This window comes from Chaetodon trifascialis, chromosome 21 (assembly GCF_039877785.1).
Source record: "Chaetodon trifascialis isolate fChaTrf1 chromosome 21, fChaTrf1.hap1, whole genome shotgun sequence".
Lineage (NCBI taxonomy): Eukaryota > Metazoa > Chordata > Actinopteri > Chaetodontiformes > Chaetodontidae > Chaetodon > Chaetodon trifascialis.
The window spans coordinates 17,444,989-17,517,077 of NC_092076.1; positions in this window are offsets into that span (position 1 = coordinate 17,444,989).

Here is a 72,089-nt window from a genome sequence, read left to right on the forward strand (position 1 = left end):
GACAGGCAAAACACGGCCTGAAGGTTTATAATATTATGAGGTTGAAATGCACCGCTCTGGAAAGTTATCACAGAAGTAATAATCGTTTAGATCGCATTCAGTTAGACTACATATACACACAAAATGTACTATGCATGTAAACATGGAGACACATAAGAGCTCGGAAAGTTAGAATAGAATAAATAGACTGATGGAATGTTAATGACCCCCAGACCAGCGAAAACATCCACAACACCCACCTCTCCTCTCCGAATTTACATTTCAGATATATTATAGCACTTGAAACTTCTGTCTGCCTATCGTATCTCACTGGTGATGCATCAGTGGAAAAAGCTATGGACAAATGGAAGTTACACATGATGTAAAAAAGGGAAAGACAGACATGGAGGGTTTGTGTGTAACACATAATGCTTTTCTACCACCCTTTTGTTGGCTCAGGGGAGTAATCCCTCTCTTCCCTCAAGCATGTTTTGGTATAACATCTTGACAAGTCCTTGAGCATGTGCACCAAAAACAATCTGAGCTGCAAAAGTCTGTAAATGTAAGTGCCAAATCGGCATACACAAGAAGACATGAATACAAGATTTTTATTGGCATACCAGCAACCTAAATGTAATAGTGTGACTGACTCCATAAGTCTGTCGGTGTGGACGAAGAATTGTGCAAATATATTGACGTGCCAAGACCCCAGTATAGCAGTGAAGGCATGTGTAGTCTTTGGACAATCCTTGATAACAATCTGAAACGTATCCCTCCTTCCATGTGCAAAATAACGTACCCACAGCAGACTCAACTTACTGGTGCGTTTTATGAGCGGGGGCAAGCTTTTATTTCAAGTTGTGTGAAATCAAATCTATGGGAATACGAGCACATCTGTCTCTGAATTATTGAGCAAATATTTTGAAATAAAACAACTTTTGCGCTGTCAAACATGGGACGTCAAATGAGGCACTGGCCTTAGATGGGTGTCAGAGTGTGAAACTGAATGGGAGACTCCGCAGCGAGCTTGACAGTGCTGACGATGCACCAGTCATTCAATCAGTTTGAATTTGGCTGAATATACAGAGGTTGTTTGAATTGGCTTCAAGGTTGACCTGTGATCACAGGAAGCTGTGTCATGCCCAATTGTGACTTTACTTTTATGACGCTCAAGCATCTCATAGAGCAAATTCCAAGAGATGGATGTTAACAGCTCTCTCCTGCATTTACATGCAGGACTAAATGTCCTTTTCATGAGGATTAAAAGTAGATCACAGCAAATAGATAGTGACTCCATGAACCTATTCCTGCCCCATGTTTCAGTCTGCTTCCTCTTTCACTATATAGAAAGACTAATGTAAATCTATAGGCCCAGGGAGAGGAAGGGGGGGTGGCAGGGGTCAGATGTAAATCAATAGGCTCAGTAGACTTTTACTCAGTATGTACTGCATGAATCAAAGTCCACACTTTTCTCCGCTCATATTAGATAAAAACCCACCATGCTGAAGTTTGGCAGCCAATCAAACTGACAAATGACAACCTGACACTGTCAATACACATCCAATAAAGAACAAATCTCACTTTTGTGCCCTTTGTGCTGGTAAATGCTAATAACTGTCGATGTTGTGGGAGTTTTTCTCCATCTGCCACAAGGGACTGCAATCAAACCATTCCAGTGTCCTTAGAAACAACCCTCAAGAAACCACACAAAAGTGAGATTTATGATTTATTGGACCTGTTTTGCTTTTACAAGAGGAGAAGCTTCAAGGATGAAAACTGCTAAACTTCTCTTCCTTCATTTAAAAAAAAAAAAAAAAAAAAAAAAAAAAAAGCACACAACTGCCTTCATAAATGCAATGGGACTGATCCGGATCTGCCCTCCACACAACCGATGAGTCAGACAGGGCGAGGTTCAGGTCAAAGTTTGAAGTTAGATAAGTCATGATTACCATCAAGATTTTTCCTCACAAGTATTACGAATGAGTGCAAGTGTGAGACACACAGAGAAGAACACTTCTCTGTATATATGAATGAGTATAAGCACAATCAAAGACGGTCTCGAGAGAATCTTGGTACCAACATTCCTCTGAATTTTAATGGTCATATCCATCTTCGGACACAGTAGCATTATGAGGCTGACACAGCTCTCCTATGAGAGGCTGCTTTCCTCCGGCACATCCTGCTAGGAAAGACAACACTAGGCTTTCACATTTACATGGAAGCCATTTAAATGCAGTCTTTTATTAAGACTGACTTACAATGAAGGAAACGGTCAAATGTATAGATTTCTAGATCAATTCGTATAAAAGCAAGTTTTTTTTGTTTGTTTTGGAATGAGTAATAAACCCTCAGAATTTTTATTTTTAGTAGCCCGTCACAGTTGACCTTCAACTGGTGACTTGTTTTGCAAATGAAACTCACTCTGACTCCAGTTGTAAAATGATTCGTGGATGTATGTATAGCTTACATGCTGACCTTTAACCTTCGCATACAACAAACAAAAGGCACTTTCAGACAGGAGGGAGGAGGACCCCGTCCATTCCAAACTCCTCTAATTTCCAGCTGCGTTTTCACTCTGTGTTTGTAATAGATAGGTTACAAACACACACACACTCGCCGCAAGTTCTCAAGAAGGTCAAATTGGCCATGCAACCAACACATTTGAGTTGTTCCGTGGACGCCTGAGCACACGTCTGCTGGAGATTCGAGTAAACACCTTCCACCGCAAGTGTTTATGTAGCACCGAGATTCACTGAAGGACACCTACACAGGTCTGCTGTTCTCAGTAATGATTAAACTCGGGGGGGAAATGTTTGCTTGGACACATCAAATATTTGTTCATTGGGCTTTACCTACCACTAAGCTCTTAAAATATGCAGTAATTGATACTATAGCACAGGAGGTCCTGAAGCTTTTTTTTTTATATATAAAAGGAGTCTCAAAATAATGTGCATTAAATCATGATTGTTAGCTGTTAGGTTTGGTACAAATTTAATCATGCGTGTACACAGCTAATGATGTGAAACATAGATTACATCTGGCACCTGGTTCTAAATACAGGCCTCGAGAACAGCATCTTCAGTTTTGAATGTGCAAATGGTGAGAAAAGATTATGTAACTTTTTGCTGAACTGCAGTCACTGTGGCCAAAAGAAACAACTACTGTTGCTACAACATAGTGTAGCAGAAGCACAGGTACAGAGAGGTCGTCATGTCAGGACACATTACACAGCAACATTCAGCTACTGCCCGGTTTAACCAATCTACAGCACATGGTCTAAAGTGCACAGCACATTTAGGGCAAGTTCATCTTAAACAGCATGTAATCTGGGAATAAAGGTGTTATATTTACGGTCTTAAATAATCACACATGTGTTCTGAGCTTCTCATTAATTAAACCAAACTTGAACAATCAGAAGATCAACACACTCATGGGTGCACAGATGGGTGCATGTCCATGCACTGGCTTACACAATGTTGGCGCTGCTTGCAGAAATGACAGCTGCGTTGGTCGTAAACTAACAATGACACCTGCAGTGCCCAGTGTGCCGCTTTGCACCAGGTCTAAGATCAGGCCCCGAAAGTTTGTTCAGATGAGGTAACACTGGCCATCATAATGCACAGGTCAGTAGTAGTATGGCTGTACCACCAAAAGCCTTGAATGTATTTCATTAGTAAGAGGAGGAATGTGTTATTTCTACTCTCAAATGCTACATAAAGTTAAAATGTTGTGACTTTTACTTGATGATATGATCATGATACTAAGATTTCTAATAAAAATCAGACATCAGCCAGCCAGCCAGTGCCATTCATTGCCATTGTGATGAACTGGAGTTTCATTTTAGTTTTCAATCTGCTTCACAGACATAGCTCTGTAAACAGAAAATGAGAGCTGTCTGACTTTTCCTTCAGGAGTTACTAACCTACACTGAATTTCATTAGTGGTTTCGACTGAGAATTTTTGTGCTTCATGATGATTTAAATTCTGTGTCAGAGGTCTATCCATCCTAATCAGTAATTCTTGGCAGGGCTAAAGAAATGTAATTAAATAACATTCAAATAAAAGCTAAATGTTGGACAGAGCATCTTCAATACACAACGATGAGCATCAAGTGAGTCTCCTGCCTTAGCGTCCTTATTCAACCCCACTAATGAACCCATTCTGGGACCTTTTGTCCTTGTGTTTTGGCATTTCATGATCACTGGGGAAACCTTTGCACAATTTTCAGAAGTGAAAAAGTCTGTTTATTGAAATTTATCAGCCAATTAATATCCCTTTAGAATACAACCACTGCTCTGTGTCTTACGAGCTTGCCTAATCATGCAGATGGAGCGTTCAGCTCTAATCAAGCGGTTTAAATGCTTAATGCTTGGATGTTGTGCAAAAAACAAGCTGCGCAGGGTAGGTGCATCAGAGAGCTGGATTGTGAATATTAACATTCCCATGACTGCTGAAAGGAAATATTCCAGCTCTTCTTGTTCATGACGCGTGCAGCACCGCAGCCTGGGAACCATGACGCAAACTTACACAGTCCGCAACTTCAACCCCGACAACTCTCTGCACCATCGCGACACATTTTCCTCCACTTCATCTCTGAAAATTAGACGGAATTATTTGGAACGCACTGCGAGTGCTGATGAGTTTACATGCAAGCAGGCATGTTTACTTCAACATAATTTCCCTCGTTGTCTAAATCCCTCTGTTGCTGGCAAACTGCAAGGACAAATTAGCTTTGACAGATCTAGGAACAGTGCCTTCCTGCATTTCTGTGTGATGCTTCTTAACAGAGACAGTGTATGTGTGTGAAAGTAAGGGAGACAGAAAGAAAAGAGAGACGACCAACACTGAGAGGTACCTCAGTACTGCTAGGTTTGAACCCAGGCTGTCCATCATGGTTGGACTGAATATAGAAGTGGTCACTCCCGACAACTCCACAATCTTTGATTTTCCAGTCTATTTGAGATGAAGTGGGATCACAGGGGGTGTTAGCCTGCTGGTCGCTAATCGTGGCAAAAAAACCCAGAGTTATCGGCACTGAAAGACTCATCCATCTTCTCGCCACTCCAGTGGCGAAAAGCAAACACGCAGAACAAGACGCCCATACAGCATCCAGCTCTCACACTCTTAGCCAAACACACCTAACAGAGATAACAAGACGCTTAAGAGGCTGGAGAGGGCTGGGAGTTACCCACTGGGCTGCAATGTAAATAAATCCTGCTTGTTGAGTAAAAATAGCTGTAAGCAGAGATTCACTAGCCGTATTTGGTAATATTAGGTATCATTTTTATGCTACAAATATATGGAAAAAGATTTCTAAATATGTATCGTAGTCTACTTCACGTATACATGCATATAGTTAGGACAAACAGGACATCGATGTTACGACTTTTTCTTAGCACGGTCGTTAGCTTTCAGTCATTCATGATGATAAACGTGCAATAGCAAGATGTAAAGGTATATGCTCTTTTATTATAAAAGTAATATAAGTATTTCAAGATAATGTCATTCCTATAATTTATACATAATATAAGACATCAAACAGGTTATGTTTTGTTGGAATGTTCTAACATTTAATCAGTGAAAAGTATTTCCCTTGCTTTGGATTTTTGGACATTTTTGCCAACTCTCTGAGATATCAATCATTATTAATCTAAAGTGATAATATTTATTTGATCTTTTAAGGCTTTTCTACTTCACTGGAAGCTCAAAAACATGTACTTTTTTTTTCTTTTATTCAACTAATCATTTCACAGCCCTCTGGGTGAATGATGGCCTCAGGAGAGAAAGAAGGTCGTTCTGTAGCTGCAGCTCACTTCCTGAGGTTGTGCAGTCCCTCCACACTTTTCCAGTCACAGACAGATCCTCTCATCGAGGAACGTGCCATTTTCTTAACGGCGGCTGACCCATATCAGGGCCCATAGCAACGATTCCGATTGACGATGATAATTTAATCACCGTCTTTCAGCCAAGCGGACCACCAGGGAGGCACACGGGCGTCTAGACCAATCTGCATGGGAGTATTTGAGCAACAAGGTTTAAGAGCTATAACTATGATATATTCCACCAGGGATTGTTCTAATGGTTCACCTCAGCTGTGTGGGAGGATTTGGAGGGTCAACATATTGTATTGTGCTGACCCACAGTTGGTGCTTTTGGCACTAAGCCTGATAAAGCAGGACGTCTCTTATAGGTTGTTACACGCAGACCATTTGAAAATGGGTCAAACAAAGAGTCAATCAGTTCAGAAAGAGTTTTTTTCAAGTAAGACATCGGGAAATAAGTGTTTCAAGTCTGTCTTCGGACAAGCAAGTTAAAATAATTACCGTCACAATTTTCATCAAAATATCGAAAAGTCAATTTATCGCTATTTCCAGCTTTTTGCCAGCAGTTCTTGAAAGCTTTTCTATTTATGGTTCTTAATGTCCTTCTTTACCTATAGATCTAAATTGGTCAAAATTGCAACGGTCAAACAAACGAGCATTCAGCCTCTCTGCCATCGATGGAAAATTAAAAGTCTCTATAAGCTTTATTCATAAGCTGTAAGCTGATATCATCTGAGGTCAGGTTTCTTTCTAAACAGGCATTTCCCGATGCCATTGTTGTTGCTATATTTAGCAGCAGCGGGAGAGGACACGCGTGCCACTCATGAAGGGGCATACAGGGCCTCTGTTTAACTAGTCACAACAGGCCAGTGTGCTGCTGCTGCACAGAGGACTCTGTGTCCCACTGACACCGTTACCATACAGGACAGCAGGTCACCAACAAGTACGCTGGACCACTGGGGAACTCCTGCCAATGACTGGCTCCAGCACACAGACTGTTTTTCAGACTTCACATTGTGTAACAGACATTGTGAAGGTGCAACGAGTTACACTTTCACCACAAACTGACCCTGATAGAGCAAAGTTTGGTCGACACTGCAGGACTTTTGATGAGGAAGAGCTAGTATTTAGCTAGAAGCTGAGGTTTCCGACATTTAAAGCTTTTGGGATCACTCTCTGGAGCAAAACCTCCGGATCTGTATCCAATATAGTCCCAGTGCCAATGCCAACCTTCCACTCTGAGGCATTGCTCTGAGTAAAAACTTCCTGGATGGGGTATGGTGTCATTGAGACAGTGTTTTCCTGTGCTTGCTAATCCTAATCTTTTGCAATAACACTGGTGATGTTTGTTTAAAAAAATAAGTAGAATAATGATTTTTTTGAAATGCAGAAATCATTTGAGACAAGACTGGACACTTTGGTTTGGTTAAGAATTTCAGTGAGACATACAATGAACATATGCAAACTTACAAAATATTGCAGACTTAAATCTGTAACTAAATAGAGTATTATATTTAATATGAGTCCCCCCCTGCCTGGGTACAGACAACCGTGCTAATAGCTTCATGATTAATATGGTATATTTTCTGTATGGGGAGGCGTTTCCGTGAAAAGCCATGAGGCCTTAAAATGTTACTACCTAGTTTTTAGTGGCTTACACCAATTTTCCAGCCATGTCTGCAGTCTAAAAATGGTTCTTCGACTCTCATACACACCTCTAAAATAGTGGTTGTGCCGTAAAACTGTCCCCTTATCTTTCCTGTGTGTGTAAATCCTGACTTGTCTAATCCGAGCTATATAACCCAAAGAGAGAATGGCTGCGGTGAGACAGGAAGGACAAGGGGGGAAAGGGGGAATCCCATCATAGGAGCAAAAAAATCAAGTAAAAACAGAAAATTAAGTGCATATTTTATGTAAATAGTAAGAAACGTGCCAGTGCTGGATTCAAATTCACTGCACTCTGCGTTTGGACACCACACGTATCATCTGCTGCCACTCTAACAGGTTTTAGTAATAAAATATGAGACAAAGCCTGACAGCCAAGTCAGCCACTGACGCAGCAGTCCTACAGAATAAAAATAAACGGAGGAAAAAAGACACTTGAGATGACAGCGTGGTGTTACTAAGGAGTGGATTGATGCTTGGTATGGAATATGGGAGAAAGTCAGAAAGGAAAACACGGGTCAGGGAAGCAGGTACCAAACCCCTCATCCACAGTGGGTAAAAATGGATGGATGAAAGATATATGGACTTCACCTTCCATAGATGATGGTGGTGTTAGCGTTGATGATGGTGGCGGCGGCGGACGGCTGCGGTGACGCTGACGTCTCGCTCCCTCGGGTGTCCTTCAGATGCCAGGGCAGGAAAAGGTGGGCTGGCTTTTCTCCGGCCAGTACGCTCCTGCCAATGACATCAGAAGTGAGAACATCAGCTTTTACTCGTCGTCTCAGGTGCACGTTTCTCCAACCGCCGACTCCCCCCTCTGCTCTCTGTGCTGTGTTGTGGTCACTTGTGGTCGTTTGTGCATTAATGTAGTAGACAGTGCTCTTTTGAATCTTAGGATTACAGTGGAACACCATGTCGATGGTGGAAAACAGAGAGAATTGATTGCTTGATTTATCCAAACGGTTTCTTATTAATTGAGCTTGTTTACTCTTAATTATAACCCATACTTTACCTTCACCTTTACTACCGTTGCAAAGGTAACTTGAATTTCAGACATGCATTAAACACACTGTGCACTAAACAATGTGTTTGTTTATCTGTTTGGTGACAGACAAAGGCTTTGTGAGATTTCTCACTATGTGCGGTTGTAGCTAAACCACTGAAGTGTCCCAGAACATCTTTAAAAAGTATAGCCTTCAGAAAATGAGCTTGAACTCCTGCACTGTCCAACGTCAAGCGCATTTCCCTGCTGTCACGTGGCAGCATTTTATCTTCATTTCTAAGCATCTCAACTGCCTGTGTGTGGATCAAGAATCCTGCTGTAAGCTGCAAAACTACCAGGCCAACTTTCTCTGATACACCACATGGCAAGTCGCCTGGGTATCTCCTTCCCTGACACATTCTTGAACCAGTGTAAAACATCGTCCACATACTCCCAGAATTAGTGCTGTCATTTTAAGATGTTTGCAGTAGTCTACATTTGCAAACAATTATACTACACCAGATTAATCACTTAAATTCTTCTTTCTTCTTCAAACAAATTACACTGGTTTTGATTACAACTGATTTGATTACAAGCCTCTAAATACCACAGGGTTTGTTGTAGTGGATCATTACAGTTTTATGAAATTTAAACTTATTTTCACAATATACTGTGTATCAAAATGTACTAGTATATTTAAGCAAGGCAACTGCATAGATAGTCATCTAGTAACTGTACCGAGCACTAGATGAGAGTAATTTTGCAGTTTTGGGAGAACGAAGCTTACTGTCTCCACTATCAAGGCTGCCATCGTCAAGGTTATACAAGCGGAAAGTGATGGTGCGACAGGGCTCCATTTCCATCACCCAACACCTTGTATGTGTGTTTGTGTGTGTCCCAAAGCAGCATCAACTCACACACACACTGTCTCAGTCTTAATGCAGTGGCATACTGGGGACATGAAGCAGAGCCTTTTGTGTGAGTGACTGGGGGGACTGCAGCGATGACATGGCACTGCTTGTGACCCTCATGGTGAAAAGGCAGACACACAAAATTTGTTTCCACCGCAGGCTCTATGCCAAAGTTAGTGCCAGTTATAAATCCAGACATCAATACCAACATAAACAAGATCTTGACCCTGTTTTGATTTCAGTTTTTTACCTCCACATGAGTCTGTATGATGCACCTATAGGTGCTACATGTGTCAGCCATTGTGACACTGTGCCATTGTGAGAACTAGAGATGGTATTTAACTGCAGTTCTGTTGGAAAAGTTAGCTCATTCGGATCTAATAAAGCTAACCAGGATAATCCACTAGTTCATTAGTAGTTTTATGTTTTCACTCATGTTTGGGTCAGCACTTTTTCTTTTCTGTTTGTCTGGATTTCTTATTAAGAAAAACTGAAGCTGCAATAAAACAGTGGAACATAGACCAGACCGGCATTGTGTCATCAAGCAGCCAGGCTGTGCCCCTTTAGAGGGAAATAACCGTACATTCACATTATGTGAGAAATGACTGTGAGAGGGAGCGCTAATTCTTCATTTCCAATCACGCCTCATGTTTGCATCCAACTAATCTTATGATACTGACAAAGTACTGAATTGAAAAGACTGAATGGAAACCAGAAACAGCTGTATTAATAACCAAAGCTTACATGCTGAGATCTGAGGTGCATAAGATACATGAATAATCACTGTCAGTATGGTAGCAAGCTAAATGATGCTGGTGATGCTTGAGGGCAAGGCTGCTGGAGTACAGTCATACATCTTAACAGTGTCTGTAAACATGACTGTTGTCTGCAACTAAATCTCAGTCTAGCCCAGATTAAGCTATATAATTAGATATTTTATACTGTATATATCTGTAAAACAAAGGCTTGTTTGAGGCGAAAGCATTGCATATAATATTAATCCATTAAACACTCATGGCACTGACATCTGTAGAATCTTGGATTTTCTACCCCCCCTGTGAAGTACCTGTACGGTATGTGTCTGTCTGGACTATATGCTGATCAAAGAAATGTCTTAGTTTAGCACTGGAAAATCTGTACAGCCAAAGCATCTTTTAATATTTTGAATATGGTTATTTCTCTCCATGCATTTCCTGCAGCCAGTCTGAGGATGCATTTGTGTGTTTTACACGTGAGCCAATGGATGCTGATATAGAAAAAAATGCTGAAGTAACAGACTAAATGCTGAAAAAGTTTTTTTCCCCAGTTTCTCTTGGATGAACAGCATTAGCAGTACAAACAAATAACAAATATGCAATGAAAAGTGAAATCCTTGCATGCTCACACACACACACGCATGCACACACACAGGTTATGCAAGTCACGTATGCTGAAATGTAAAACGCTGAGTGACCGCTGACAACAAGTCACCTCAGATATACAGTGCCATTGACCGTATTATGTAACTGCACTGTCTGTATCCATTACTTTGGTAGACTACTCGGATTTGCAGCAAATAAAAATCTAAAACAACGTATAAACAAGATAATGATACACAAACATATCCATTGTCCAAAACCCACTTTCACACTGTGCTCCCCAGTTTGAGTGCTAACCAGGCGAGACAGACTAAGCTTCATTTTCATCAACTCTCTATTTTCTCTTTGAGTCATCAGGTTTTGACATTATTCTTGGAGAGCTGCTATGATGCAAGTATCTTGTTCGCTCCAGATAAAACAAAGACTTTGGCCCGTTCGCTTTCCCTCCTCCCGGCTCTCGCTGTCTGAAACTGGACTCCATCCATCCCTGATTGTATCATGTTCAGCCTGTCCTCTCCCTCTCCTCTCTTCGGTTTCTTGGCATACGGTTCACTGCATGAGGTCCTGGCCTGGGAGGCCTCAGGTTGTAGTAATGACAATGTTTTTGCTAAACTGCCCTCTCAAGGCAGACGCAGCCCATATCAGGTTTCATACCATGGTCCATTAGGCTGGTGACTCATCAGTGCTACCCTGACTGTTTAGTTTTTCCCTCTGTTCATAGTTACAACATCTGGGGAACCTGTGGCTAAAGGACAAGAGGACAAGAGCACCACCACTTGAGTGTTTGAGCTGCTTAAACTGAAGTCTAAGAGGAGCGTGGACACCAGCGAGCAGCAACTTGAGTTGATACTATAAATGTTTTGGGGTACTTCTGATGAAAAATAATTCTGCTTTGCCAATTGGCTGTTTGCCAAGTCCTGACCCCACTTAGTTACCATTGGGCTACCACTACTACGAATTTACATCGGCTGTAGCTAGCTTCCGTAAGCTAATGCTAATGCCAAAACCCCAGAAGCTGGTTGAAAACACCATCTCCAGACTGAGGTTAAACCCGTTGCCAATCAACACGTAATGTAAGATTTTTGGAAACTCAGATATTTTCGAACCCACGCAGAACATGTTCCAATCCTAAATATGTATTTCTCTTATGTAATCTGTTGGCTATGCCCACATAATAATGTAAAGTAGTTGGCTAATGGCATGCCCCTTTTTCTAAACGGTTACTACAGTGGATAAGCTGGCAAGCCGGGCATGCAGACAGCTTACATTAGAGCAGATAAACATACATTAATCCATTCCTTACACTTCTGCACCATGCGGATATCAAAGCATGAAGCTTGACAGACCTACTTATTACATTTGATAAACTATGATTGGGGTTCAGCAAAAGGTCCAATAAATTAACAAATTCACTCTGTATCAGCCAGAATAACTCACCACCCACAGTTTTACATGCTGTACACTAAATAACTCTACCCTGACCAACATCAACCAGTCAGCAGGGTACTGTTCAGCAATATCCCAGAGACAATATAAAAATATCTTCACATGCAAAGTAATCTCAACCTCGTTTTTCTGTGAGTCAAAAGGCAAGGTCGACCCAAAACGCTCGGCGATAAATTGCGATCAAAAGACAACAAAAGGCAGTGGGAGCATAACTCATGCTCTGTGGGATCACACATGTGGTGATCTTCTGTAACTCACGCAGGGCTGCTGCTGTCTGCTGCCAGTAACTGTCACAGTGGCTTAAAGTTTTGGCTGAGTGGTCCAACGAGCAGCTCCGAGCAGGAACATCCCGGAGAGAACAAAGAACATGAGCTGTGGCCTAATGGGCACAGAGTCAAGCCTGTGGCTGGAGAGTTGCTAGTTTGAGTCCATGCTGGAAACAACCTTTTGGGGAAAGTGAAAGTGACAGACTCTGACCTCGAGCATCCCTAAAGTGGATGAATGAAGGTTGACAAAATGGTCAAAGCAACATCTGTTATCAATCAGCACTTCAAACAGTTTTCTACTGAAAGACAGAATTAAGGATCAAGTAAAATGTGTTTTCACAGCTTAGTGATGCAAATGATCTCATAGCTTGTCAACAGTAAGGAAATGAACTCTCAAAGCACCTCCTGCATCCTTAACGCTCCCCACAACCAGGCCAACACAGCATGTAGGCCAGGGAACAAGCTCTCAGATAAAACTGCAACTGAACCTTATGAATACATGTAAGTACAAAGAGCTATAGCTGATATGCGCATAAAAATGTCTGCTGTGCAGTCAGTAAATAGCATGAGTGCACAGTTTAAGTAACATACAACTGTTGGCTTTGCATGGAAATGCGCAGTGTCCTGAGCTGCTCCAAACTTTATGACAATAATAGCTAATCATTCTTACAAATCCTTACAGCTGAAAAGAACTGAACTTTAACATTGGTGATCATTTTTTGGAGGAAGAACAGTATTATTGACTCAAATACTGAAGGACTGGTTGCAAAGAACTGCTCTTGATGTCTGAATAAAAGAAAAGAGGCAAGAGAAGATGGCTGCCATTGTCAACAAACGGTTGCACATTGTAAGTTGACATTGTCTTGTTGAGGAAAGGCAGTCTAGCCATAATATGTAAGTTAGCTACTTTAGCCTACTAGCTTAGCTGACTGTGCAACAGTTAATTAGCAGTAACAAAATTGTTATGTTGTTAGGATGAATCCAAGCACAGGACATATACGTGATTCGGGTGAGTTAAGGATTTCAATTCAATTCAATTCAATTTTATTTGTATAGCGGCAAATCACAACAGAAGTTGTCTCAGGACACTTTCCATATAGAGCTGGTACAAACCAAGCTCTTTTATCTACAGAAAACCAACAATGATTTATTTCTGATTTATTTTTAATAGTTTTGTGTGAATAGCTATTGGCTTTAATACCATTCTAATGAAGTGAAAGTGTTACATATATACGTATTGTGCAGTATACAGTCATTTAAACCTCAGTTTTGTCTTGCTAGCTAAACTGAACCAGGCATTTGGCTCAAACCAATGAACTTATTTCTGCCCTCAGAGCAGCTCAAGGAAATATTTGTATAAATTCATCTTTCAATCCGCAATTTCTTTCCCCTAAATAATTCTTCTTGAGGACTGAGCCAAAGTACAGTGGTGGCTCAGTAAGCATGCAATAAAATGTGATGGTTACAGCTACATTGTACATCTCTCAAGGCCTACTGTGCACCTATCCAAACAGCATCAGTGGATCCAGTTCAAGTTCACAGGATGACCTCGGTTATTCCTTTCCAAATCAAGCTTATTGATATCAGAGCCAGAACCAAATCAAAGAGAACTGGAGGAACATGGGGATGAGAGCAGCGGGGGTGAAGATTCAGTCCTAATGTTTTCAACATCCCAGGAAGTGACACGGAAAATAGAAATGTGGGGAGTTACACTGATATATTGGGATGATATCAGGCTTTTATTAAACCATAAGTCAGCCGGTCAGTCAGTGTCCACAGTGACATAAAAAAAAGAGATCAATCTTGCTGTGATATTTTATTTTCTTTGGCCCTTTTTATTCATAATTTATTTCCCTATAGCTAACCATAGTAATGGGTTCCTCTCCTGCTGTGGCCACCCATGCTAATCTAAGCATTGAAAGATGGCTTGGATAAAAACTGTGAAAACAGCATGCCATGTTATGTTCTGACTACCCCTTACATAGCAACCCCTACATCAGAATACATCCAAGTATTATGGGGAGGAAAGGGGCAAGCAGCAATAACAATACCTGCTGCACATGTGTGCATCCAGGCGAACACAATGCTCATGCACAGTGTATTGGCTGGGGCTGTGGAAAGATGATCAACAGGAGGCACACATGCTCGCTCACTCCAATGCTTGCACACACGCACGCATGCATGCACACGCACGCACACACAGGCACAGGGGAATGAGTTATCGATGGTTATGGCAGCAAATATGTCAACGCTCATGGAATGAATAAAGCTCATCACCATCAACTTACCTCTGTGATTCAGGCCATGTTTCCTGGGCCAATGAGCCAGATTGGCAGACGAAAAGGAGATAAAAGAAGAAAGGACGAGAGGAGGACTTCTCATTAAAGTGCGTTTAACCTCAGAGATGATATCAATCAAAAGACAGTCCAGCTTCCTAATGCAAGACCTCAGTGTGTGTTCTTGTTTTTCAGCGGCAGACAACAAGATATATGTGTGATAGATGGCAGGTTATGGGTTTGATTCTGGGCTGGCGATTCATGTTGCAGACCTCTGCATTGTGAAGAGGACAAGTCATAAAACGTCTCAGTCACCTCATTTCAGATTTCCTCTCTTTCTGTTTATTGCCAGCACGGTATCCCATAATGCACAGGAACTGCCGATATATCTCGGCTACTTGCGGTTAGTGGGGGCATGAACCAGACGTTCAGCCAGAGCAACTCGCCTCTCTCTCGGCTGGTTTGTGTCTGGTTTCCACTTACACACACGGACACACACACACGCACACACACAAAGAGGTTGAACCAGATATACAGTTGGAGAATTTGTAAGTATGCCAATTAGTCCTTGGCAGTATTATGTGTGACTGTAGAGAAAAAAGCCAGTAGAACAACGCAAGGAAGAACATTACGGCCCCGTGTCATAAAACTAAGTGGGGGAGCTGCTGCGGTCAGCACACGTGCACGTCTAGACACCCCAGAGAGGTGTTATGGTGAAAAATGTTTCTCAGCATTTCTATTTCACCCATCAGGATCAAGTTAGCTTAACTCTGCCGAGAATTCAAAATCTGACTGGCAACATGTAGAAATGAGCTTTTCTTGTGTGTGTGCTTACATCAGTTTTACACTTTCTTAATGCTGAATGAATGCTGTTAATGTTAAATAATGACATTAATTTACCGGATATCATTTTTGTTAAAAAATAAAAAATAAATAAAAAAAATCAGCAAATTCCAAATAAAAAGACGTCTCATGAAGGGCTCGTCTATGACAGTTTCCTGATGCTTAGTCACCAGCGTGACCTTATAAACCATCTGCTGACACCCCGGGACAATTTTGAGCTTTCGTTTTTCTAGTTTTATGATGTTTTCAGAGCCGTAAATGGACCTTTGGGATGTCTGACGGAGAATGAATCGGGCGAGGTGTGGGCCAAGAGAGCTGACGGTGAAGAGCTATTGACAGTTATCATGGTAACATGTAAACAAGCAGAGTGAATGGAGAACATGGATCGGAGACTGTGCATGTGTGTGCACCTCAAAGGGGGCCTTGTTTCAGTGCCTTTAAATGCATAGGAAAGAAAGTCGCATTGTACTCGGGTGATTGTATGGATGGCGCAATCACATCATCCATGTGTCGCCTGATGATCACTTCCACCGACAATCTATGAGAACATGCTAAAAGTTTGAGCCTCACACATCTATAAATAAGCTTCATACTAGTTGCTGCACATTGTTTACTGTTACAGAAACCGAAAGGGTTCAGAATAGCAACCGGCTTCGAGGTGAACTTCCCCTCAACATGTCTTCAAAAAACCTCACAAGGTGGAAAATCTGTAAACACAGTAAGAAAATAAATAAAACTGAGCAATAAAACTAAATTCAGCGTCTCTAAGACATCTGTGTGGGCCAGCAGAGCGGGACATAAACCGGAAAGTGAACACATGTCTGCGTTTCCAGGTGCATCTGTTGTTTAGACACCACCCACGCTAAACAGCTCCCTGTTTTCACCAGTCTTGTCCTGCCTCGCATGGCAGAAATATGCGCACATATCAGGCAAACAGATCTTTACACCGTTTGGTATGTGACTTGGGGTTAAATAAAATTCTATGGAAATCACCATTAAAGACCAAAGAAAGGTAATGATAAGAAATAATAATAATCTCTCTCTACTTTCCACTGACATCTCTATTTTCCAGTTTAAATACACTCTTCCAATTGCTGCTGGATTGTTAGCTTTGCGTACCCACTGTGCGCTAAACAGCTAGCATGAGCAGTGTTAGCCACTGCGGACGAACACTAAAAAACAAAGACTATCAAAGCAGAGTGCTAGTAATATTAGACTGAACCCCAAAACTCAGAGATGGTAAGACTTAAAGAATCATGGCCAGTGGTGTTATTTGAGGTAGTTGAGAATCTATAACTTCGTGCAAACCTGCAGAAGTGGCAACCAATAGTGTTTTTTCCCTGCAAAAATGGGACGCACCAAGTGCAGAATAATTTGTTCTATCATTTATTCACATGAAGGACAAGCCTATAACGTCCATTCCAACATAGTATCCCATGGTCAGGTCGCTCACCTCACTACGGGATACATTTCACCCAATTTTCAGTATCAAATGCAGTTTTGATTCAAGCATTTGCTTTCTTACAGACATGCATGATCCCTCTAAAATATTTCTGTCACATCGCCAAACATTTCACCAAAGCATGGTGGGCACAGCTTGGTATTTTTTGGCTATTAAACTGTTCACGTAGCAACAAACTGGGTCTAATATGAACGTTGTCTGCGTGGTGTTATTCTACATGAGCTCCACGTTGGGATGTGGAGCGGCGCGAGCGGCCAGAGTCCAGCGTTCCCTCGGCTTCATCAATCACACCCACGACAGTGAATGGCAGAATAATATTGTTACTGGTGGTTGATTGGGAAGTCCCCCCTGTGACTGTGTGTATATGCGAGACAGTGAGGGAGTGTGAATGTGTGTGTTTGTATGTTAATATGCACCTTTTTGACTGTGAAGGGGAACGACTGGTTGTGTGTGAGTGTCCATATCTCTCATTTATTTGTGCATGTGTGCAGCTGATCTGCAACGCGTGTCACACACCGTATGCACACACACGCTCACACACTAAGTGTACTTTAACTCCTTGGCGCCTGGGTCTTCCTGTAGTGCTGGAGCCGGGCTGCACAGCGCTGGACAGGCTCTTCCCGTTAAGGGCCCTGTGGTTACGGAGGGACCATGTGCCCATTCACCACTGTTTGTTTTCTATGTCATTATGGGTCCAGCACGCCTTCACCGGCCTCATCGAAATGGTCTCCTTTGTTAGACCCACTCTCTCCCCCGTCATGGAACCATATAAAGACATTTGGCTAGATACACTTAGGTGTGCTTAGATACACTCTCTCGGCTTCTCTAATCCACACGCATGCACATCCACACACACATCCCCACACACACACAGCTTTCCATTCAGCCCTCCTCTCATAATGTTTCTTTACTTAACATTTAAAGTTCCTGAAATAGGAATGTTCCTGAATCAAAACTGTTTCTCCAAGGGAGCGCTCGCTGAAATGCCGATACCGTTTTGGTCCTGCAGTGCATTCTGGGTTATTTTGTTTGGGCAGCCACGCGCCAGCTCCTGTGCACAGTAAGTCACTAGGAAAATGATTTGATTTGATTTGATTATGATGTGGTGGCACGAAGGACGCAAAGGACAGAAGATATTTTGTCTATTTTTGCACGCTGGCAGCATCTTCCCTGCACTTCGTGGCCCTGCTGAGAAACTGGAGTGTTGTTTTTGAGTGAAAACCATTTTAAAGCCAGGAGGTAAATGTGGGCAAATGTTGTGCTCAGGATATGAGATGGGGAACGAGGGATAGACACTGGTAATTACACAGATCCTGGCAAATAGTAGGTAGGCGGAGAAACACTTGGGTTTGGGTTTGCAGGTGGAAATAGGCCATAACATCCTCTAAATCTGCAAATGGAAAAAGAATATACTCTTACGAACCTGTCCTCTGTGGTCTAGACAGACCAACACATGCACACTCCAGGGTGACACTTTAGAGCGCAAACAAAGGGCAGTTAGACACAAAGTGTAAGAAAGCATTCTGTGGAAAGTTTAGAAACTCAGCAGTGGGTTTCATTCTCTTTCTGTTTATTCTTTCATAGAGCACTGACTGTTTTGGAAATTAACACATACTAGGTTATAATATTCATTGTTAACTTATATCACATACGTAACAGTAATATACTTTTTTTTAACCCAAACCCCAAATTTCTCCTAAACCTAAACAATAACCTTTTAAGAAAACAGACATCTGCTCTTTAAATGAGATATTTTCTTCTTTATCTGCAACCTTGATGTATATAATTGTACTATCTCTATTTCATGATTCTTACAAAACAAAAAAAAAAAAAAGTATTCTGTAAATGGTCTGCAGCATTGTGTTGAAACAATAATATCCAAATCACTCCTAACCAAGACAAGACTCATAACTGAGCTACAAAAGCAAACCAGACTGATACATGTGCTGCTAAACACTCATTATTTAATAGTACATTAACTTAAATTTCTACATACAGGCTTCTCTGATCAGTATTTATCATTCCTTTCATACCAGTGGCGTCCCATGCACTGTATCATATCAGTTAACGTGTCACTTTTTGCATGTGTTTGGAGTTTGGAAACCAGACAGACTTGACGGGATTCCTCGCGGTGAAAGCTCGTGTCATGTGGGTCATCTACAGCAGACTGTGTGTGAAACATGCTGAGCGTTAAACTGAACGTAAGAATGCAACCTGTTGATGAGCTCGAGTCAATATGAAAATCAATCTTAAAAAAAAAAATAAAAAAATGGCATGTGTGTACTCCAACACACAGACGCGGACTTTGAGGAGTCGCCTTTTCCAGCAACAACCACAGGCGCCCTGACCTGTCTGCCTTGTCACCGTTTGATGATGTCATCCAGAAAGTTCCAGCTCAGTAGCTGCCACACAGCGGCATGACTGGGCAGACAGGGCAGGTGCTCCACATCACAGTCGCTTTAAACACACACATGCACACACACTCAAGTAAACATAAACACGCATTACACTGGCAGGCAGACAGCGAGGCAACGGCGGCGCTGCGGTCGGCACGCACGCTGTGGACGTACAGGATAGAGAAATATGAATAAACATGCTCATACTGTACATGAGACACACATACACACTGGCTCAACCACAAGGGTGCCCATGTATCAAACTCCACCCGGGACGGCCTCATTGTCCCTGGCAGCATTCACTGTTTGAAAGTAATGTTTTCCCCCCAAAAAAACATCAACTCGATATCCACCAATTACAAAAGCCACATAATTGTAATAATCACAGACTCGGGGGATAAATCAAGAGATCTGCAAATTAAAAACCCAAAAGACTCCATCTCAATGACAAGAATGAACCGCACTTCTATGAGAAATCAATTAAATCAGGAGCAAAGAAACACTAAGGAGCCGCTGGCTTTTATACGTCACGAGAAGCCATAAACTCACCACAGCCTGAGGGACTCCAGCTTGTGGTTCTTGTAGTGTATATTGGTTGGCTTGAGTGTGTGTCACTAGTGTCACTTTGATTCGCCTCCCTCCAATAATCTCTTCATGTTTTCCATAAAGATCAGCACATCAACTCAACATATAAATAAATGAGACAGTGGGCAGCTCGCTGTCAAATGGTTTCAGATGCTCTTTTTTTAATGGAGATTAAGGATGCAGCTATTGTTAAAGTCCAGTGTTTTCACTTTATGCTCAAGAGGAATTGTTTGGGAAGATTAGGTTTCCACGATTATATGTCAGTGACCATTAAAGTTGGTTGAGAGGCATTTTGAAAAAAAGCAGACGCAGCAGAAAAAAAATGACCAATATGATACAGTTAAAGTGAGTAAGTTACATCATGTAGCGCTTTCAAAAACCTGGACACCACATGATTCAAATATGTTGAAAATAGTTTTATGAATACAGAAAAAGGAGATGTCTAACACATATGAATGTTTAGCGAGTGGCTAGTTAGCTTAGCTTAGCATGAAGACTGGAAACAGCTATGCTAGCTGTGTCCAAAAATAACAAAATCCACACACCAGCACCACACTAATTCATGAAAAACCTGAACTGTGAAAACAATAGTGTCTGGTTTTACTGTGGGATATTTGACAATTTCTTGCTAGGGTGTTGCCTGGTAACCTCAAGATGGCGAAAAAAGCACTGCCCCTGGCCAAGAAATAGTCTGGCACACAACAGCCTGTAAAACCATAAACCATTGTTTTTCCATGTCGGTTTTTGTTCATATTAAACAAACAAGATTTAATGTGTTAATTAGTGAGCTACGGAGGTGCTGGGAGACAGATTGTGTTCCTTCTGACAATCAGGCTAGCTGTCAGTCTGCATGCTAAGCTAAACAGCTGCCTGCTGGCGGCAGTTTCATGATGGAGCTGAACTGCCAACATCAAAAATATATGGAGAAGTAAATACATGACTCAATTACTCCATAATTCATTGATAAATCGCACCAAAAATATAAAAAATAAATTAAGGAATTAGTTTGTTTATAAAATGTAAGACATTGATATTTTACTTTTAATTTGTATCTGTACTTACTTACTTTTATATCCATTGCCGTTTTTATTTACTTTCCCTTGTAAGGTTTCATTTTATTTATGAATTTATGCATATTTAACTGTATTTATTCATGTATTTTTATATATAAGTTTGGCTCTGCATTTTCCCCCTACTGATTTCCCCAAATTTATTTGGAGATTTTTTTAATTTCTCCTCATGCATTTCAGCTTCATTAGGTTTAGGGTTAGGGTTAAATGAGGTTCACCAATTGGTTGATTGACACTGGGGGTCTTCAACTAAAAAGAAGCTATCTCAGCGGCCTCTCAGTGCACTTTATTCACCGATCTTGATTAAACTTTGTTTAATATTGGAAACAAGGGTCGTCCCCTGCTGCATATACCTGTGTGATAACCTCATCATCTGAATATGGGCACATGTGACAGGCTGTGCCTCTTTGATATGAACCATTCTTTACTGTCATAATAATAAAGACGCTTTGTGAACATCAAAATCTTACTTTATAGTTTTCTCAATAGCTCTACATCTCTCAAATTATTTCAAATGAAAACCTTGGGTCAGGCTCATTAATAGCTCAGTCTAACCAGCACTGCTCTGTTGGGCATCGCTGTCCAGGATGATGCACCATAAAAGAAGTGAAAATGGTGCAAGGGAGAAGAAGAAGAAGAAGAAAAAGAAGAGTGGGAATGGCATGCAATAAGTGTGTGTTGGATTTAAATACATTAATACACACAGTGTCCATTAACATGGTCCACACCTCCACTAACTGTGCTCTCACGTATTTATGTAGTTTGTATACATTGCAAGTAATAAAAAGATTCCAGTAAAGACAGATCTTTATGAATTTCCTTGAATAATATCACAAATCTAAATGAAAGCCTGTGCACCTCTCCCACCCAGCAGCTGCTTTCCCAGGTCTGTGTGCAGTCCTGTTAACTGATGTGGGCAAGTGTGAAGAAACACTTGACCCTCGTCTTGGAACAATAGCAGTGTGGCGCAGGGGCAGCTGCTCCGACAGACGCACACACTCCTCTGGATGCAATTAGAAATGTTTAGGGAGAAAATAGAAAACAAATTTCTCAACACTTGATGGTGACTAATTTCTTCACCAAGAGAAATATTTTCTCTGTTTGGTTTGCTGCCGCAGTATTTACCCAAAAGAAGTCGGTAATAATGTGATTATCCCATGAGGCTATGCAAAATATAATCACTGTCATATTATATTTCCATATTGTGTGACAGCATGGATGCTGACTGTGGCTGTGTGGTTAGTTCAGCTCAGTAAGGAAACGCTCCACATGATCCATTCATCCATGCTCTATTACTTCTCTCTGTTACTTATTTCAAATCTAAAGAACTATACGACACGTGTGCAGGTTTTGAATGTTAATTTATGCTTGCGTCGTGTAATTAGGGTTAAAGATTTGAACAGTTTTGCCACCTGATATGTCAAATCTTTACTGCTCCATATCTCAGCACTGCAGACTCACTGTTTATTACCCACTTACCAGGCTGTAAATATGGTCGATGTCTAGTAAAAAGTAAAATTTGAAATGTGTAAAATTAACTGCTTGAGCCCTTTTGTCCAATTATTTTTCCCTTATAGTTTCAAAAATCCATGTTTAACAACATCATGCAAACAGTTTATTTTAATATCTGCCTGTTTCAGTGCTGTGCTTGACTGCACACACTGTAATATGCACCATTATATCCCTTTATACGGGATATTACTTTTACTGCTTTATTTCTCCATTTTGTACGTTCATCTTTATATTTCTACACACACTTTGCTATAGTGTGCACTGAAACTTTGGGACTGAATTGATGAGCATGGAAAATAAAACTATGGAGCTTTGTCAGGTTGATTGTCCATAATCTGTTGCTCGTCAACAAAAATGACTAAAAACTAGTATGTCACCCTGTGCAACATCTTTAGTGTGTTTTCAGACAACATTGGAGCTCTATGGCAGTGGAATGATACCTGTTTGTCGGATCAATCATTTGTTGCTTTTGGTTTTTCCATGGGATTAAATGGCAATAAGAACTAGAATTAGCCTTTAGTGACCGACCTCTCCAATGGGTCAGGAGACTGAAGAATATTTGTTTCTCTAGTGAGAATATGAGTAAAATATTTTCAGGATTTAATTAATTGAGCCAAAAATGAGGCTGTTTTTTGGGGTTTTTTTTTTTTTTGCTCATTTCCAGTAAACTTAACATTTAAAACCTAAAACATTTTAACTGCCAACAACAATACTGTATATACAGTAGAAGTTTTTCTCTTTCAGGCGAGCTCAGCAGTAGGTGTAAGTGAGCGCCTCAGCACTTTGGTAACTAATCCTCCCACCGACCCCAGAGTGCACACCACAGTCTTCACTAATCATTCCAACATTTCCATCTTATTAAGTAAGACAATACATTAATTGCAATGGCATGCGGAGGGCTCCTGCTATGCAATGTTACCCCTCTAGGGTCTGCCACCGAAACCCTGCGGGCGCTCGGTTGACGCTGACACGGAGAGTTCACGGTTTCCACTCTGCGTGCCGTGCAACTTTTCAGCAGCCACGGGAGCAGATTAGAGACGTCCGCTGTGCATTCCTCGCCTAATGATTAAATATCAGCCTGTTTATTGTGAGTGTCACTGATTGCGGGCCTGAGATGTGGCTCTTGGCAGGCTGCAAAGGCTGCAAACCGGACGCAACTTTGGAGATCTTTTCCCTCTCCTGCTAATGGAGAGATACTTTGACAGAAGGATTTAGCGGGTGTGTGGGGAACTTATTGTACAGGATCTTTGAGGATATCTTTAGAATTTATCTTGTGGTCTCAAAACTGATCAATTGTCACTTCCTGGTATGCTGTGACTCTATTAACTGTGGTTAATGATTAGCTTCAACATTGCTAGCCATAACTAGCCATGCAGACATACAGATATGTTGTCCAGAGGCCACATTTACTGCAACTGCTATGTTCACTATTTTATCAGCCCAGTGGATATTTGGAGATTTTAAATCACAGGTTGTTACCTCCCACAGTTGAACTCTTTTCACTTGACTGACAGATGGTACAGTATCCTTTAAAACAAAATTCTGTAAAATATATATTTACTCTAAAATCTTTCTGTTTTTTTCTCAGCTTGTTTCTATATTGGCGGCAGTGCCAGACATATTTTGATTAAATGGTCCCCTCTGGCTCACAGTTTAGCCAGTGGTATTGGGTTTCACCTAAAATTAGCCATCAGACTCAATTTATTACCTCAATTGAGAGGCTCGAAAAGTGCCCGTAACAGCGCCCCGGCTAACACAGACTAACCTTGGCCAAGCCATATAATGTTGCATTTTAATTCAGCTGCAGGAATTGCCAGCGAGGCCAAGCCCATTATAAGTTACACCTTTCTTTTTTCCCTCTAACCCAGGGTGCAGGAGCGCGCTCGAATATTAAACGGCTACAAGAGTGTTAGGCAAACACTAAAATCCAAGATCATTTTATTGAGGTAAGAAAACTGCTTTCCCCTGTCAGCCAGAAGCTTTTTAAACCTATTTTAGGGGAAGGGGAGGTGGTGTTATGAAAGTGGGGACATAAGACACACATGCACAAATGCATTAAAATCTTTACAACCACACACACACACACACACACACACACACACACACACACACACACACACACACACACACACACACACACACACACACACACACACACACACACACACACACACACACACACACACACACACACACACACAGTGAAACTATGCAGTGTGATAGTTTTCCAAGTCTTCAACACACCCTTCTGTAAGACAAGGATCGAACGAGTGTGTGAGCATCCAGACAGGAACCTGCTGACCAGCAGAGATGCCTGTTCAGTGTCAGCATCTCTTGAATAATACTGGCTAAAGCAGCCTGAAAAAGTTCCACAAATGTGTTGCAACTATGTGTCTTAAGGAATGTCAGGAGTTTATCAAAGCTGCGCAGTTGTGACAGAGTTTACACAGTGGGCTCAAGAGATCTGCTGAGATGATGTCTTTGGACTGGTTTTTGCATCTGTGCATCAGCATATAGATACTGTTAATACAGGAATGACAAACAATCTGTGCCCAGTATAGAAAGAGGAAAGCTTAAATCTAAAAATAGTCACTTTAGAAAAAAGATTAACAGTCAGCAGTGGATGTAGTCTCCAGATCTTTTACAGTGTCACAGTACATGATTTGTACTGTTCATATCCTGTATCTTTATAAATAAAAGTCCTGCATTCAAAATCTTAATATTGGATTATTATTATTATTATTGATGCATTCATGTTTTCATCACTGTCATGTTGCAGCTGGTAAAAGCAGAGCTCAATTTAATGAGTTTACACAGATTAATCTATAATAATATACTGCATCATCATTTATATGTTAATTATATTTTGGATTAATAATCTGAATCTGCAAAGTAACTAGTGATGAAAGTTTTGAAATAAATGTAGGCTAGTGGAGTAAAAAGGATTTGCCTCTAAAATGTAGCCGAGTACAAGTATAAAGTTGCAGAAAAAGTAGCATACCTCAATTGTACTTAAGTACAGTACTTCATCGTCTACAGCCATGCTGGCAGCTATGTGAAGCTGTACTGACTTTTGAGCTAAATGCTAATGTCAGCATGCTAACATGTTAACATGCAGAACATCAGCATAATATTTACCATGTTTATTAACTGAGTTTGACTCATTACCTAAGTGCTGATTAGTACTACACACGATGAATTAAATTTTTAACTTGACAATGGTCCAACGGGAACAATCAGGTCTGTAGGTTTCATCCTCCAGAGACCAAGACTGTGTGAGCAAAATTTCTTGGCAAATCATCCGTGTATTGCTGAGATATTTTAGCACCACTAGAGCGGTGCACTGACGGGGCTGACGGACATGCCGTCCACACAGCACCTCTGCTGGCTTGGTTAAAAAAATGTGACACTAAAAACACTTGCACCATTCTCAAGAGAAATCTCTGTGCTTTTTAGACATGCTGGACGTCTTCTGGACTGGAAAAGCCAGAGGAAGAAATGGTCTGTCTGCACTGTGGTACAGTACAAATGTTATTCTAGATAACAGGCAGTAAGAAGAGTAAAGAGAGACTCTCTCTCTGAGAACATGACTTAAGAAAATATCTGGAAATTTTAAATTGCATAGAAATGTCAATAGTCAGCATTGCTTTAGACGTCTGACTATATGGAAAGGGAATGAGGTTAAAATAAGCCATTCCACACAATTATTGACACTGCTTCTCCACAACGCCAGACTGTATTACTGATAATGAGCACGTCTTTTGACTGGAGATGTCCTAAACATGACACAATGGATTAAAAAGGAGTAATAATTATCTGCATTTCCACATGAAAATTGGGTTAAACATGCTGTGGAGTGATGCCTTTTCCCACCTTAAGCAGTAGCAACCGCAGCTTGAGCTTGGGGTCACTTTGCTCCACGCTTGCTGCAGCACCTGCTTAGCGCTGACGGATGATGAACCTTCACTGTGTTTTCCAAATTTGTTTGAGCACATGTGTGATGGACTGTTACACATTTGGATTTTCATGTAATTTCACAAAGGGCAAAAAATAAATCAAATAAAAAAGTCTTTTTTTCCTCCCTGCTTTAGTAATGAGGCAGCTGTAAGTCATGTTTACTGAAGGTGCTGATTTTATAACCCTCTCACATGGCTGTCCCGTCCTCTCCTCCCTCTCTGGCTGTTTCCTCCCTTTCCTCCACTCTTTGCTTGCTCCTCTCCTCTCTCTACTTCTCCTATCTCCACTGGAATCATCCAAGGACTTCTCTCCCTCCAGCCTATTCTTAGCTTAAGCTGCGGCCGCTCCAGTAATATTTTTAAAGATTATTATAGTATTCACTAAACCTTTTTTTTCCCTTAGGCGCCCTTCCAGAGTTTCTCTTTCTCCCTCCTTCCCCCTCTGCCTCCCTCGCAACTCTCTTTTTCCTCCCCTTCTACCTTTCTCTCGACAGCGATCTTTGGTTGTAAAATAATAGAGCATCAGCCAGCAATAATTTGCAGTCCAAACAGAGCCGACGCTGGCTGACGTTTATTGAAACCTCATCCCCCGTGAGCCGGTTTCCCTTTCCCTCCCAACTCCGTCGCTGCGTGTTTGTACAGACAGGGCCTGAGTCTTGGCCATTGCTTTTAATAATGAGGCCTACGGCCGGCCTTTGCTTTGGCTGGGCAGGGGGAGACCAGGAGGGAAAGGGGTGAGGAGGGCTGCTTTCATTGGCTCTTATTAATCCTGAATAGCAGTCGGCAGCGGAGGAGACGCTGTCAGACAGTCAGATGGACTGTACCTACAGGCAGACAGACAGGTACAGGTAACGAGGCTCCAAGCTAGATCAGCCTGGGGTAAGGGGGGCATCGCTGGACTAAACCTACACTGCTCAGACATGTTATGATGAAACAGGCATTTTTGGTAAATTTTGATGAAACGTGAAAAACATGCTACCATGGTATAAAGAAAAGACAGCCATGTTCAGAAACAATAAGCAAAGGACATCAGCGGGCATGAATAGGCACAATCTTGATTAAGGCAGAAGAAAATGTGCCTACATGAATTAAAAAAAGGTTGAACTTGAGAAAAGAAATCTGGGGGGCTTTACGACTCCACTTTTCATAAGAAGAAGAAGACAGATGGGAGGAATACCACAGAGAACTCCAGCTCTGAGACGCACAACTTCTTTTCAATGACTGCATTTAAATGCACTCTTATGTTCCACTATTACTCCAAATATGACAATATTCTGAGTTTGATGTGTTTCATGTAAACAGCATATTCTTGTTGGATATTCCAAAACAGGCCTAATGGAGCATTTTCCAGTTAAGACATGGGATATGCAGCTATGATTTGGGTTTTAGGAGCATTCTTTGGGCATGTGTACAGCTCATTCAGAATATGCGTCTCAGTTGGGGTTGCCTAGTCAGCAGTTTGCCAGGCTGTTGAACAGATGCACACAGAGAAGAAAAAGCCCACATTTCTGGTCATGAGGACAGACACATTTACTCTTAAACATTACAAAAGACTTGGATGTCAACAGGTTGTTGGATAAGTTCGATTACGGCAACTCCATCTTTTTAAGAAGGTGGCTGAACAAATGAAAGCGGGAGGCGGTGTTTGTTAATCAGAGTATGCACAGCTGCATGCACGCAAGAATGTAAGTGGAATACTCATTTTCATTAGACGCGTAAACAGTTTAGTGGTTGTCTTTGGCAGAAAAGGTGCAAAAACTAGAATACTAGCTAGCTTCATCAATTATGTCAATTTCATCTCATTTCAGTTTTACAGTTATTCTCTCTCTCTTTCCAGTATCTCACATTTATTCATGTATTGAGGTAAGACGCACAGTCAAACATCTGTAGTTCTATTTTCTCATCACTGTAAAAAGCTGAAGTATGTATGACAACAGGGGACCCAATTGAGGAGCATAATTAAACAAAGGAAGGTAAAGCCATAAAAGACTGTAGGGTACAGTCAATGCAAGTTACTTTGTTTTTATATACACGGACGCTGACAGTGAAGTGAGTTGTGTTGTACATTTCACCTTTCAGGCATGGTTCCTATACATTACTGGTTGAACCAAATTAGTGTGAGTTACAATGAAACCCAGGACGGAGCAAAAGTGCAACATTAATTCTAGAGTAATGCAACACAATGTCTGAATGCAACCACTGTCAGTCGATATCAGTTGGGTATAAATCCAACCTCTTTAAACAACAGTAAGTAGAGACTCAGCGGCATCACTGCCTTTAACCTGAGTACCAGTCTTTTATTGACAGTGATGATACTGATACTGATGATTGATACTGGTGGCCCCCAGTATCTCCTCATCTGAGGCAGTGTGTGATTAAGCAGTGGCACTTATCTCTGCAAATCTTGCTCTGATAGTTCTGCAAACGTTGAAAAGAACTACCTCCAAAGCAGAGACTTTTGGGACTTAGAACATCATACAGGAAGTCCTCCTTGTCAAGACACAGGTAAAGGTCTTAAGTTTGTCATAAGATTCTTGGCCACCTGAAAAGGTTTCTGTGATGGGAACATCTTAATATCCAGATACAGACAGACAGACAGACAGACAGACAGACAGACAGACAGACAGACAGACAGACAGATAGATAGACAGGTAGTTCACAGTGAAATTAAACACTAATCTGCTCCTCAGTCTCTAAAGCCCCACTTACTGGAACTCCTGCAGATTCCTCTGGTCAGCGGTCAACTAAGACAAACTAATGATCAGTTTCTATGGACTGAAGTCTGACCACAACGCTGCCCAGGACAAGGCCTAGCAGACTGAAAAACACAGAGCCCAGGTTCATTTTCCACCGTCGTCACCATCGCTAGCACTGGCAAAAACCCTCTTAAAACATTAAATACTGTATCAATAATAAAGGTTCAGCAATCACTCACATATCCTTGTTGCAGTGTGGGTGCAAAAATTGGTTGCAAGTGCATCTTAGAAAGTGGAGTTTTAATTAAATAATATTTGGCATGCAGCTCAGCTTCAGCCGCAGACAGGAAAAAAATGTATACATTTCAGCAGACACAAAGTGGTATAGAGGTGGGCTTGTATTTCCCCCTACAAGGCTTCTGTGGCCAAAAACAATCCTGAGGAGCACAGCTGAATGTTTTCATTGTGTTTCTTCTGCTGAATTGGGCACAAGAGTGGGTTTCAGCTACTCAGCACAGGCAGTGGCCGGTTCTCTAACTCACACCCACACTCTTGATATATAAAAAAAGATGACACACACAAGCAGGCCCCCACCTGCCAAGTGCTTCACGCCAGTAAAAATTGTTTTCAGTGGATAAATCAATAATGGTCACCTGCTGTACTGGCTACTAATGTTTTTTCATTTGAATGTAAACTGAATCTGTTTAGGTTACTTACAACCTTTTCACCTGTGCTCAAACATCGTCTCTGCACACTGATGATTTGACTTTTCAGCAGTCTCTGCAATACAAAACAGAACTTATGTCAATCTCATTAACATTCCAGGAGCTACTGTACAGTTACGGTGGCTGAGAAAGCCCAATGCACTGCAGCTTAAGAAGACACAGACTAGGAAATAAAGGAAATATAATAATAACCAGCTTGACAACACATACATGAAAGAACTAAGCTGCAAAATTTCCTTTTTTAATTTGCAGTTAATGGTAAATAAATGTGATATATGTTGGAAGAGTGTTGAACATGTACTGTGTTTTCTTCTGCTCTCTCTCTGCCCGCCCACCGTCTGCAGTAATAAGCCAACGAAAGCCATGCCACTTTGGTTGTAACATTAATATTGGGAGTGAATACTGCAGCAAACTTTAAAAATGCATGAAAATGTAACTTTACAGGAGCTCCCTGTTCAGCAATATAGTCAAATCCCAGCGCAAGCCAAAAGTTCAGCAATGCTACATAAGTTGCAAACTATGACTCTGAGAAGTATTTCCCACACGTTCCCTCACTTCTGTTCCTAACACATCCATTACCAACATTTTTAATTCACTCATTTAGTAGTAACTTTTTGGCTCTATTTGATTGCATGATAAATCAATTAGCTACTGCTGTCATTATGTAATTAAAAAATAAAATCTGTAGTAGTTTCGTCACAAAAGATTTTACACATGTTCCTAAGAAAACGTGATTTCCCGGCTTTTTTTTTTTTTTTTTTGATATTTCCAGGAGGTCTGTGGGGCACTCCCAGCCAGTCCTTAAGAGTCAAATTTCAGCCTATAACACCACCACTGCACCGAGCTTAAGTTGCATATTTTAGCTCTCCTTCCAGTTGTAATGACAATCCCAGCCAGACACCCCCATATCGCATCTTCCCTATGTCTCTGTTTCTTCTACGCACACATACTTATTCACGCACACACACCTGTATGTGGGAATCCCCTGTCTGAAACGTCTATCAGCTAACATAGAGATGCTGGTGCTTTTCCCTCTGACCGCTCTCTGTCCCTCCTCCACCTCCTGATCATCAGAGGAACAGGGAAATGAGATGGGACACTTCATTTATGTGCAGAGATTAAAAGCTTCAGTGAATGTCAGACTGGTGTGATTGTAAAGCCTCAAGAAATCATCTCTGAGGGCCTTTTGACATGGACTCTGTACGTGTGTGAGCTTGTTTCATCATGAGGAGGGTTAGCCATCTCGAGGGACGTCACAGGGGCCGCCTGTCTCATGTCACATTATCTTGTAATCCTCCCTGTACCTGGATGAAGAGGGGATGGACGGAGGGAGGAGGAAGAAAAAAAGGAAGGGCACACAATAAAGCAAAAGAAACAGAGCAGCAGCTCGAGTCTACGCCTGGGGAATGACAGTTTTCAGGACGGTCTGTCCATCTATGAGTCTCTTCCATCCATCTAAAGATATAATCATGTGATCGCAACCTGTTCATGACACTCCTTTTCTTAGCAGCTGACCTGAGCAGAGCTTGGAAATCCATTCTACGAGTCTGCATGGCAACTTTAAACCAAATGGTTGGTTTTCTAAATGGATTAGAGCTACTTCACTCTTGGTAACCAAGTTTAATGCAGATAATCGCAATGACTGATAAAACTGGAAAGATATTCTTTGGCACAGCAACAGCAAGCCTGCATGAATGTTATGGAAACTGGTGAATTTGCATTAATTCCTTTAATCACATGTTGTAAATTCCTGGAGGAAGCGAACACTGACCTGTTCAAGGTCCTGTGCCTAATTTTGTAAACAAAATTTATTTTCAGGAAATCAAAACTTATCCTCGTAATATTATTATGGGACCCACCTCTGGTGTTCACGCATACTCGTCCCACCTTAGCTTCACCTGACTGAACCAAGATTTAACGTGAGAAAAATGGCAGTGACAGATAATATTTAAATGCAAGTTTTACAGCATTCCCTCACAACGCTCTGGGTGCTTCTATATGATAAACACAAGCAGCGAGCATGGCATCAAATCAACCAGACTTAGCAAAGAATGCACAGCCACAACCAGCTTTACTCAAGACACATGAAAAAAGAACATCTGTTGCAGTCGGGTCGATTTTAAAGTCACTCGTTCAAACTTCAAAAACAACATCAACTTCATGTGGACCCATTCCTCTAATTCCTCCAGAGTATGTGAATGCAGAATTAGTGACAGTGACCAAAACGGTAAGTAGCAGGCAGAGAGTCAGGTACAGACTGAAGGAGTTAAAACAAGTTGTCAGAGGGGGAGTCGGAGAGAGAAGCAGAAGTGAGTGGGGGCTTCGAGAGAGAGAGAGAGAGAGAGAGAGAGAGAGAGAGAGAGAGAGAGAGAGAGAGAGAGAGAGAGAGATGGATGAACCCAATTATCCCCCTATTTTCCTTCACCGCACTGAAACGCAGTCAAGGAGGGAGCAGAAAAAGAAGGAAAATAATAGAAATGTGTCGAATGATGGAGGGAGATAATTAAAAAGGCCTGCATTTCTACACCAGTCGATTGTGGTGTAATTAACCCATTACAGTTCCCCCACTAATTTTTTCTCCATGTAATGATTACAGCAAGTGTGAGGGTGAAGGCTTTGGCAGGGGAGCGTTTACATGCATACTCCATTTGGTTCACTCAGACATGTCACAGCGATCATTAATCATGGGCTGTTTTTTACCTTCCAAATGGTTGGCTGTGCAGGCCAGGCTTTGGGCTTGTTAGCAGAAGGTAATAAAAAATGACCCGTCGGTCCATGATTGTTTCTGTGCAGGAGGAATACCGGTTTAAGGTATACAAGTGTAAAGTTTTGCATATTCTCAGATAATATTCTCTAAATTTATATCTACAAGTGCTTGTTTTTACTCCTCCTGATGCCTCAGGTCTCAAAGTTCACTATCAAACATGGTTTTAAGTAGAAGGTGGTATCGCAGGAATGGCCTGTATTTAATAAAGTGTTAAAGAACCTTTCCTCACTTCATTTCTCATGACTCTTTTTACAGCATAGCATGGAGGAGCTCCATTTATACCTATTTCTTCAAACTTTTCTGGCTTAATGCGAAGGAAGATCTGTCTCTGCTCAATGGTTGAAAATGTGAGTCTGTTTGTCCACTTTGGTCCAGACTGAAATATCTGGCATTCCCATCAACTTCTGCTTCAGGTATAAATATTATACTTGTTCAACATTCAGCAATGTCACAGAGAGCATGTTAGCATTCAGAACACTTTCGGCCCTAACCACAGCCTCACAGGGTCACTAGCATGGCTGCAGACTCTCAGTCTGTAAAAAATAGCTTTTGGACCTCCCAAAAGGACCTTCTTTTGTCACTTTTTCATTGAATCCAGCATTGTTTGCTAAGCACTAACATTAATTCCACTTTCCACGTAGTAACTTTTATAAGCAACAATTTTTGTGGATCTGTTACCACAAACGAAAAGAAAACTCATTTTGTCCATCAGTGGCCCGAAGAAGAACAAAATAGTCCCCGTCGACAAACAGAAACATTCACGTTATATTTAAGTTTGTACCCCTGCCATACATTGTTGGAAAGCTAAAGTTCTCGTGAATTGATTGATGCATGATATATTTCAAGATGCAATCACAACAGCAGGCACAATCAAAAGCAACAACAAATATACAAACAATTAGAAAATTGAGGGAACTCACTGATGAAGTCTCATAGTAATCCAAAAGCAGATAGCCCTCCCAGTAGCAAAGGTCTAGACACTCCTCTAAAATATTTAGTCCAGAAGAACATAATAATCCACAGAAAACTGTTTATCAATCCAAACTAGCTGACAACACGCTAATATTCCACGTCCTCCATTACAACTCCAGGAAGCATGTATGCATTTGTTTCAAAATGGCCACCACATTCTGACCTTTGATTGGCACCTCATTTGTCCAGTTAGGATCTTCCATTTCAGTGGGCAAGAGCCAATGGGAGTTTGCGTTGATTGGAAGCAGTGCCTTATTTTCTTTGACAGATCCAGCCAATTGCAGCTGATTTTAGAGATGACTGGCACTCCCTACAACCAATGAAATTCAAGCAATGGAAACAGGAAATAGAAAAAGCTGCTTCAGTGTGTAATTTATCACGAAATCAGGGATATTACACAGGGTTTGAAATGAAAAATATAGTTAATGGCCTCAAAATAAAGATATATAGCTTCAATATGAGTATAGATCCAAAAATATAAATATAGATGGCCTAAATATAGATCAACTGAATATAAATCAGAATATCTATTTAGATAATTGTAGTAAGTGGCTTTTTTGGAGAATGCCGAGGCAGGCTGTGGTACTTTCTGTGGTATTGTTATTGATTCTCATTGAACTTAGACTAGAGTAACACTAGGGTAAAGCAGCATGCTGCAGTCTCATTATGTTTTCCAGCCAATAAGTCCAAGACAGAGTCATCTGCAAGCATCAATTTGCCAAAAAAAACCACAAATAAATAAAAAAAATTCAGGAGGAAATGTCAACTTCATTTGTTTAAACCTCTATCACTCAGTGCCAGCAGCAATTACTGTGATTCTGTGGGGATAAAACTTATCATTTAAAAGAGATCCAACCCATGTATGTATTACAAATGGTTCGAGAGCAGCTATCAATTTGGGTATGCCTTTGATAGGCTTTAAGGCTCATTCTACAGAAATTGTCAGAGATTAAAAGTAACTGGGATGTGGTTTAAAACAAGAAATGGTTTGAGGTGTCTGTAACTTAGAGGAACGTTTGTAAAAGATGGTGAGCATTCTCCAATGCTCTAAGTCATCTTGTCATCACCAAAAGCCTTTGTTTTGTGAACATTTGTCACTGCTGTTTGTCAGAGCCTACCACACAGTTTGAGCTTCTTGTTTTTGTAAGATAACGTTGTTTTTCCTTAATCATCCTTAGTCACTTATAGAGTGGAGACAAACCAAGACTTTTCTTCAAGCTTTAAAGAGATGAGAATTTAAACAGCCCGCTGACATGAACAAGCACAGCATGATTTATTTCTGCCATTATGAACCTCTGCTGATCTTCTCCCCACCTCCACGTCTGCAAAGCATGTTATCGTTCCACCATCAATTTATTTTCTTTCATTTTCCTTCCTTCTGCTTTTGTCAAGGCGGTCAATTGCTCTTGGACTGAAGGATTCAAACTACTCAAGGGGAGGGACAGAAAAGGAGTGAGACTTAAAATATTATTTAATCAAATCCCTTTCTCTGAAAATCTCGAAATGGTCTGATGAGGGGAAGAAGAAGGATAGAAGAAGATAAGAGAGAAGGAAAGTCTGGGGAGATGCCAGAGGAAGGTCACAGACACCATGCAGACATGGTGTTACAGACAGAAGCAGAAAACATCACTGAGGGAAGAGGGCAAAGGAAAGATACTCCTGCTTTTGGGCTCACTGTAGCGTAATCTGTTTCACAGACCCTAGAGAGCACATGACAAAGGTAAGCAACTGAAACATAAGAACAGAACTGTATGGGACAGTCCGTTCTAAGGTAGTGTAAATTTTAACCAAATGTTCAGAAAATCAGCAATAGCAAGTTTCCATCCACGACTGTAGATGTGAATATTTGGAGCTGGTTCATTGAGATAAACAGCTGGTGAGATTCATGTCTAGTCAGTGACATCAAATGCTTCATATATGAAATGATTTATTTGCTAAGTCTGTTTGCATCTCAGTTTGTTGCATTGTAGTTGAATTCATAAACCAACCCTTCCTCCTCGGCCAAGTGTAACAACCTTTTACATATCTTTCAACTTTTCTTGAATTTCTGTTGTTTATCCCATGTTTTTTTATGCACACAATGAGAATGTGTTTATGGATTGGTGTATGGAAACACATCAAATAGCGGTATTTCTATTTTTGATTTCCTGTCTCTTCGAAACCACTTTGATATGCTGCTCATTTGTAACAGCAAATACATGTTGCAAGGTGCATAATGGCAGATTACGTTTTTATCAACGTATAAACGTTATTTAAGGTGGCTTTGAAAAGGGTCACTTGTAGTGATGAGCCTACATAGAATTATTCCCTGATCTGGAGAGAGAGAGAGAGAGAGAGAGAGAGAGAGAGAGAGAGAGAGAGAGAGAGAGAGAGAGAGAGAGAGAGATTGATGCTGGGGAAAAAACGAAAGAAGAGGTGATATAAAAACGTAAGTATTCCTTAGTTAAAATCTGTTAGAGGTTTAATTAACTTTAATCGGAAAACAGTTTGAACTGAAACAGTCTTATACTTAAAGAGCAACCTGAATGTACATCCTTCACAAGAAAAAAGGCAAAAGCATTTGGTCCTCACAAAACATTGCGCAATTCAAATTAGTCACTGTATAAAATAAGTATGTCATTTTTAGGCTTGTTTCCTTTAACAGTATCTGCTGACTTAACATTGTCAAAAATACTGATATACTCATCGGAATCACTGTCAGTTACAGTACACTCACAGCAAGAAGCTTTATGAGCAGCAGCAAGTGCTTCGCAGACGTCTTGGTCAACTTTGATTCATTGTACTTGCTGTACTGGTGCACAAACATGAAAGAAATGATGACCAAGATCATGACAATAAGAACTAAGTTGTAATAAATTAAACTTAGACAAGATATAGCACAAACACAACAGCTTACACAGGAAAGGCTTTCCTCAATAAAAGCATCAGTGTGTGTGTGAGACAGCTTGTCCTCCAGAGCCAATTTAATGCTTGTTATTAAGGGAGACAACTTCCCCGGGACAACAGTCACATGTGATTCTGCTGATCAAACATGGCCCCAAGTGCTGCTGTCGCCATTAGCCGGACAGCTGTGATTAATGCCTGTGAACCTGCGACCTCAACCCCTGAGGTGTTTGCTTTATGACCTGTTCCCAGCCTTTATCATTGACTCTTGGGTTTGAATCCAGCACTACCTACTGAACTTTCGTACTTTATCATATTGAAGATGACAAAAAAACAAAAATAAAGCTTCTTCTGCTAACTGGATTGGGAAACTGCTATTATGGTCTTCATATTAGTTCTATCAATCGATTAAAATATTTAATCGCGATTAATCTCATGAATGCCATAGTTAACTCATGATTAATTGCAAATTAATCGCGCATTTTTATCTATTCTAAATGTCCCATTAATTACCATTTTAATACTCTTATCAACAAGGAGGTGGCGGAGAATTTGCATTCGCCGTGTGTTTGGCCATCGAGTGGTATTTCAGACTGGATGTACTACGATGATAATTCAGTTCACACCAACAATACACACAGATAACTTTGCTTTTGTCAGTCGACCCATCTGGCAACTTTTTGAAACTAAACCTTCCATTCAGAATCTTGTTTGCATCCATTTCGGCATTTTGCACTTGACATCAACAAAAACTAGTAGCCTACTCCTTTACAGCTAGCGAGCAGACAAGACGAAACATGTGCGTGGGGCGTGCCTATTGCTTTGTTTCCGGTTTACAATCAGACCCTGTAGTTTTTCTAACGTTCCTCGTAGTGGCCACAGCTTATAAAAAACTACAAGTTCACTAGGTCACAAAGAACGTTAATCGCACGATTAAAAAAAAGACGCCATTAAAACTGATTTGTGTTAACGCGTTAATAACGCGATATTTTTGACAGCACTACTTCATATACTCCACTTGCAGCTTAGGCAGCAGTGCTTTGTCATCATTTTCAACCAACAATGTGATGTAAGACCAGAGCAACTAATCTGACTCGTAACTGCATCTTCGATCTCATTAACGTAGTAAGTTCGTAAGTTAGTTTTATTTTGTTACTGATTAACCTAAAAACAGACACTGTTTTGATTTGTGAGCTTTTGATATTTTGGTGGGCCAATTGTAGCCAGGCTGTTTCTTCCTGCTTCTTTATGTTAAGCTAAGCTAATTGCAAGCAGCTCAATACTTAATGCACAGACAGTGCAGTCTCAATCTTCTCAACTAAGTAGCAGGAAGCAAAATAATGTATTTCCCTTCCATAAGCATATGGTAATAGCATTCCAATTGCATTTCTTATTAGCTTGGTGGCTAGTAAGTAGTTTGTTTTTTTTGGTGTGTAGGTTATATATCACCAATGTTTCAGCAGTATTTAAAAGCATTTTCAATGTGTAGCAAGGATGAGTTTCACATTCAAGTCAAGCCATTTAAATTGTTTTATGGCAACAATAGGTGACATAAAAAAAAAAAGTGCTTTTGCACAAAATGCAACCCTCCTTAAAATGCATTTTCACCTGCGTATCATCATGATTACTGCAATCTTCTCTCTCTCTCTCTCTCTCTCTCTCTCTCTCTCTCTCTCTCTCTCTCTCTCCCCCTCAATCTGTCAGGGCCATTTTCCTCAACTGAGGTGGGATTCTTTCAATACCGTGTGCACCCCTAAACCGACGTGTTTATTTTGCCCCGAGTCAGCCTGCTAGGAAAAATATTTTTCTCCCAATCTCCAAAATGGTATCTGCGTTGCTATGGACTGGAGGCAGAGTCCTGGCAGAGTAAACATCAACAACCAGAGTTGTAGGCCTTGGCTGTTTGGCTTAGCAAGCCATTCTGGGAGTTGAGAGTGAGGGGGAACCTGCAGGAGCCATGCAGAGTGACGGGTAAACAAGGGTAAACACTGACCCCCTTCCTCAGAGGTGGCCCCAGGGACTCAGTCAAGTGTCCGTTAGGCTAAGTGAAGGTGAAGCACATCACGGTCAGTTCCGCTCAATCACCTCCTTGTTAGGGGAGTTGCTTCAGCCTTATGGTTCACAAGTTCATTAGCCTGTTAGCAGGTAGGGCTGAAGTGCGTGGATCTGGTCTCAAAAAGTGGAAGATTGTTCTTGACTGGGCCTCATTATGTTTTGACTAGGGCTAAGCTTTCTGGATGGTATTTGAGATTGACTTGATTTTCTTCTGCCTGTTTTTCTGTTTTCATTCTTTTAATTTAATGTTATTTGACAATTTGTCCTCACCATAAAAAGCTATTTTAGGAGTTACACTTTCATATAATATGAGAAGTCATACACATGTTTAGGCACTTAAGTTTTTGCTGCCTGTCTCAAAATGCATTAGTTCATTTTCATTTAGGGTTTCTTGATTTTATTCCCAACAATTAAATTCTAGCCCAAATCAATTTGTCCACATGGTTTGAATTAAACCTTTAAGGGGTTTCACCAGAGCAATTGTATGTAACAGAAACTGATGTCCTGTATTAACACAGACTATTGTAAGAATAACACAGTGACCATCTTAAAGCTGTGCTAATCACTAATTTAATAATGGCGGGTTCTCTCACCCTCACAAACCATATCCAGCCATTGCAGGTAGTTGCAAATGTGGCGAGGGTAGGGGGAGATGATTGATTACAATACTTTATGTATGGCTGTACACCTTCAATAGTCTAAACAGTTGCACGACAACGCCAGGAATTTCCCCCGGGAATTTCACCCAGGGAAACTGACACACAGGTCCGTTTTACACAAACGGAGACGTGGTTTTAAGTTCAATAAAAAGCCAATTTATTAAATTATTGGTTTAAAAATCATCAAGCCATTCACACAGGGAGGAGGGAAAAATAACCTAATCAGGAGCTGAGGCTTCTGGGTGGACAAGTGCTATCGAAGGGGAAGTGAATCAAACAAAATATAAAGAAAAAAAAAAAACTAACTTAATCACCCACACACACACATGATGGACAGTGAAGTAACCCAGGTCCCAGGGAGCACAGCACACAAAACCAGGAGGACACCACCACCAGTCACCGGCACTGCCACCACCACCAGCCTCCAGCAGCTGAAAAGGGGAAAATCAATTAGTGGGGGTGCAGCAACAAAAAAAAGGGAAGGAACAAAGTTCTTCAAACTCAAACTAAAGTTCAAAGTAAGTTAAAAGCTCAAACAAGTCTTTGAATTAGAACAAATTATGACAATACAAAAGAAAAGACCTCTCAAATTAATTCAGTCAACAAAGGAGAAACAAAAATCAAACTAAACTAAAGTAAATGAACAAGATAACATAGGTAAATAATTCTAAGCTGACAACACAGGGGTAGGGAGGGGGATAAGCCCCCCAGTTCAACTCATTCATGAAAACGGGACTAAATCCCGGTGTAAAAGTAGATTCAACTGCGCGGAGTCAGACCACAGTGGCGAAATGCCTCGCAGAGCCAGAGCAACGGGAAAACTTCTCGTAGAGACAAAACAGCAGCGGCCCCAGTCAGCTGACTCCCCGTCAGCTGATTATCGTGGCCCGATCGCAGTTTCACCTGATCAACGATAAGGTTAGCATCGCGCACACACCCACGAGGGAGGATGCGAGAGGGCTGCAGACAGTCACCAGGGCTCCTACCTGTGACCACACTAGCATTAGCCACGTTTTAGCAAACACCATAACGCCAAGAGAGAGAGGACACTTACTACACAGATGCCACATGCAGGAGCACACACAGGCAGCGCGGAGCGTCACACAAGCAGTCGCTATAAAATACAGCAATTTTTGTCAGCGTGAACTAGGGCTGGGCGATATGGCTGAAAACTCTATTGCGATATAAGTGTTTTATATTGGTCGATATCGATAATTATTGATATTTTTATGACCTATTTAAAATAAGGATCAGGAGAAAAATACATTCAATTTAAACATTTTTATTTTAAAGTTTAACCTTCCTCTGATTATAATCCCCTCAGCTATCAAGGCAGAAAGGAAATGTCAACACAACCATGGAAAACACTCAAATAATAAATGTAAAAAAAAAAAGTGTAAAAATGGAAACAGAGAGAAACCTGAGAACTTTTTTTCTGCAGGTTTAGTGCAGAAAGTTCACAAGCTGATTCACCTTCTGCTGAATAAAATGTTTTCAAATATGTGCAGTGTTTTGGAAACATAGCAGAAACTTGACATCTGTAACAAACAAACAAACAAACATGATAGACAGTACAGTAACACTGACTGAACTATAAAACCAGCCTAGACATATGAACAACTTTAGTCACTCTTCTTACTCTAAACATACATGAACTATTCAATTATATTTTTATTGCACGTGTGTTTAAGAAAAAAAAAAGTACGTGTAAGAGATGTTTGTAACCTGGCTTCTCCTCAGTGCTCAGTGAAGCATGTCTTTAGCTATATGATATGCCGCTGCCTCCGTTACGTCTTCGTGCCTTTTAGATGATTTGTCATCAGGCACTGAAGCAGATACCTCTGCATGGTGGTCAGCTGCTTGTGCGGTGGTGCTGCGGTTGTTGGACGTTGGCGAATACGGCTGCGCTCCAAAGAGTGAGCGCGGCTAAGGTGGTTAAATAAGTTTGTGGTATTTACCGGTCTTGGTGGGGACGACAGTCTTGCATAAGTTACAGACCACATTGGTCTGACTACGGTCCGACTTATAAAATCCAAAAAACTCCATACTGGCGAGCCGACTTTCCCTGTTCTATCAACGATTTCTTCGCTCGCTGCAGCGCTCACTTTCTATTTCTCATCTCACTCCTCGCGGAGCATCAAACACGTGACAACGACACGGCGCAACCGAACTTGATAATGTTACATGATTGGCGTGTTAGCGTGTCTCTCTCACTGATCAGCGATTACTCCCTACGTTGCTCAGTTACCTGAGAGCGAGTGCCTTTGTTCATGCAACCAACCTCACTTCTCAATATCAGGTTTCTTCCGACAAAGAAAAAAAAATTATCGAATGCTTTATCGAACGCATTTTATATTGATATTAATGACGTGTCTATCGTGAGACATATCGCTATCGTTCTATCGGCCCAGCCCTAGCGTGAACAATGTAGCCTGCCAGCCAGCAAGGAGAAGCAGTAAGTGGGCATACCTGTCGAGGGCCTCTGACCCGGAACTGATGAGTCAGGTGGAGTGCAAAGAGGGAGAGCCCAGGGCAAGGGCTGTTACTTATATACCTGGCTCCTTCCTCTGATTGGCCATCAGAAACGTTCATTGCATGCAGCATGAAGAATGGCATGCATTTAGCACGCTAAAAACCCAGCTATATTCTATTTCTATAGAGTTGGTGAGGGCCAAAAGAGAGATAGAAGGCGAGTGAATGCTGAAGTGATGTTTGTCAAGTGAAATGATTCAAGGAGTGGCAAGGTTGCTTGTTTCTGCTGTGTGTCTGTCATATATCCATCCATCCATTTTCTATGTCGCTTATCCCTTTCGGGGTCACGGGGGGGCCGGAGCTTATCTCGGCTGTCGACGGGCGAGAGGCGGGGTACACCCTGGACCAGCCGCCAGCCGATCGCAGGTCATATATATATATATATATATATATATATATATATATATATATAGACCACACACACACACACACACACACACACACACACACACACACACACACAAACTTGTTTTGTTGAATTTTGTTTACATTTCATGGTTTGTCTGCTTGTGGGTGGAGACCACATGAGATCAAAGGCATGGAATATGATGATATCCATGCCTTTGATCTCCGGTGATCAAAACCCATTGTGATGATGTCACACGCATGGACATGCCTTTGATCTCCTTTGACTGAAAGGCATTGATGATGTCACATTCTGGAAGCTATATACCTCGGTATAAAATCACATTCATTAGACACACATATCACAACATATACATTTCATTTACAGTAAAGTATTGGTATGTCAAATGGATAACTTTAGGAAGATAAAAGTGGAGTTTCTTCAGTGGAGAGTGAACACCCTGAACAAGATAATTGCCGCGGACAGGGCACGTTACAGGGATGAGGCTATTGCTCATATGCAGAAAATAGATGAGCTAGAGATGAAAGTCAAACATCTAGACAAAGAGTTGAAAGCCAGTCAGGCTGAGGTGTATGACCTAAAAAGCAAATTACATGTCGCTACAGTGGGCAATGAAATGAAAGCCCACGACATTAGACAGCTGACGAACCTGACAGAGCTGAACAAAGAGACAAAGAAAACTCTGTCAGAAAGGTTGCAATCTGTTCTTGATGAAAACCAGAGAGTCCTTAAAGAAAGAGAGGAAGTGTTTAGGGCTAAAAATGCAGCGAATGCCCAAAGATGCAGAGGCCTAGTGGCAGAGAAGAAAGAGCGGGAGATGACAATAAAAGAGCTGCAGAACAAGAACAAAGATCTGACCCTGAAGGTGTCTGCCTTACAGGACACTGTCAAAGACAAGGACAGAGGCCTTGTGAATGCAAATTCGGAGCTAGCCGTTTTAAAGACAGATATGACAAAAGGAAAAGAGAAGACATCTGACGAGGAGAATAGTCATTTACTTATTGCTTTAAAAGAAATGACAGAGACCAGCAAGCGTCTGGAGAGCGAAAAAAGACAGGGACAGTTAAAGTGGACAAAAACAAGAGATGAGCTAGAGAAGGCCAACTCAGAAAAAAGTACCTTGATAGAAACTGTCAACAACCTCAAACAGGACTTGGCGACCAGCACGTCAGAGCTCAATGAGCTGAAGGTTAAGGTCAGACAAATGGAGACCTATAATGAGAAATTCAGGGATGATCTTGAGGCATGCATGCCTTTTATCCATGAGCCCTTGAAACTGAAAAGCAGAATTATCGCTCTGAAAAGACACTACATCGACAAGGATGTGCCAGGCCAGACCATGCACGAGAACAAGAACAAGAACATCTTTTACATCAATTTGGTAAATGAAAAGGTCAAAGAGATCGAAAAGTTAAAAAAAGAACTTGATCAAAAGGCTGCAGACGTTCAAAGGCTGTCAAAGCTGGTACGAGTGACACCACGTGCTGTAACCCCTAAAACATACTCGAAGTGTTCCAAAGTTTCCACAGGGGGTGACAAGAGCCAAAAACCAAAGCTCCCAGATGAAACTGTGAAGCCTGTACACCCTTGTGAACCTGGCACATGATCACACAAACAGCCAAAAGGGCAGCATGGTGGCTCAGTGGTGATCACTGCAGCCACACAGAACAACCTGGGCTCAGCCACTCACATGGCTGAACCTAGCTGGTAAATGTACTACCATTAGGATAAGGGTAAAGTTAGGGTCAGACAAGTAGTTGAAAAAAAAAAAAATCTTATGAAGCTGCAGCATATTAATTTTAATAAGACCAAGACTCTACAGAAAACAACCGTCGGGCCTGGTGACTGGTGACACATGTAGGATGTGACGCATATTATGATCTACAATATACTAAAACACTTTTTCCATTGTAAAAAAAAAGAAAAGAAAAAAGAATGAAAATAAAATGCAATAAAAAAACATGAAATTCCATAAAATCTCCATTATTTATTCACATTATTTTATTTTATTTTTTTCAAAGCTACAGGGAGCCATGCCAGATCTAATGATCATACTGCCATAAACTCTTTCCGTGTCTGGCAAGACTACATGCACGACCCATCACAGCACGTCCAATCTCATGATCATGCACGACATCAGATGTCATTAGGGAGGTGGTTGAAGCAACTGTCAATCTGACAGAAGCATTGTGTGTGATGCACGTGATCTTGTGCACCAAAAAAAAAAGAAAGAAAGAAAGAAAGAAAGAAAGAAAGAAAGAAAGAAAGAAAGAAAGAAAGAAAGAAAATGAAAATACTAAAAAAAAAAAAAGTATGTGGATGTGCTATAACATTAAAAGCAAATGTAAGAGGTAGGTGTGAGATGCCACACTAGATGTGACAAGATGAAAAAATTCTGACATGCAAGTATTTGCGTTGGGGTGTGGTGGGGCGTCCAGATGCTGTACGACAGGTCGTTCAATATGTTACACTACACACGTATACACGCCTGATTATCATTCACTATAGGCCATGGTGCCAATATTTGGTTGGCCACGACAAAATTGTCTCAAAATTGGACCAGATTCATGTAGTCTGATCCCGGCATAACAGTTTGTTTAGTCCGCACACACACACACACACACACACACACACACACACACACACACACACACACACACACACACACACACACACACACAGACTTAGAAACTTTGGCACACACACACAATATGGCATCCCAAGGGCACATACAGACTGGCGCAATGCCCAGTAAGACCCTCAAAAGTCCCTTTATAGAACTGTTTGGCGCACACAAAGATCAACAGTCCTGCCTTTGACCATAGGTGCACAGCACGCGCTCACACATACACACAGGCGCACATGAGTGTAGTTTGGGAGTCAGCCGGGAGCCGGAGTTGAATAGGCTGCTTTTCTGAGGGAGAATATCAAAACGTTTGCGTGCAATAAAAGTTTTGATAGTTTGTTTCATTTCCATTTCATTTTTTTATTATTGTTTTTCTGTGGATGTTGACGCTATCCAACTTAAGGGTCCAATATTATGAAAAACCAACTTTTTTCTGGGTTTTGGGGTGTTATTTTGGGTCTCTGGTGCTGCCACAAGACCGTTCGCGCTTTTTCGAGTGTGATACGGATTTCTGAAAACACCCTTCCAAACAAGCCATTCGAATTTGTCTCTTGCTAATACGTAATAAGTGAAGGTGCGGTGTGTGGTGGTGGCGCTGGTGTGTGCTAACCACTTCTAGGCTGACTATTTTTCCAACCTTGGTCAGTACGAGGCACGATTAGCCGAGAGACTTCATCTAAAGGAGGGCTCACTTTCAACTTTGTGTGGAATACCTGCAGAGGAAGGACATGTAAGTATACAAATAATTAGCAGTGTGTTTCTTTTGTAGATTAGCGCGAACTCTGCGTGTTGTAGCGTGTTTGTTTTGCCATTGAGAAGGATGTAAGGCTAACCGCTAGCTTCGAGACTACGGCTTCAGCCGTCAAACGTTAGCTCGCAGCTACCGTAGCTTCTGGTACATCACACCACGTTTCTGATCTTGCAAATGATTTAATGCATGTCAGAGGGAGATGCCAGCATTTACAAATGTTTAGCTATGTTCATTTTTCAGTTCTATACGAACTAACAAAGTAGCGTTTTGCCACATAGCACAACCTAACGCTAACCGCTAGCTTCTAGTTAGCAATCCGCACGGTCTTCATATGCAAACCGACCAGGTTAGTCAAGCGATACATACACGGACGCTTCTCCGGGTCTAAGCTTCGGGAATTTGTGAAAATAATGCATTTGGAAATCTCTTCTAAACTGGTGTATGTTAGAAAAGCCCAGGGCAAAACAAGTGTATGGTTGAGACTGCTACATCCCAGCACAATTTACACTCCAAGCGTTTTTTCTCTGGATTTTATTTATAAGTGATCCTTTTTTACGCTGCATGCAGCTGTTGGCATAACTGTACACATAAGATAAAACTGATGTCACTTCTCTCTTTTTACATAGGCCAGTGCATCATTACAGTTACCTGCTGTTGATCAAGTGTAGCAGTGAGCTGTTGCAGCCTTTAGTGCTTGAATTGACACTGTAACAGTGCTGTCATGTTTTACTCCTAAGTATGGCCTGTTATCATAAAAATATACTTTCGCACTGCATTGCAGCGAGAATGCTGTTAGAGGACAAACCACCACATCATCAGGGGATCCTCTTTTCAAACTGAGCTTTCCAAAGTTCATGAAGAGAGAGTGCAGAGCCAAACCAGTGAAGGCTGAGGCCACATTCGTTTTAACTTTTTTTTTACTCAAAAAAACAAACATTTATATTGTACATGTCACACAATAAATTAACCAAAAACTACACACTTAAATACAGAATTCAAAGTGCAAAATGTCACTATATGAAAAGTTGTTGAATAATCCAATAAATGATACTAATGATTCACATTTTACTGTGTGTCTGTGTATTGCACAGGGTATATTGATGATTTGATGGACATGATCATGGAGAAGATCTTTGTCGACTAGTACAGAGCTGAGATTCTGAAGATAAACATCCTGCTGGACGTGTTTTGACAATATTGGCATCCAGACAAGGAGGTTATCACCAGCTACGGGGGGCGTATCTTCCCTGGGCGTCGGGAAACTCCCAACGTATCTGAAGTACTACGCATGATGGGATGACTATACAAATCTTCTGGCCAAGGAAGCTCCAGCACCAGCTCACAAAACTCATATAGGTTAGATACCTGTAACAACTGAGAAAAATGAATATTATGTTAGTCAAAAGGTTCTATAATGTCAACATCTGTATTCACATTTTTCTAATATGGATTCAGTGATTCCTTCACTTGTACTGTATTTCCATGTACAAATATTCATGACTGCAGTCAATAAATATTTATTGTATATCTATAAAATGCTTCATGTGAATAAATGTGTAATATACAGTATTTGCTAAGGAAAAACTTGGCTATATGTTCAAGAAAAAATATGACTGACTTTATTTAGTTTATTATGGCGTATGAACAAGGAAGCTGGTTAAGATTAAACTCACTGCTCTGTCCCCCATAGCTGTAAAGGACCGTAGTCAACCCTGTAAGTGTTGTATGCACATTTAGGCAAACAGGTTCGAAACCTGGATGGTCAATCATGCCTGGAGGCCTTTCATCCAGCTCCTCCAGCCGTCTTGTAACCTGTTATGCATAACATAAGGTCAGTATCTGCAGTGGCATGTTATCTGCAATCATACACTGCGATCATACTGTAAGTGCAGGTAAAGATACTGTGACCTGTGGCACCTCCTGGCAGCGTATGTTCTCAGGCTCTGACTGCATTGTTGCACAATTTCCACATATGCACTGATACAATCAAATAAAAAAAAGACAATTCATGCATGTATAAAGCTAAAGATATAAGAAACGTTGCATACCATACCATTTTCAGCCAATAACAGCACCATTTTTTTTTTTTTTTTTTTTTACATTTGAATGTGTGTGCTCTAGCTAGCTGCTTTTCCTCATCCTGAGCTGAATGGTCAGTAGTGCTGCTCAGCAGTGTCGTCTGTGTGCTCTGCCCCTGCATGTGTAAATGAGACGGAGCGCTGAAACCAACAGTGCAGTTAGACTGGTCAATGTCTCAGCAACCCAGTGACTACTAGAAACACCCTCCTCTTTATGTAAACAACCAGGACCTTCGGACTCCCTGCTTTCATATGATACCAGGCTTGTGTGGTTTGTCTGACGTGGTGAAATCAGCAGACGCGCTAAAGTTGACGTACGCTATTTCCGTGTTTTTGTCACATGCCCATATGATTTATTGCTGTGTGAATTATGTTTCGTTTGGATGCAAATGCTTGGTAGAGGCTTATAGCTGAGTTTCTTCCCGTCATTCTGGTATGCTAAGTTAGGATTGGTGCTTCCTAGCGTGAGCATTGACCGTCTGAACTGCGGGCCTCTCACGCTGCCTCCTGTACAGGCGGTGCTCATACTGAAGAGAAAAAAATAGAAAGACGTTTTTAGACTAACCTTTCAGAAGCGTCCTGCTGAATTCTCTGAGGTTCTGTAGGAGCCTCCCCTCCTTCAGGATCCGATTCAGGTTCGAACACGTATGGTTCAACTACTGACGAACTCGGTCTGTTTACTGCCGCCATGTCCGCTCCTTTCACACGCGTAGTGCAACGTCAGCCTACGCTCTCCGCTCTCCCCGTTACCACGGTAACATGGGTGGGACAGCAGCAGCTCATTTGCATTTAAAGCTACAGACACCAGAAACAGCACATTCTGAGAGGGACTGAAACAGAGGGAAGTAGAGGGAGGCAAGAATCTTTTCCTGAAAGCTATTTCCAGCAAACAGCTTCAGAAACATGTTTTATGGAAATCATAGACCTATGTAACTTATTGATAATATGTCACCTTTAAGATAATGAAGCATTTTGAGCTATGTTGTCTCTGCGTCCCACTGGCAGGGTAGACAGGGTCAGTAAAGCACACAACATAAAAGACTGTGTTATACCGTCCTTTTGTCCGTGGGTTTGACCAAAATCAGTGATGTGGATGCAAACTACAGTGACACAGTCTCACAGGATGATCGTTGTTTGACATGCTCTTCCATGCATTGATTCAGTGGACACTAACTGCAAATAGAAATACATGATGTAGTTGCAATATGTTGAAGATCCACAGTAAATTCACAGAATAAAGAACAATTAAACTGTGAATGATTCTATGCTTCTCTGAGCCCATTTTATTTGTTCTGTCCAACTGTTTTGTAGTTTTGCTGTGTATGAATCCACAGCAAGATGAAACTAGTGTGTGTTATTGTGTTGAAACACACTGGACATGCAGAATTTTTGGTAGTAAGGTTGCAATCATTGACTATAAAGTCATACAATGTTTTCACTTGCAGTAATATTTCATGTGAGCTAATTTTCCCATGTTTTTTTTTTTTTTTTTTTTTTTTTTGTCATTATGATGCTCCAGTTCTCTAGCAAGACTGATTTACTACCCACCTTTTCAGTCTCAGCCCTGTCACAGGCTGAGACTGAAAATGCCTGCATATGCCAAGGCTTGAGAGTTTTGCACATGTGTTTGAGCAGAGCTAAGACTGGATAAAGGATGTCTTTAGCCACAGCAGTGCTGTGTACTGCAGACGGAGGATCCATGATTGCCGACAGAGAGCTCTCAGAGTTCCCGAGTGATGGCCTGCCAACATCAACCCCATTACGTCTCCCTGAACAGTGGCTCAGGGTTCACAAGGAGGGCTCCAGCAAGCAGGGAAACACAACCGCACTGCCTGATGTCAATGTGCGTGTGCGTGTGTGTGTGTGTGTGTGTGTGTGTGTGTGTTTGTGTGTGTGTCAAGGAAGAGATCTGTTTTCCCCAGCAGTGAAATATTTGGCAGTTGAACAATTACTGAGCAAACAGTGATTGCAGCTATAGCAATGAGAGATTCTGTATAATTCCATGTAGCATCATTTAGCTATTTATTTGAGTGTGATGCAGCATAGCATATGTAGAGCTGCACTAATTCTGTTGTTGAATTGTGGATTATGTTTCATTGGAAAAACACTAATAATTAACTAAAAAAAACTCATATTCGATTATACACTCAGCAACTTCTGTACATCACTTTCACAGTTATATATGTTCTATAAATATTCAAGGCAGCACTTCTGTTTCTCATCACGTGACAGAGATGATGCTTAATCCTCCGGATGTCTTGGAAACAGCCTGTTTCAGCAGAAGTATGATATCATAAGAGCTGGAGCTTGTTTGGCAGCAGTGTGGCATAGCCCTGTTTGGTCTGTTGTCATGGTGACAGGGAGACAGGAAGGAGGGATTCAGGAGCTGGAGAGAGGTGAGCTATAGCAGGTTATCCTGCTTGTCTCTCTTTATATCCCTCCACCAGTGTCGCTGTGATGGATGAAAGCTACTGTGAGCAGACACTGGCAAGCACTCCTCTGGATGTGTGTCTGTGTGTGCATGTTTTTACTCTTTTCATGCCAAAAATGTTTGGTGCGGTGGACTTTGACCAGCTACTATCTAAAATCTAAGGTCTCACAGAGAGCTTAATGCGCTGCAACACACGCAAATAGACAAATGACAAAAACAAAGGAAAACACCTGCACCCATCTGTCAAACATGCACAGCATTTAGGGGAGACAAATGCTGGAAAGAAACAAAACATGAGCAAAAATGAGAAACACATTCACCAGTTTAACATCATAATAAAACGTGCAGCAAACTGCACAGAAAGTGCTCTTTTCAGTGTAAAATCAAGTTTGTGAACACATACAAGTTGCTCTCAATGTTACACACAGAACAACATACAATACACAAAGATAAGTTCAGCAGACAGATTATTATCATTACTTCATTATGTTGTGATACTGGAAAAATTGCCTGCTTGTCAAGAAACAAGTTGCTCTTGGGACTTAGGGAAGTTGTTCCTGTCAGCAGGTTATTCTTTTCTCACAAGACATTTTAAATTAAGACAAAACCATGTTAAGATAATGAATTAATCTGCCCGTCACCGGACAGTAACAGTGGTTGCTGTAGACAGTAAGCACTAAACACTAATGTTCAAAACAAAAGATTGAAGATGGCAAGACTGTGTGTTTTTTTGGTTGTTGGCTCACGTTCTGACAAATACATTGTGAATGACTGATCCTGAAAAGAAACTGTACAGTTGTTGCGCAATTGCACAGCGCTCTGTTCACACAGTCAACTCAAACCAGGTTCAACCTTTAGGCGTGGCAGTGGATGTAAAGTGCTTGTGCTTGTGTGAATCTTTCCTGGACACCGCTGTTGCATCCAGACATCACAGATACCCGTCATAACACTGGGCAATGCATGTGTTTTTGCTGATTTTACACTTAGCTGATGTTTGTTCAAGTGACGCCAGAAAAGACTGCATCCAAGCCACATGCAGGGGTTAAGTCCAGAGATTTGCTCTTTTTCCGTTTATGTCTTTAGTCTTGCTAATTATTAAAGGAAGGTATTCTGTGTTCTTCACTTCCATTCATTTGCTCCCTTATCATGGTTGTCAACAACAGCAGCAGTGAGTGTCTGAATGTGGTGGTGCAGGCCCGTCGGCTAATTTCTTTGTAGCAGGGCTCGCAAACTTTCCAAGAAGAGTAATAATCTCTAAAAAGTTACCATGGTTAGTTACCTCTCTGTTGAGGTCCAAATGTCTGCATCTGGCACACCTTTTTTTGAGATTGCCTTGGTTCTCTACTGGAATTACATCCACAGGGCCAGTAACAAAACTGCTTGTAGACGGAGTGCAACTTTCCCTTGCACTCTCTGATTTACCTTCTCTTCCTCATATTCCTCCCCTGCCGCTGCTACCTGCTCACCTCCACCAGCCTCTAAACTAGTCATAGATTTCTCCACTTTCCTGTCATCATGTGAATTTTCTGCATCACAGTCAACCTCCAGCCTCACTCGTTTTACCAGAACAAACTCATCAACAGCATCCCACACAAAGCATTAACATTTTTTTTTTTTTAATATATATTCTTGGCTAACGTGTAGCTCAGCTAATTCATCCAAGCTTGGCTAGTACAGCCAAAAATCTGTCTGACGCATAACTTTTAACAAATTAAAACGGGGTCAACTGGGGTCTATTTTGCATCCATCCATCCATCCATCCATCCATCCATCCATCCATCCATCCATCCATCCATCCATCCATTTTCTATGCCGCTTATCCCTTTCGGTGTTGCGGGGGGGCCAGAGCCTATCTCGGCTGTCAACGGGCAGGAGGCGGGGTACACCCTGGACCGGTCGCCAGCCAATCACAGGGCACAAGCACACAACCATTCACACTCACACTCACACCTAGGGGCAATTTAGAGTCACCAATCAACCTAATGAGCATGTTTTTGGTCTGTGGGAGGAAGCCGGAGTGCCCGGGGAGAACCCACGCATGCACGGGAAGAACATGCAAACTTCACACAGAAAGGCCCGACCAGGGAACCGATGACCTTCTTGCAGTGAGGCACGCGCACTACCTGCTGCTCCACCGTGCACCATCTATTTTGCATAAAGTTACTAAAATCATTTATGAAAAATTATGAAAACAGAGGACATTTTCAGGGGATGCTAGGGGTTTTTTGGGAGGGAGCTCGAGCGCCCACTTGCCACTGTGTCTGAATGGGTGTTTTAGATGTTTAAAACACTGAAACATCCTGCACATACAGCTCTGTATTTGGCTGTCTTGCCTTTTTTTGCAGCAGCAGCAGCAGCAGCAGAAACAGCATTTTGCTGTTTTTCTGCTTGTGTTTGGTCAATTTTGCATACAGTTTTCTCCAGTTTCAGTGTGTGGAGCTCTCTGTGGCCACTGCAAATATCAATCTGTGGATGTGAACATGTGTGTTTGCGTACTGACAGTGACATTTTTCAGCTGCAGGTACGGCTGAGGCGGCCCTGGAGTATAACAAGAAAAACTCCAACAAATCATTCTCACCTGCTGCCGTCCTCTCTTCAGCTCCTCACAATATCTTGTCATCCCCCCAAATTGCTCTGGCTTGTCTCAAATTCCCCTTTCCACTGATCCTTCCAATTACAGTGTGTGTCTGCGCACAGTGCAGCGACCGCACCGTACATCTCCCCCCTCTAACTATGTTTTTACAGGGAGCAGAAGCAGACGTTGAGGTATTTGGGTTATTCTTTTGGTCAGATCTGCAGCGCAACTGAAAATCCCACAAAATCGAATGCTAATCGAGCGTCGGATTGAGACTGAGGGGTGTGTGGTAGGGGTGGTGGGGGTCTAGACTGAAGTCCATGACCCTTCCCTCTCAGCGTCAATGTACCGTGAAGTCATACTTCATACACTTAACAGGAGAGAGAGGAGGAGAAACATCAGTCTTTATACCCATCTACTGGTTCATATGAAAATAAAACTCAGAATTTATTAGGAAACATGAAGCACAGAAAGAAAAAATCATAACGTAAATCCAATAATGAGGTTTCTAAAAAAGCTAAATTGTGGTGTAGTGGGGCCATTTGACTACTCTGGGTCTTGATCGCCCCCAGCGCACTCTCATTATACAAACTGCGTCTTCTATACCCACAACCTCATTTTCCCTGCATTTCTCAAAGGTGTTTATGGAAAGCCTTCGGCCATTTTGACATGAAAAAAAAAGAGAGAAAAAACCCAAATGTGGAGTTTGTCCTAATCAGATGCGAGCAGCCAGAACGCTTAAACTGAACTGTTATTCTTTGTGGTTTTGAGGGCAGCGGGCTTGTCGTTTTTGCTGTGTTTATATTTCGGATTTTAAGCAATACATATATAACAAATTATGCACATCACCTTCTCATATTAGACAGAGTCTGGACGCTGGCATGTAGCTGTAGTGGGTAAAGGTCTGCCAAGGCCAAAAACCACTGGAAAAAGTGTGTGGGCTGAGCGGTGGATTCAGTCAGGTCTTTGTAACGTGTGCAGGAGATTTTTCGAGAACATGTTTTAAAGAATGCAGCTACATTAAGTTGATTTACCAAAGGAGAAGCCTATACCTGTCCAAGGAGTATTAATAAGGCTTGGAATGAAATTAAATCAACAATAACAACTCATCACATTAAATTCAGCACCATGGCAGGGCTTTCCCTCTTAAAATATTAAAGTGTGACTTAAAAACTAAGCAGAGGCCGTGAGTGTATGGTCGGCTGTAGATACATGTAGGGGTGCCCAAGCCGCAGAGATCATTAAGAAATGACTAGTGATGAGTTTAGCTTTTCGTGTGTTTCACGTTTCTCCTTCTGTTTGAGGTGCAGTGGACCATTTCTCCACATTTTCCCCAGAGCTGATCAAACTGTGGCTGGAATCTCTGCTATTATGTAAACAGTACAACTGTGGTTAAGAAGCAAAGACACTGGCAGCCAAATATTCCCTTTTTTTTTTTTTTTTTTTTTTTTTACAATTTAGGTCTTATTCTCACAAATTAAATTGCTAAGATTTGGAAAACATTGCTGCAATGGTTTCTGATGGAGGAAGAAATATCAGTTACTGTAGATGATCAGACAGGCTGTAAATGCCAGCAGTTTAGCAGGATTAACTATGCCACTGTATTTGGAGGTGAAAACCTTTGTTAAGTAATTCAGATTAGTCCAGTGTTTTTCTTACTCCTGCCATTTCCAATGTCTTGGTAGGAAAACTTAACCAATCACAGCCTTGGAGCTAGGATTAAAGGGAGCATCTTCTTCCTACATAGCAATTGTCAAAATAGAAAAATTGCCTCAAAAAATGGAAACATGCATTGTTGACATCAGCACAGCGATGCAGATTGTTTTGAGTCAACTTGCATGTACAGAAACAATAACTCCTAATTAAGGGTATTATCCTCTTTGTTGTAAAAAGCCATTGAGTGGAACAAGGCACCATAGCTTCACCTGAGGATTGATACTCGCTACTGATTGGTTAAGGATATACAAGATGAAATAATTTGTCTTCTTAAGAAAAATACACAAAAACAGTTTATGTTAGTGTCAGACTCAATGAATTTGACTTCTCTTTCACAATGTGCCTGAGTTCCCACATCACAGAGATTAACTTAGTGAGTACACAGTTTTATTATTGATGGGCCCAAAACTATGAAACAGCAATGACCCGTTGACGTGGATACGACGTGGATGCAGCTTCCAGGAACGTCCCTGTTAGCATAAAGAAGCTGTTTACATGTTTAAGTGTATCTTGAACATGTACACAGCAATTAGCAAGACTTCAAATGCACCATAGTCATTAAAATGTGGGGATAGAGCATCAGTCAACAGCTTGCAGTCAGATGATCTGAGTCATGTTGTTCTATGCATCCCACTGGAATTTATGAGGTAAAGAAAAAGGTTTAAAGGAAAAACACATCATCCCGAGCCACCGAGAAACGCTGCTTATTTTCAGCTGCAAATTAAGCATGATAATTGTAAGCTAACGAGGTGTGCAAATTGAATGAGTGACAAAAACTCACTTGTTTATTTGTCTGTGTAAGTTTGACCATGATTTGGTGGCATGCTCTGAAATAAGCTCATTACCTATGCGGTGTAAAACAGATGCTCTTTCTTTTAAAATCTCCTAAATCAGACATAATTAAAGACTTAATCTCCGCACTCAGTGCAACCAAACCCTAAAGCACTGTCGTTTTACCTTTGCTTTTAGCAAAGTCAACCTGATGTCCATTCATCTTAAACCAAACTGGAGTGTTTTATATGTGTATGTTTCTCTTAAAGGCAGTTAAATGGAGGAGACGGAACATTTCACAGAACTGTAGTGGCTTAATGGCATATCCTGACATGCTGACACGTTTGCGTTCACGTGCAATGAGGAGAAAATAACAAAGCTTTTGAGGAGCAATGTGTTGTGTGTGGAATCCCAATAATTGTGAGTAATTAACTGTGGACACTGAGGACATCATTCTCAGGCTGTCTGCTGCCCAGTTTTGACTGTGATTTCCAGAAATTGTTTGGACAAAGTTCAGTTCTAAGAATAATGGCATGAAAACAAAAATGATTAGGATGAGGAAATAATGCCTAAAAGCCAGAACTGATGTCGCTGTTATGGAACATCCATGCAGCTACATCTTTTCTCCTCTAAATGCATCATACCTATCATCTTCTGGCCTGGACCATTAATGTAAATGTGAACACATTTTCAACACAAACAGATGCTTTTACTAAATTAGAAAGTCATAAATAATGCTAAATGTTGACCACTGTGTTGACTCCAGTGGCTTATATTAACATGCAAAATTCAGCCTAATTCTACTTATGTGTGTATTCACAATAAGCCAGAGTGTGTGCACACAAAATGCAGGATAGACGCAGAGTGGATGCATGATGAGGGACTGTGTGTACCACTAATGATGGAAAGACTTAAAGAGCAAACAGAGCTGAAGTCTGACACACTGGAGTCTGGATCTGACTACAGTGTGTCGTCCCTCTTGTCCTTCGCGGTGCTGTCCAATGAGTGACCTACTTCATAATTTGCGCAATGTTCTTGAAACGTCACCTTGACCAGAACGGATGAGTGAAGTAATCGTGACATAGTTACTCAGCACAGTGGTAGCTATTGTGTGAGCACTTTCCTAGTTTTCCTAATGGGATTATAAAGTATTCTCTCTTGAATTTAGGCCTCTTCTCAAAAGGACTCGTAATGAGTGGAAATGTGGAGCAAACATTTTTTGTTTATCCCGTTGACAACAGTACAAGCAATAAATAGTGAGGGGGTCAAAGGTTAGTGTTGTATCGCCCAGACGTGATGCAGGTTGATCATCATAATCATAATCATAATCATCATCATCATCATCATCATCATCATCATCACCCTCATGCCCTACACAACATGTAGGTGTTCTCTCACACTAGAATTTTTAATGTGTATAAGTGTAATTAAGTGATATGAAATTAAATGGAGGCTGATGAAAGTGCGAAGAAGATATTTTATTTATCTTTTTTGACACTTCAGCTATGATACTGTAAAATGCTTTGAGCTCTAGTTTAATGTGCTGAAAGCTACAACTGAATGTCTAAATACAGAATTTATTTGGCAGGTAACACTGCAGCAAGGTGTGTCTTTTATGATCAATGGATTTGACACCACCAGATTTGAATTGAAATACTGAAAAAAACAGCATTTTCCTCTCTGACTTTCATTCAGTATTTGCATTCTTTGCAATGTCCTGCAATCTTATTTTGCTCATTAGCATGCTAAATGCAATGTGATATTATGGATGGTATTATTTGCCTGTATTGATTTTGTTGACTAGACGTGATCAACATGGTTGCCAGCTTTCCCCTGAAGCTTCCCACCTGCGGTCTCGAAAGGCGTCAAAGTTAGTTTGGGAACGCAACTTATGTGTTTTCGTCTTATTATGGCAGACGATTCAGCAGGGGCGAGAACGTTGGAAAAATCTGCTCAATCACACGTGGACATCCAGTAAAAGAAAAAAAATACCCTGACATTTGTGACCAGCAACAACTGAATGCAGAGAAAACCGCAACCAGTGCCGGGCTTGAATGGACAATTTGGTGCGCCATTTCAGAAAACAAGTTGTTTCTGCAGCCCAGCCTGCCTGCAGAATGTCTGCTGATGGAAATGTCAAACCAGCAGCGTCAACGTCAATGGTGAACACGAAGGGAATAAATATTATGCTGTTTGATAGGAATGCATGCATGCAGGACCAGTGTGACGTCTCAAGCTGTGATTTGCTTTTTCTTCTTTGACCTGCAGTTGCATTGCAGAGAGTAAGTCAACACACATCCAGAGTTCCGTTCCTCAAAGACCAGTTGTACGTCAGTGGCACGGCTCCCATCCATAATTCCCATGACAGTTCATTTATCCTTCTGTTTAGTATTGATCTGCATGTTAGAAACATTGACCGCCTGGCAACTCTGTTTAGTGTGTAAACTGCAGGGCAAACAAACCCAGCCACATAACATGATGCCCTTTAATGAGGTCTGGGTTGTGCTGAAGAGTAACAGCCTATCCTATAATCTACATTAATGGTCTGTCAAGCAACATTCCCATCAAAACGAATTGCAGAGGTCAGCCTATAAATCAGGAAAGGAAAAGCTCTACTCAAATGTCTTCACTTATGAAACCTCCAGATTTTTTAAAATTGTATTATTGGTAGTTTATTATTATTATTATTTTAATGACACAGAACTTAAATGCATGTTTGTGGTGTGCTGAATTTGTTACTGTGGATTGTCCTGCTCATCACATAACTTTTCACTCAGGATTTGTGAATGTTTCAGTCTTAAAGGGATACTCCAGTTATTTAGCATTGCACTTTCAAACTGTTGGGGGGCTCAGATTAAAAAAATAGAATGGTCAAAGTCTAAGTGTCAATAAGCCAAGATATCCTCCTTCAGAGTCTGAGAAAATAACTAGCTAATGTCAGCAGGGTTATCTTGGACTGGGGTGGGAGACTATAATGAGACAATAATGAGATACTACATTATGGGATCATACTCTTTTTTTTTGTTTTATCAATTCTAGTGAGGAAAAAGTAAGGATATCTTATCCTCTGCTGCATTGATCTGTCATGAAGTTTCAGGGTATTTGATTCATTTATTCATTCAAGATATTCATGAGACCGATGTTATTGTACCTTGTGTTCCGTCTCAGCTTTGCTAACATTCAAGCCAGCGTATGCAGTTACCCGCGAGTCCTGGTTTTCCCCCCAACACCACCAGCAGCTTTCCCCCATCCATCTTTCCTCCTCCTCTGCCCACGTTCCCTCCTCCTATCTCTTCCTAAAGGTAACTAAGCTCGTCGCCACATGCTCACACGAGCTCACCCCACCTGCCCCACCCAGCTCAATCCTCCCCACCTCATTTGGCTCCTTGCCTTGCATCTCAGTCTCCTCCGCCCTTCCTCTTCCCTTTTCCTCCCCTCTATCCTTCACTCTACCCAGCTCTTACCTTACCCCACCCATGGCTGCAGCTTGGCTGGGCCCATTGCCCGATTGGTGCCCGGCGATCAATGAGAGCTTTCACACTCAGGGTTTGTCCTGGCTTCTTGGTCGGTGGGGAGCGGTTGGCACTGCAGAATTCCTAATGAGCGTTTGCAGAGTTAGCCACCTGAGATGAACATGGGGAAGGAGGGAGGGATGAATAGAGGAAGGAAGGCAGGAAGAAATAGTGGAAGAGGAGAGGGAGAAATAGAGGAATGGAAGAAAGTAGCATATTGGCCTGAATTTATTTTTCTTGAAATTTGGTTAGATAAAGTGGAGGTCACATTGACTGGAGGAAATCGATGTATTCACAGCTATCAGATATTCTTTTGAATGAAGAGAGTGCCAGTGTCACATCAGCTGCTACAGAAACTGTTGCATTATGATTTGTTTGTAGCCTTAATGTTGCTTGGCTAGCAAGTGGCTTCAAGTCTGTTTATAGTGTGTTCGTTAATCAATTAGTCATGTTTCTGATGGTTCACACATTTTGCTGCCAAGAAGTGAATTCCTGGCTAGCAAAATGAGACATATCCTAACATTTTTACTGCAGAAACGAAATGGTCCCTTACAAAAGCTTGTCAAGAAAGTGATAGATAAATAGGGTTGGTTGTGAGCTTTTTACTCAGAAATTGAAGCAAACCATTGAATTAGCAGCGTTAGCTAGGTCTGGTTGGCTTGAGCACCCACAGACTAAAAGTTTTTGAACTCAATAGAGTTGAGTGTCTTTGGAACATCTTTGAAATCAAAATGTGGCAGAAGTAACTGAATGAACGAGCCCTTGACTGTGGCCATTAAACCTTCGATGCTGCGTAGCAAACCTAGCTCACAAACCCACCTAGCTCGTTAGCAAGGTAGGCTAGGTTGTTGTGGTCGAGCAACTGGAGCAGGTAGAATGACTTGATGGGGAGAGGACAAACTCAGAAAGAGGAAATAGAGACAGTAAGGTTAATAAAATATTAAGATGAATTAGGGAGTGATGTAGGAATAAAGTTTGATGGGTATTGAGAAGCATAAACAGAATAATTCGATTAAAAAGTGGATTTAACAAAGCAGATTCAGAAGTTGTAAGAGAGCGGGAAGGCCTCTTGACCCTGGAATGGAAACAGAACAAGGAAAAAAAAACTTAAAGCAGGATGAAGAGAAGTAGAGAGACAGAGAAACAGAGAGAACAGGAACCAGCCAGTTGAGTTTTATGTCATCTGGCTGTGTGTCTGGTCCATTTGTGGTTCTGTTCGGCATTCCTCTACAGACCACTACAGGCCACATAAAGCACAGCAGCAGCAAGTCACGGGGAAGAGCAGGTGCGTGTGTGTCCGATGGTCTTTATTTCAACAAGACATGTTTACACACCCGCGTCTGCTTCATCCCACTGCACTTCCACTGTGCACAGCGTGAAGTGGATTTATGGATGCTCTCCGATATTTTGTATGACTGGTTCACTTCAGCAGCCATTCTTTTCCAACCACCCATTTGAGTTCTGCAGCAGATTCAAGGCACATCCCATCAGAAGGTGGTCACAGCGGTCACACAGGACTGCAGGGATACAGGCAGAGGAAAACCAAAAAGAAAACTGTCCTGTAGAAAAGCTCACAGGCAGGAAACGCAGGATAATAAACTTTCCATAGTGTTAGAACACTGTCTTTTTCCTTCTACACGTGTGTGCAGATGTGTGTTTTGTGAGGCTGGGTCCGTGCACCTCCTGGCTTGTAATTCTTGCCTTCAGATCTAATTGACATGATCGTCAACCAACCAGTTAGCCCTGGTGCCAGTTTGGATGTGTGTGTCACTGGGGCTCTTTAAGCTGTCGCTGCAGTGCAACTGCCCAACCATTCCACCGGTGACCACTGGCAAAAACTCAAGGCGTAACACAAACATGGTAATCAGTCCAGCAGAGGAGTATAGGATCTTTTTGGAGATACAATACACCAAGCTGTAATGTGTGTGAGTGTGTGTATATTTGTGCCATCATATACCATGGAACTATATGGATATACATCTGGTTGTGATGGGAAATGGTGGCTTTCTACCGCCGCAGTGGCTTGGCGACTGGCTTCCTGAAGCTGGAAGGAAAATGGGAGTGTGTGGGAAACGTAGCATTTGAATGGAAACATCCCATGATAATTCCGTAATACTTGGCAACGTAAAGCTGCTGGCAATAGTATTTACTTTTAATAGCGATGTGATCATCAGTATTCATCCAAAGCGATTAATCTGGTCATCCAGTAATCATTATTAAGTAATATCCATTATTATTATTATTATTATTATTATTATTATTATTATTATTATTATTATTATTATTATTATTATCTCTGTCTGTACATACCTGTGTAGATTCTTTGTAGAATTATTTTCAGTAATATTCTTGGCAACTCCAGTGAAGCGCCTTTCCATACTAATGCGATCTTTAACACTTGCACCACCATTATACATTATATATGCCACCTGGAATTAATTGGATATATTTAAAGTTACAGTAAGATCCTTACAGTTTAAGCTTTGGGCAATGATGGACAACAATAGAATCATGACAACAAATGACCTGAAAGAGTTTCCTTCACAGCATGGCTGGGTGCACCACTAAGGTCAGGGTGCTTTAGCCAAAGTACTCGTCAGATGGTTAACTAGCATCTGACACCCCTTCCCACCAAGATAAAAGCAAAAAATTCAGCATGCTATCCAGTGGTGCGAAACTTCTCCCATTAAGACCAGGATGGACAATTAATAATAAGCCTCATTGTTGAAGTATTTTTGGTTTAATTTCTGTGTTTACAGATAGATAAAGAGATAAATAGGACAAAATACCAAAAATACCAAAGCTTGATATGCATGCTCAGTCAATACCGAGTCCCTCTTTGTTGGCACTTCTGTGATTTATTAGGGAACATGCAGATGTTTGCAGCTTGGCTTATTTTCCCACTTTTATTGCGGAGTTCAAGTTCATAGCTGGAATTTCTTCCTCTCCTCTCTCCTCCATTCATCCACCCATCCCTCATGCTTTCTTGTCCTGACCCCAACACTTCCTGTTCCTCTACTTCTTCTTCATGCCGTCCCACACATCCGACATTTGACCTCCCTGAGCTTCATTTTGAATTGTGGGGCCATCATCACCCACCCGTTTTGGGACAGCCCAATAAAAGACATGCAGGGAAAGTGGATAAAAGAGGCCTTGTCCTGGGTGAAGATTAATTGAAGTGGACAATGGGACAGGACCTCCCCTGCCTTTGCTTCCATTCATGAGCAGAGTCACAGGTCGCCTTCAGATGTGTCACTCTGTAGAGTTAAATGGCTGCTATACAGCCAGTAGCAGGGGCACATGTGTGGGTAAGAATAACATTTCTCATAAATCAATAGTTTGGAGGAGTCTGGTTGAGTGTGACTCATTCATTCACATGGAAATGGTCTTTCTTATGCAGACTGTGGACCTCTCTATCTTGTGCCCATAGTGTCCTGATTGTATTTTCTGAGACATTTTGGATGAAAATAGGTATTTATATTCTAATTTTACTGCCTTTATTCTGTGAATATTCTTTAAACTGTCTAACAGATTTATTATGAGATGAGTTTTTCCGTGATTCTTTCCAGATACTTTGGTTTTTAGTCGTTTGGTCTTTTCTATTTTTGAATGCATGTTTAACCAAAAACCACTTCCTGTCTTGACATGTTCTGTCTTTCCGCAACATCTTTATTTTTCAGGAGCTTGTTTTGTTCATTTGTTTTCAGAACTTCATAAATTTTGCACACTTAAAAACTTTCTTTTCTTCATGTACATTGCATTTCAGATTTTAAAGGTACCCTGAGGAGTTTTTGAGCACTGCTAGAGCTGGAGTGTGTTTTGATGCATGGGTCCCTGCTTTGTTTGTGTCTTGCTGTCACACCACTCCACTGATTGACAGCTGGTAATGCGATGGGCCGAGAAACGTAATAATGAACCAGTAAAGGTTCAGAAGTGGAAGAGTACAAGCTAACAAACATGGGTATAAACAGTGCAGGTTTTACAATATTCAAAAAATACCCAGTGAAACTGTTTAATGAGGTAGGAAATACATTCATTCTTTTGTTTTGTGAAGGGTAAACACTGCATTTTGGTGAGAACCCGTCAATGTTTGTCTACAAGAAAACTCCAGTCAGTACCTTTAATTTCTACTCGGGGTCGAAGTGTCACTGCATCTGTGTGACTGTGTGTAAGTGGATGAATGAAAGGTTAAGTGTACAGCTCTTTTTCTGTTCATTTTTAGTGCTGTGCACTTAAGCATCTTTATTATCAACTGTGAAGCACTTTGTAGGTGCTGTTTACTTAAGTAAGTAAGTTGTAAGCAAGTTTACTTGCTTACAACTTGGACTTGATCGGACTAATACATTTTTGGGTTTCAGGGCATTTCATAAAGTCTGGTTAGCCTTGAATCTGGCTCATATTTAATTTAATCTTAATTTTCTCTATCTCAGGCTGCTAAAGGACAAAATCCATGTATGTTGTGTTTCAAGTAAAGGCAGAAGGTCTGATGGGAGCAGATAAAGAGACAGTGGTGTAGCCCATGTGTCTAGCGAGCGAATCAGTAATGGGTAGAATAAAGCAAAAATGATCTGCAGATCCAGAGTTTGGTTTTGGTCGCAAATTTGGTAGTACCTGTCAGGTTTGGTTGGGTCAGCTCTTAAAGATGTGGGTTCAGATCTCGGTTTTAAGCCTGTGCTAATTCTACTATATGCGTCCATTGAACTAAATAAGCTCTCCTCTGTCTTGAACTTGTGCCTTTTTTAGACTCGCCTCTTGTGTTGAAGCATAATTCCTCATTGTAGTACTCCAAAAACTGCCTCCCCCTGCTTAAATACTTGTAGTTGGGGTTTGATTCGCTACTCGTGACTCCTCAGAAAGAGTATCTGAGCCTCTGCCGTTCACCAATTTGCAGCTAATTAGACAGCATGTGACTGATTCAGGCCTGTTGTAAACACCACTGCATCTGACTTCCATTACAAAGCAGAGACGAAATAAGCAAGGGCCTGAGTGGGAACCAGCAGTAGCAGAAGCAGTGGTCGCACAGGCCTGCGACGCTTTGTTACAATGCAATGCTGATGTGCCACGCTACATCATGAAGTACTTTACAGCCGCTAATTAACACACACAGGCGCTTTGGTTTCTGCCTCCGAAAATATACAAATTAGAAAAACATTTCCACTTGTGCTGAAGCTGACTCGCCTGTTGGGAATGGCCTCACAAATCACTTGTAGGGTTGCGAGTGGTGACGAGCACTTTTCCTCCAGATCGAGCTGAGCCTGCAGCGTGCCCAGGGGTCCCAAAATCACCCATGAATACACATACCTCGAGACACATTTCTCAGCCCTCATCATGTTTAGATAAACAATCACTTGGCGAGCGAACGCTGTCAGAAACCGTTGTCAGACAATGAACACTGCCATTCCTTAGACAACTCGCCCAAAAACAAATACACTGGAAACAAAGCAGACACACACCTCGGCACTCTTTTTTTTTTTTTTTCACAGCTCCAGTCGCTCCAGTGCACGACACATCATTTATTCTCTCTTTCAAACTGACCACCGAGCAACAGTTATGAGTAACGCCACATAGCACTGAGCTCCTGGGAAAAAATTAAAAAAAACAACACTGCTGATTCTCTAAATGAAGACATGACTAATTAAAAACACAATAAAGAGTGTGTAATTAATGAGTTCATTATGTGTAGGTAATCTCAGAGATCCAGCATTAACAAACTGTGAGCAGGCTGGGGTGGAGGTGATTAACAGTGTGGCCACATTGGCTCTAATTAACTACACAACCACAGTCACAACCAGATCCAGTGAGCATATGTCAGTGTTTCGAGGGGTTTTTTCCTTTTTTTTTTTTTTTGAGGATCTTAGGGCAAAATAAGATGGCGCAGACTATATATGAGAACTGCAACGTGATGCATGATTGCCATCTTTCAAGGCCATGGATTTGCGTGACACCAAATGAAAGTCAAATCTTCGTGCGATGTAACACAAATCTCTGGTATCTCTCAACTGCAGGCCATTCTTTGTAACACGACAGCCACAAAAAAAGAGCAAACCTCAGTGTTTCCACATAATTCATGTAAAGTAAACATGTTCTAGCCCTTCATAATAGGCCTTTGTAATGGCTACATTTGTAAGACAGTTCACTAAATAAATAAATCTGTCCATATTTTAGTCTATCAGTGATGAATGGTCAATTTTAAGAGAAGAAAATGAATGAATGCGCCCAAAATCAAACTCTCAGCGAAAATGATTAAAATGGACCACAGCACAGAATCCAGGACAGTTTGTCCGCATAAACAGCCCCAGAGATCCGCCAGCGCATGCGCTCACATCCATTCTCCGTGGAGGTGGTTTTATCTTATCACAACCATCTGCCAGGTCTGCTCCTGTTTTGTCCGTAGAGATTTGAAAGAAGATAAGTTAGGCCAAAAACACTTCACAGTGTAAAGAAGTCTGCCTCCTGCTGCCTGGAGAGCTGCTTTCATATCTGCAGCTCATTATACAGCACTTCCCTGGCTCAGGATCCAGGTATGATGTAAAGACAGTGGGTAGGAAACTTAATAAATTCCTTTTGTTTATCTTACGTCAGTGTGTATGCGTGCGTGCACTCGCTTGTACGCAGAAATTCTCTTTTCACTTCATGTTAGTTGAACACTTTTTTTCAGTCCTGAAGAGGAACAGTTTGGCAAAGAGTTTTACTTTCTTCTGGGTAACTAAAGCACAGAGAATTGAATCAGAGTTTCTATTGTAAGTGCAGCTTTTTTTTTCCCAGTTTCTAATGAAAATAAGTGAAATATAAAAGATATGCTAATTTATTGGTGTTTATTTTGATGATTCAAAATGGCTGAAATTCAGGGCTGGTGTGTAAAACTTTTAACTGTGCGATTTCTGCGTGCTGACTGCAAGGCCTACAACACATCGTCATAAAATATCCTCCTGTCAAGCACTACAGTAAATCAGCCAATAGCAGGCCTCCAAAGGTTATGAGTCAGGACTGCATCCCAGCTTCATTACCCATCATTTATTGTATCAGCATTAGAGGAAAGTTGGGACAAGCTCATCTGCAAGTTTTGTCCTCCAGTTTTCTGGTCAAAAACTTCCTCTGTTAGCACTAGCAGCATTATGCTAGGCCGCGTTTGTCCCAAGAGAACCTAGTTTATTACAAACTGTAGAATACATGTCTTCTTGCAACAAAAAGGAAAACAAACTTTTGGACGCTTTGGGACAAAGTCTGTGTGAAAATCTGCTCCTTTTTAAAAATCTGTTTTATAATAAAAGCCTGTAAAAACACACACATGGATGCTGCTACAGAGCATCCAGGAGAGAACCACAATACCTGCAGATATGATACAGGATACATTCATGTGAAGGAGCTTTCAGAAACCCCCATGTGCTTCACTGCATATCTGTGTGTTCATATACACATGTATGTATACACATGCATGTCATCTACCCATTTCCCCCATGGGAGAGACATGGAGTGTCAGTCTACGAGGCTGTCAGTGCCTGCTCACTGACAGCCTATAAGTTCCCCTGGTTCCCTTTTGGAATAACAACCACCCCCTTATTGAATAACCTCTGTTTCACCTAACCCCTTGGTGCGCCCCTCGTCTCCCTCCCAAAACCAAATCTAAGCTTAATATGAGCCCGGTTAGCCCCATTATTGATAAATCCACGTTCCTTAACCCAGCCGCTACAAATTACCATATTATAGGGCTTACAGGTATTAGTTTTGGGAGGCCCTGACCCAAATCAAACTAGGGATACCTGAATTGCCTTTGTCTGTCTGGGCAGACAGTGATGGAGACACTGGATGGAGTCGGGAAAATAGATATGGGGGGGATCAAACGGAGAGGTGGAGGTGGCGTCATCTGTAGTCACACTTGATCAATGTCAGGAGATTGCAAGAGGACTACAGGCCAGAGTGACCGCTGCTCACAGTTCACCAGCCGCATGCACAATGATGGTACTGTACAGTGTTACTGTAGCTGCACCTTCACTGACACAACTGCCATATGATTTAAGCTGAAGATTCACTCCCACAAACGAATTAAATGAAGCAATATCTGCTTGTAACTCCTCAATAACCTTTGTTTGGATATGAGTTGTGAGCAGTTCAACCAACCTGTGTGATTTTTTAGCAGATAGCGTAGATAGAGTATTTGAAATACTTGTCAAAAAAGAAACAGAAGCAAAAGCAATCTTTTGTCTTTGCCTTCAATCATCTTGTGACAACTCTGATTTATTTTGTAATGTCTCGAGGGTTTAACAGAAGCAACAGGCCAGTATGCAACAAGCGAGATATCGACAGTGGCTCCATCAGTTCATAGCCATGCCTGCCTCTAACCACTGTAAACAGGTAAGTTAGCTAGCCTGAATGCTCAACTTACAACATCATAAATGTAGTGTTTATAAATGAGTGAAAAGTAATGAGTCGTTTTAATTTAGGCTACATTTTGAAATAAAGTGACTGATTTTCACACATTTTCTCATTTGTGAATGTGTAAAAAATAGTCTGTTCAAAAGCATGGAAAGTTAACTTCAAGTTCAGGGATATTCTGTTGACATCTAGAGATTGCATGTGTTTGCAGATATCATTTCATGGGTTCACACACGTACATTTTTTATATGCTTACAATAGTTGAGGAACAAGCACAAGCTTAATTCCTGAACAGCTCAAATCTTTCCGACCCTTTTGTCCCAGACACTTTTTTTTTTTTAGTTTAGCTCAGCTGGAGACAATAAAAATGGTTCATACAACCAGCTTGAGTATTCATGGCTGCACAGTATCTCTACCTTGAGTGCATGCTTGTATAACTTAATACAACATACTGTCTGGCTGCAGTTACATCACCCGAGGCTGAAGACGGAGGTCAGAGTGATGAGTTTGCCAAAATAATAGAACCATCATTTCTCGACTATCAACACCTCTGTCTCCCACAGAGGCGGATGGCAGGCAGAGGGGAAGTGAACGGTAAATATTTTCAGATGATGAGAGACAGATGGTTGGCCTACTGTAGGACAGAATACACCGATAAACTCATATGCATCTGTCCACTCAATCTAAAACGTTTGAAATCACAGTTTCCCCTGAATTTACTCAGGTGAGGCTTCTCTGGAGCAGGGACAGGAGGTGGTTTGCTTAGTTTAGCATAAAAACTAGAAGCAGGGGAAGCAACTAGCCTGGCTAAGTTCATAAACAGACCTACTAGCAGCTCTATAGCTTTGCAAGCTGTGGTTTTACAGGAAGTTAGATGCTGCTATTAGCAAATAAATACATCATGTAGCTTTCTGTCCTTTGCGGTATTTAGATTTCTGTTTGTGTACAAATTAAACTGACAAGATGCAACAGGCTGTATCTTGGGAGACAAGGAGGTAAACATATTGCTGAACTTTGGAAAGAGCCAGGCTAACTGTTTTCTACTGTCTCCAATCTTTATGCTAGCTAGTCTAATTGCCTCCTGGCTCCTGCTCCATATTTATTGCACAAACATGAGCATGGTCTTGTGATCTCAGCCCAGTTGCCAGAATTAAATTTCGACATTGTACATTTTTGCAAACCACTTATATGTTAATTTTTTTCATTTGCATCATATCAACTTTTTTACAAAAGGTAAAAGTTACTTAAGTCGGGTTGATCGATCTTCTCATCAAACTGTCAAAAGGAAAGCAAATAGCATTGCTGTATTAAATAATCAAGCAGTCCATTTAACAGAGCTAGGATAATTTGCTACTGTATAATGGAAAGTTTCTCTGAAGTTTCTCCCAGGACACAGGACATGACAACAGGCTAGCATGCAAATAAACGTTCATTAAGAAAAAAAAAAACTTGAATAAAAGCAAAAATTAAATGTCTGTATGTGAAAACCTTCAATATTTTTCCGGTAAAATCAGCTGTTTGAGAGAAGAGCAGCAAAGCACACTGACATCTCGAGCAATGGGAAGCTGGACATGAAAATGGGATATTATAAAGACAAATGAAAGAAAAGATTCCAGCAGACAGTGAAATGATAGATAGGGTTGATCAGAAGAGAAAGAAGAAAGGGGTGTGCCCACATTGTAACTGGGAAAGTTACAACCAGCCCTCAACCGCCGTCTTTCCACTCACTCTGTTATCCAATAATGATCTTGACAGTGTTGATATTCTACCACTTGTTTTAACCCAGAATATGTGCGTCTCCACTGCTCCAGAGACGCATGCCTGCCGTCCACACAGCATGTCGAGGGTCAGAGGGCAACAGGTAGGAATGCAGCACCATGGGAATGAACTTAATGAAGTCATCACACTCAGTGGCTGCAAAATAATGGGGTCATCACTGGAGTCATCTTGTCCATTTGGAAGGCATTAACCGTCAAGTTCAATAATGTCCTTTTGCATGTTTAAGATGATTTGTTACTATTTGTTTGCGAGTACTTCATTATAACTTTACATTAAGAAAGGCAAAATAGTCTTGCAATGTCTCCTGCTCCAAATACCCTTAAGGTCTGTTCACATCAGCATCAGGCATCAAAATGCATTAATTACAATTGAATCACTAGGATTAGTGCATTTACTTGCAGATAGAGTTCCCATTAGAAAAACTGGTGCCTGGTCCATGTCTCCTGGAAGATTTCAGTATTCCAGGGAAATGGGAGAAACTCCATTTTAATGTCCAAATGACGAATGGGAACGATGGGAACAATTTTGAAACTGTATTTTCCAGTATTGAATAAATATCGATCTTACCAAGGCCACCAGCATCCATTTACAGAAACAATCATTTTAGCATTGTGAAACACACTTCCTTCAGAAAAAAATAAAAAATAAATAAATAAATAAAATAAAAACAACTCACCACAACCTTCTTGGTTAATCTTTCATCTGTCCTAACAATCACCACCAGCACTGATTTGGTCAAAATACACCTTTAATTCACCAAGATTGGGGTGAAAATAGTCAGACTTCCACAGATTTTTCTCGGTAGAAACGATAATGTCCTTTTGCTAACCTCTTGCTAATGATAGCCACTGAGTGGTCGGCAAGCTTGTTAGCTTGGACAGCTATTTTTCCGTGTTATAAAAATCTGTTGTATAGAGAGCACAAGTGTACAAACAACAAAATGCCAGGGGGAGGAAATGACACAGCACTGAGCACGAAAAAACAAAGAGGCTCCAGAAGCTATTGCTAGGAGTCACAGCTGCTAGTGGTTAGCTCACCACAGCAGCTTTTGAATCAGCTGTGTTTTACGAAAGTAGTCAAATAGCTTATTGTTCCGTTCGAAACTCAAGCTGATAAGTTGATAAGCTTCATCAGCGAGCTTGTTAGCTCATGAGCTTTTCAAATAAAACTCATTCAATTAAATGGTGTGCAGTCCAGAAAACAGAATGCCAGTACATAGAAAATAGAAGCCCGTGGAGCAATTGTGACTGACTCGCTCTAACATGTCCCAGCTGGCTAGTTGTGAGCTCACTGCTAACGTCAAGTTTCTAGAACCAAATATTTTGCAAGATTCATTTTGCTGTGGCACTTTTTGGTGTGGCCAAAAGTCATACAGTACAATACATGCTCACAACAATCACACATACCAAATAGTGTGACATGTATAATGACAGTCAGAAGGTCAGCGTCAGCCTCTCCACTGTGGCCCAAATGCCCATTGACAGTTTATGGAGCAGCCATTTCCTTCGTGGTGACGTCGCAATGACTCAGGCCTGTGATGACTCAGCGTCCAATGTGAAGGTCTCATTAATTTAGGCCACTTAAGGTGATTTTCCAGTTAGGCTTGTTTTCTAATGAGGCAGGGCAGGGCAATTAGGTGATTAGGGTTATGGCAGCACTATGCTTTTTTAGGCATACAGGAGTGGACAGAATCTAGCCCACTGTCTAAACTGTGAAGGAGTCATTAGATAAATAGATGACAACAAACCGAACAGTCAAGAACCCAGCACTTAGAGGGATGGTTAATGTTTTATTTCTACATACACTGCCTTACTAAACGTGTGGTCACAATCATCATTTTAATGATACTTTAAGCTAATAACGTGGCATAAAAACCTGTCAAATGTGAACTGCTGCCTCACTGAAACTGTCGAAGGGGAGTAAAGACTGAGCAAGGATTCCAGCGGGCATCAATAAGGGGAGAAAAAACTAAATGTAAATACTTGTTAAAGAATAGAAAAGCTGCAGCAGCCATCATTTGAGTGTCTTAGCAACCTCTATTTGTTACTCTCCCTGTGTAAACCTCATTTCTTTGGTCCGTACGACCAGTCACCTTGCTGCCCGCTCTCACTTTTCAGCACCGTGCACACATGTCTAGACCAAAAGGTGTTAGCAGTGGGTTCAGTGAGTGTGAGCGTGTGTGTGTGTGTGTACCTCTAGCCAATGATTCATCTTGCCATTATTGTACCACATGGAAACATGGTGCTGAAAGGCAATGGCTGGGTCTTGGCTGACAAGTTGGCCCCGGAGTGGTGCACTGAGGCTGACCCTGCAGCCACTTGTCTGAATCCCAGGGGAAGAGCAATTTGATTCATATCCACATCACATTGTGTATTCTCGATTTTGCAGCGTTCATAGGATTGATGGACAACACCACACAGGGCACTGAAGTTCACCATCAACCCGTACAATCGTGAAGAATTCACTCTTTGTTTCGCAAACCAAGTAAATGGTGGTACTATCAAGTCATTTGATCTGTAAAACATGTCAAACTTCAAGGAAAATTAAATGATAGCATGTCAGATTTGGTGAAAGGGCACCAGGAGAAGACCTCGTTAGAAAAATGATTTGCGAACACGACCGACACACCAACTTACAATAGTGGCAGTGTCACGTTGGACAAATATTGTCATTCACGAATAGATAAATATGACGGTCCCACAGAATTCTCACATATAGCATTTGATTTGATCAATCAAATATTGGAAAATTAATGAGAAGAGGTTATCTCCTTTGCAACTTGCTAGGCTTGCAGTTGCAAATTTGGTGAAAGAAACTGCTTGAGAGATTGATTTGCTCGTTGCATGAAACAATCCAGGCGGGAGGAACAGAGGATGACTCAACTCTCTTTAGCCCGTGTAATCATGCTTGTCTGCAAACATCAGCGGATGTCATAGCAGCACGTGTCAAAATGTCAAAATGTGCAGTGGGTGAGTATTACAAAACGGATCACAAAGCTCCCAATTGGTTTACATCCACACAAAACTGTACTGTCTGTTAATGAGAGTGCCTCTTAAAAATACTTAGATTCACACAGCTCCTGCAGGCTGATGAAGGCAATGCTGGTGCAGAACATGTGCTGGATAAAAGGCCATTTTAGCAAGTCACATTTATAACTTTACACTGAAATTAGACAGACATGCTGAAAACTGACTGAAAGATCACATATCATGTATCCTGTCAATTCAGTAAGACACAAAATCTCTACCAACATATCCATTCATTGCAAGAAGCCTGTGAGAATTAATCATAA